The sequence below is a fragment of the Ahaetulla prasina genome, chromosome 2, assembly GCF_028640845.1.
Source record: "Ahaetulla prasina isolate Xishuangbanna chromosome 2, ASM2864084v1, whole genome shotgun sequence".
NCBI lineage: Eukaryota > Metazoa > Chordata > Lepidosauria > Squamata > Colubridae > Ahaetulla > Ahaetulla prasina.
Window position 1 is genome coordinate 91,119,999 of NC_080540.1, and position 71,097 is coordinate 91,191,095.

Consider the following 71,097-nt stretch of genomic DNA (forward strand, 5'->3'; position numbering starts at 1 on the left):
TGTATTCCAGCGCCCAAATACAAAGATTCTGGGATTTAAAAGGACAAGGGGGGGGGGAATGGTACCTTTGTAACCAGGCGATTGGTTGGCTGCAGAGGACGGGCGTGGGGAGAGGTTATTTAATCTGATGTCACAAGCCTACAAGGGGGAACGTGTTACTTATAGAGGCGGACAGCAGCTGCGCGGACGCTCGGTGAGAGCGGGGGCAGATTTCGGAGGTTGGGGTGGGTAACTCGGCAGTCAAAACAGCCTTTCCCGGTAGCTGCCCCTTGATTTAACATCTTCATAGCTTCCGGGTATTGTTTTAGCCTCCGTTCAAAAATCCCGCTTCTACTCGACTAATCCAAGACAGCGCAGCCAAACCCTTCACTCTTGTTTTGGCTACTGATCACATTTTGCTTTCTGTTCCCGCTTTATGATGTCTACCGGCCATCGGATCTTAGGTTCAAATTTAAGTAAGCTTCAAATTGCTGCCCATTTCTCGAAGTGTAGCTTTGTAGAGCTGCTATTTTTCCCCCGTCCTGTGTAATTTCGGAATACATTTTATCCGGAGGATAAAAGGTCTACTTAAATTAGTTTTCTACACATGGGATAAAAGTGCTCTTCTGCCTTTTGAGCGCACTGTGGACGGTACCTGAAAATCTAAAATGTTTTGTGTATGATTTGGTGGATTCGTTGGTGTCCTCAGATGTATGTGAACCTAGTTGCCTATTTTTACGATTGTAGTTGGCCTTAAAGAAAAAGAAAAGTCCAAATGCAGCTTTGATGAACGATCATATATGTGGGGGGGGGGGGGAGAGAGAAGAAACAATCTTCAGAACGCATCCGCACTACCGGAGTTTACCTGTGTCTGTTTTCTGTTTCATTTTCAGCCACAATGCAGTTTAGTATTTGTTGGTCCTACGAAGGACTTCTGAATTTGGGGTCCATCCTTTCAGATTACTAGGAGCAATAGAAACATGTTTTTTGAGGTGATTATAATACAATCACATTTTTCATAATCACATAATTAAGAGACTGGTCAGTCACTTGTCTAAAATGATAGGATCTCCTGCTTGAGCAGGGGGGTGGACTACTAGAAGGCCTCCAAGGTTCCTTCCAGCTCTATTCTGTCTGATTGAGTATCCATTCAAACTTTGTGATTCTATGAGCTAAATCTCCCCACATCTTTCAGGGTTGCAGTACGTCTTTGAGTTGTTGTGGTCAGTGTCAGCTTTGATGGTGTCTAGCCACTGTGTTCTTTGGTGGCCTGGTTTCCTTTTACTGCTAACTTTTCCAAACATCACTGATTTCTCCAGAGAATTTCTCCACGACATGGCCAAAATAGGTGAGATGCAGTTTTGTGATTTTTGCCTTCCGGTTATACTGGAGTGATGTTGTGCACTCCAGTACTTGCTTGTTAATCACCTTTGCTTTCCGAGAAATACATAGGAGCCTTTTCCAGCACCACAGCTTTTTTTAAACTTTGAAATTTTACAACCATAGATAACTACGGGAAACACAATAAAGAGGATTAATCTACTGTTTTGTTCCAAGGCTGATGTCCTTGCTTTTCAATATTTGGCTCATTGCTGTGGGACCCAGTGCAATCTAATGCTTTATTTTTGCTGCATTCACCGCTTTGAGGGATCTGCAGTGCTGGGAAGAAAGTGAATATGTCCACGCATTCTGTTTCTTCACCATCAATTTCTATTTTGATGTTTCTATTGGGTGTAGTGTTGATGAGCTTGGTCTTTTTGAAGTTCAGAAAAAGACCAAAATTCTCATTTTCTTCTTCGATTTTCTTGATCAGATGTTCCAGGCTTGCTTCTTTGATTGTTGCTATTTCTTCCTCCAGTCTTAACCCCAATGTTTGATTCTTCAAGGTCTAAGTTCCTCATGATCATTTTGGCATCAAGGTTGAACAAGAAAGGGGAGAGAATGAAACCTTGCCACACTGTTTTCTCTACCTTAAACCAATTGGTGTCTCCATATGGTGTTCACACAGTGGCCTCCTGATTTGTATACAGTGATTGTACTAACATGACCAAATATGCTGGTCCCCCCCAGATCTTGTAGGACTATCCATGGCCTTTCATGATCAACAGAATTGAAGGTTTTTGTTTAGTCGATGAAGCACATGTAAATGATATTTACAAGATTTTTCCATAATTCAGTGCAGATTTGCCATGATCCCTTTGGAAGCTGGCTTGGACATCTGGTAATTCTCTTGATAGTTAATGGTAGACATTTTTTGTATAATTTTAAGTAGAAACTTGCTCATATGAACTCTTCCTCAAGGATGGCTGGTTCTATTTCTACTTCTACTTTCCCATTGATTTTGCTTGCCAGAAGGCCACAAAAGGGGATCACATTAATTCTGGAACACTGCAAAACCGTCATAAATGCGAGTCAGTTTTCAAGCATCCAAATGTAAATCATGTGACCACGGGGAAACCGCAGTGAGTGGTCGTAAGTGTGAAAAATGCTCATAATTCACTTTTTTCAGTACCGTTGTAACATTAAATGAACTGTTGAAAGTCGAGGACTACCTATAGTTCGCTTCAAGCTGTTTACATTGCTCATCCCAATAAACTTCATTGTCCTTCCTTGCTGCCCTCTGGAAAGCTGCATTCAGTCTTGCTTCTTCCCATTTGCCAAGCTGCCTTGGCTGTTTTTCTTTGCCCATCTATTTTGCTGGTCTCATCTGGGAGCCACTTGCACTTTTTCTCTGGCTTCTTGTATGGTACGTGTGCTCCTGAAATTCCAATAATGGTCGATTGAATTTCCTGCCACAGTTCATCAGGTGTCCTCTCAGCAGTGGCCAATAGTTCAAACCTGTTTTTCACCTCAATTGTATATGTGGGGTGAAAGCAGAAATAAGGTCTGGCCGAGTTCGCTGCTATTTCCTAAGAACGCAGCAGGTACTTCTACAGCTGCCTGGCTTTCTGTATTTGGAGACGTGAAGTGGCACTTCAAACCATCTCCAATGTCCTGGACCAGGATTTGGGTCACCATATGCATTTGGAATAGACGTTGGAAAAGCAAGACCGGCTAGGGGCGGGATAGGGAGGAGTTCTGAAATTTCTGCTCCATTCAATGTGGCAATATTTCTGTTACCCCTAGCAGCAGAAAGCGAAACTGAAGCCTACTCATTTCTAGAAAGATGTCAAATACTGAAGGTGTTGAGGATTATGTCATAAAAGTGCAGGGATTGCCCTGGTCCTGCTCTGCAGATGAAGTGCAAAGATTTTTCTGTGGTAAGTTTTCTGTCTTCTCCTTCTGGCTAAACCGTACAATAAAACTTTCCTTTTGTGTGGAGTTTTCCTTTTCAGATGCTGTAAAACGTAAAGTAGTCCCTTTTTAAGGGACTTTTTATGTTGGGGGACAGTCTGTAGAGATTCTCAGTCATCTAGGTCATGGTTGTCCCAAAGGTGCTTTTTCAGGCACTACTGAAAGGGTTGCTAGAGCAGTACTCAGGTGACCCTGAGGACACAGATAAACCTCCAAGTGCTTCAGCAACCCTCTAAAAGGATGCAAATGACCAGCTGTCTGCAAGGAATATAAAGCATTCCATTCCCCACTATCATGTCAGAGCTGAAGAAGTTTCTTGGATGAGAAGCAAAACGTCTTCAAAAGAAAAAACAAAGTCCAGTTGCCTCCTGAAAAAGCACCTTTGGGATATGTTGGGTGACATTATTTTAGGGAAGTAATAAAGTGTGGTGGTTCCGAGTATTCCTCCCGTATTGAGAAGGGAATTCCTGTTTTGAGGATATTGTCTTATTGATAGCAATGTACTTTGTAATTAATGAGTTGTGCCCAGTGGTGAAATCTGAACTGGTTTGCTAGCAGTTCGCTGGGCGCACATACATGCCGCACACCAAGTGCACACTGCATGCATGCATGCACAGTTCACACCAAACATGTGTTGTGCACACATGCGCAGTACGTACCAAAAGGAGGCTTGGGAAGTTAAGTAGAACAGCAAGGGGTGAGGGGAGTGGAATCAGCTGTGGCGTGTGATCTTGGGAACCTTTTAAAAAACTTTTTAAAAGCATTTTTTACTACCGGTTCGGGTGAATAGGTAGTAAAAAATGCTTTAAAAAAGTAAAAAAAAGGTTCTGACGATCACAGCTATGCTACGCGATCATCTGAACTTTTTTTTTTACTTTTTTAAAGCATTTTTTTACTATCTATTCGCCCAAAAAATGCTTAAAAAGTAAAAAAAAAAGTTCCGATGATTGCACATCGCTCAGCCGATCGTTGGAACTTTATTTTTACATTTTTTTTACTACTGATTCAGTGAAACAGTAGCATTTTTTACTACCGGTTCAAGCGAACCAGCCTGAACTGGTAGCATTTCACCCCTAGTTTGCCTAATACCTTTTTAATTAGAATCTCCTCTTTTCCTCTGGCTTAGATTGTTAGTTAATTTCTGTTCTGTATCTGGTCTGTAATATATACTGTAAGTGGTATCTTTTCTTCTTCCAGAATTACTTGAAATTATTATTTTTTTGCTTGTTTATCTATCTTTATGGTTTGGATAATAGCCTTAAGCATTGTTATATACATTTGACTTTTGCTAGAAGTTTTCTTGGGTGTTCATCATCTCACTTTTTCTTAGAATGCAAAATATTAAATGGACATTTAGGGATCCATTTTATCTACACAAGACGAGGAAGACCAAGTGGAGAAGCATTTGTTGAATTGGAAACAGAAGAAGATGTGAAATTTGCATTGAAAAAAGACAGAAAAACAATGGGACCCAGATCTGTTGAAGGTTTGGATTAAATTGACCTAGGAACTGATCAGATATTTTGGGTGGATTTTAGATGCATGAGTATTTTTCCTGTTGTCCATATGATTGTGTTGCGTTAACCTTTTTGTGTCAGATTACAGAATTCATTAATTCTAAGTGTCTCTTGCAGTCTACAAGTCAAACAAGTTTGAAATGGATTGGAATCTGAAGCAAACCGGTCCTAACAGCCCTGATACTGCCAATGATGAGTTTGATCATTGTAGTGGACTTCCATTTGGTTGTAGCAAGGAAGAAATCGTTCAGTTTTTCTCAGGTATGTAGGGTATAAGTCCTATTATAGGTAAAAATTAGAATTCTGTTGGCTCTGAAATAATGCTGAGTAATATTTACTAATAAAATCAGCCATGGCCATGCTTAAAATTGTAATATTAACATAACATAACATAACATAACATCAGAGTTGGAAGGGACCTTGGAGGCCTTCTAGTCCATTCTAGTTCCTCCTATTAAATGTTCCAAAAAGACAAATCTTGTACTAGGACTGGTTTCATGTTTTGAAATGTCCATATAATTGTTCTATAAAACAGAATTTAGTTCATACATTCAATATGTTGCAAAAATTAGAATAAAATAAATATTAAATGGAGCTTTACAGTTTTGAGTGCATGCAATAGTCCAAGGAATCTTAAACGTATTTCTGAAATATAGATCAATTTGCATTAACTTCAGATTTTATTGAAAAATGTCTATCCCAAAGATCTTGCTACAAACCTTAAAAATGTTTACATTTTAGTTACTTGAAATAATGATACAAATCATTGTCATTTTAGAAATAGGAAATATTTCACTTATATATCTTTGAAATATGTATTCTGATTTGTAGAATTATTCTTGCTGCATTTTAATTTTCATTGAAAAATTGCATTTGTTTATATAAAAATGGACTATTGCTTTTCTTAGCATATCCTGCATTAATTTGAGAGAGTATTGTTATTAAAGCTGCAGAAATGTAGCTTTATACAAGCAGGATAAGTTAAGAAAGTTATATTTGCCGCATTTATATTGCCATGTTCGGTATACTGATTCTAAATATAAAGTATTGCTTCACAGGAAATAGCTGAAAAGGCTCTAAAGAAACACAAGGAAAGAATAGGGCACAGGTGGGGATGGATGGTTGGTTGGATATGTCGCTCTTCTTATGGTAAATTGTTGTTAAATCCATATTCTCTCTTTTTAAGTGCTCACTTTACAATATATACCCGTGATGGCTAACTTTTTTGCCATCGTGTGCCAAAAGCATGGGGAGCGTGGGGGGCCCCTGGTTGCACATGCACGTGCCCATACCCATAATTCAATGCCCCCCTGTACCCCTGCACATGTGTGCGGCACCCCCAGGTTTTGGCACACGATGGCAAAAAGGTTACCAGTGGGCCTGGTAGACCCGTTTTCCGCCTTCCCCACCCCCCCAAAGGCTGCAAATGGCCTGTTTCCCAACTTCCAGTGGACCCAGAAGGCCCGAAAATCAGCTGGCCGGCGCGCACATGCGCGCTGGAGCTGAGCTAGGGCAACACTCACATGCCCACCTGTGCCATAAGTTTGCCATCATGGATATATACTCAGCTGGAGCTGAGCTAGGGCAACACTCACGTGCCCACCTGTGCCATAAGTTTGCCATCATGGATATATACTTTCATATTTTAACATCTCCTTTGTTTTCATAAATATTACTTTCTTTAATTCATGTGCAGACTGGCTGATTAGCGCAGCTTATTTTGCTCTTCCCTATTTCACATTACCTTGTTAATTCAGATTTAGTTTAAAGTTATTTACAGATGCTGAGAGATCATGGTTTTACATTTCTTTAATAGCACCAATTATGCCTCTGGTTCAGGGGTGAAATCTAAAAATTTTCCCTACCAGTTTTGTGGGCATGGCTTAATTGGTGGGCACGGTTTGGTGGTCAGGTGACTGGCTAGGCGTGGCCAATAATAATAAATAATAAAAATAATAAGTACACAAAACAGTAAGAGGTACCAAAAACCAACTTTCACACTTTACACACACACACAACACAGCACAACACAACTGACTCACACACAATGTAAAAGCAGCTTCACTTCACCCAAAATGGCCCCTGCAACAAACAGGAACCTCACACAGCCACAAAAAGCTCAAAAACCAACTTTTACACTTTACACACACACAACAAAACACAACTGACTCACACACACATACACAAAATGCCACATACAGCTTTGTCAGATTTTGTGTGTTTGTGTAGTTAGAATGAAACACTACAGAAACACACCAAATTTCAGAAAACTGCACAAATATTTTAGTTTATTATTATATTTTTAGATAAAAGCAGCTAAATTTAAAACTTCGTTAACTTTAAAACTTCCTTAATTTTAAAACTTCCTTAATTTTAAATTGCTATGTATAAAAAAAAAATCCTAAAAAACCCCAATTAACTATATTTTTAAAGACCCCCCCCACTTACTTACCTAATTCAAGGGCAAAGGCAGGCAGATTGAGTTGCTCACTGATGAGATGGATTACAGGCAGGCAGATTGAGTTGCTAGCTGATGCAATTGATTGCAGCAGCCGAAGCAAAGTAAGTCTTAGAGAGCCTGAAAGAAGCAGCAAGTAGGCAAGTGGGGACTGGGCGATTGGTTGGGCATGGGCGGGGGGGTTGGGTGGCGGGGGCAGGGATTTTTGCTACCGGTTCTCCGAACTACCTGCCCTCATCGCTACCAGATCGCGCGGTCCGAACCGGGAGCATTTCACCCCTGCTCTGGTTCTAAATGCACATAGCCTTTTATTACCATAAAAATATGATTACTAAACTTGTTCTATACAAAATTCTTCTATAATTTTTCATGTAAAAGGATTAACTGTCACTATGGTCATCAATGTGCTAGGCTGAAGAAAGCAAAATTTGTCTTCCATAATGGTGAGTGGCAAAATGACAGTATCCCGCAACAGATGCCTTTATTTCATTTATTCCCCTCTAGAGAAGCAATCCCGCAACAAGGCCCTGAAGAAAGCAAACAAAGCCTTACTGGAAGAGAACAATTACTTGAAACTGCGGCTTGAGTTGCTTATGGACATGCTGATAGACACCAGAGCACAACTACACTCAGTAGAAAAAAAACTGGACATGACTGCTTTGCATTCAAATGTGAAAGAGTCAAATAATAAGGTGGTGATGCTTTGATAAACAGCTTAATACCTAATTGTGTTTCTGAAGTACTGACGTCTAGACACTTAATACAATCTAGCAAAAAATAATTTTGCAATGGCTTTGATTGTGTTTACTGTGTTTTGACTCACTGATGTGTTGGGGAAAGAAGGAAACCTGCCTTTATATATTCAGTTCTGATGATGGCTGGACTCACAATCAGCAGCAATTGCTTCTTGGATACTCTTTGCTTCTGATGTGACCACCTGTCCTAGAAGCAACTCTCCAGCATGACTTCCAAGATACCGATTCCACTGTTTCTGTTCTTATTTCCTAGCAGATATACATAAATGGGAATTTCCCATGGTCTACAATAGGCTAACAGCAGCGGCTGCAGTATCACCTAGCAAACTGTTTCATGGGCCATGCTAGAAGTCAGCTGTTCCGTTGTGTGACTGTCACCTTTCTCTTCCTAAGAATCCAGTATCTGCTATCAGACAGCAATGCAATTAGAGCAGCAGTCTTGAAGAAAATGTAACAATGTCCTGCTTATTCCCCTCTGCACTGCAGCTTGCTAGTTACCTACTTGTGCATAGATGACTTGACCAGACCAAATTAGAGTCTTAATTTGTCCATGGAAACTGGCATTGTCCATCCTTACAGCCAGTGGATTCCCAGGTTTTTTGGCACAAAAACAATCTTGTTTATTAACTGTGACCCGGTTTCTTTTAATTCAGGGTGCTGGAGATTAAACATGAGGCTTAACATCAATATAATGTACTGATAGTGTACTATCAGTGTACTGTAATCAAGCATACTGATATGTATACAAATGAAGATGTTTCTTCAGCTGAACTCCCAGTATGTGTATGTGTGTTTGTGTGTATGTGTATACACACCCGCACAATATACTGTATATCTTTTTTCTTTTCTGCCTTGTTAAGCTGGCTGTAACGTATGCAAGCATTTAATACTATAGCTAGTTTGCCTAAACCTGATTCTAGCAGTTATGTGGTATTATCTGCACAGGAAGATTCAAAGGAAGAAACCTGTAGGAAGCTTCCGCAATTAGTCTTCAACTTACAACCACTTGCTTAGTGACTGAAGTTACAGTGGCACTGAAAAAAGTGACTTTTGACTGTTGCAACATCCCCATGGTCATGTTATCAAAATTCGAATGCTTGGCAACTGGTTTATATTTATGATGGTTGGTTGCATTGCCATAGGCTCATGGGGTCAACTCTTGTGACATTCTGCCAAGCGAAGTCAATGGGGAAGCCAGAAGCACTTAACAACCGTGTTACTCATTTAAAAACTGCAGTGGTTCACATAACAACTGTGGCAAGAAAGGTCAAAAAATAAACTCTTAACAAATATCTTGCTTAATAACACATTTTGGGCTTAATTGTGGTCATAAATTGAGGACTACCTGCTTGGAGGGGGGCAGTGGTGGGTTTCAAATTTTTTTTACTACCCGTTCTGTGGGTGTGCCTTGGTGGGTGTGGCAGAGGAAGGATACTGTAAAATCTCTATTCCCTCCCCAATCCAGGGGAAGGTTACTGCAAAATCCCCATTTCCTCCCGATCAGCTGGGACTTGGGAGGCAGAGAATAGATGGGGGCTGGGCCAGTCAGAATTTTTACTACCAGTTCTCCGAAGTACTCAAAATTTCCGCTACCGGTTCTCCAGAACTGGTCAGAACCTGCTGAAACTCACTTCTGGAGGAAGGGGAAGGGTGAGTAATGTTTATACAGAATAGACAAAAATTAACTAAATTCCCAACCAGACCTTCCTGACTTTAATGGAAACAGCCGCAAAAGTGATTTAAATCACTTTTGCGGCTGTTGCTTGGCTTGAATCAATTTGCATGAAAATTCACGGCTACTTTATTTGTTGTTCTAGGATTTAAGTATGGCTAAGTTGACAAAATTGACTGATGTGTTGGCTCTGGAGAAGAAAAAGGAGAATCTTAACTTTCCGCTTATGTGCTAAATAATAAGGCAATAGCTTTTATAATAAAATATACTGTATATAAAGTAAATTGAAGTCCAAGTCAGTAAAATACATTTAGTTCTTTACTCCAATTCACCCAGTGAGCTTCCTCTTGCTTGCTTCTTTGTGATCGTTCTGCTTTTCTCTGGTTATTTCATCTTAGAGCTTATGTAATATTTTGTTGAAAGTGTTCTTGCTGATAAAAAAAGTATGTTGATATGCTAAGCTTATCTTTTGCTGACCATTTTACGTATTCTATTCCTTTCCCAATTAGATAAGCAGCAGTGCTCACCGAACCATCTGCATGTTTTCTCCAACCTTTCTCTAGCCCATGACTAAAACAAAGATATTACAGTGAGGGAAAGTCTGACTATAAAGCTCAAAAAGCACCATCTGAATTCTTCTACACTTTCACCTAATTTGAAAGAGGTGCCATAATGACACCTTGAGATATTTTTGGATCTGCAAAACCTGCCCCTAAAGTTTGTAATATTTAAATATTGAAGAAGCATACATTGTTCAGTAGAAGTATCAGGAATCTGGTAGAATCTTTTCAAATTGACACATTTATTAAAACACATGTGTTTGTGAACTGCTGCTTACTTCATTAAGTGGATAACGTGATAGAAGTGAGCTGCAGTACACAAACGCTTCTGCTTTTTGGCTAACGTATCCTAACATGGCTTTTCTGCTAGTATAGTCTTATAACTTGTTTTTATACTTTACGGTTTTGGTTTTTTAATTGGCTGGCTGACACAAGTGAATTAAGAATGACTGGAAAATAGTGGGAGTTTAAGTCCACATATCTTAAAATTGTCAACTGATATGCCTCTGGTAAGAAAAGCTAGTTCAAAGTCCATTAATAAGTCTGCTAATTCTGAAAACAGCTCACTTATAACTGGAACAAACCTTTTGAAAAATGTACAACATTTCCTTTTTCAATAGCTTATGTGTTTCTAAGAATTTGCAATTGATAATGTGAAACTTCAGCAGGGGAAGAAAATCCAATATCATTTTCATGGTGCAACATGGCTCAAGTAAACAGAAGTTAATGTATTGCACAAACGTACCAATCTTGAGTTACCTTCAAATTAATGTAGCAACAAAAAATATTGGAAAACCATTGAAACTGTATTTTGTCTTCTAGTTATATTAAAGTAATTCAAACAGATCTTTATTTTTAAAAATATTATGTTGTGAAAGGCTGAATATGAAAACTTTCTGTATCAGATACTCCCCAATACAATAACAGTTGGAAGGGACCTTAGAGATCTTCTAGTCTAACCCCCTGCTTAGGCAGAAAACCCTATACCATTTCAGACAAATGGTTGTTCAATCTCTTTTTAAAAACCTCCAATGTTGGAGTACCCACAACTGGAGGAAAATGTATCCACTGATTAATTGTTCTGCCATGAAATTTCTTAGTTATAGCTTGCTTCTCTCCTTGATTACTCTCCATCCATTGCTTCTTGTCCTGCTTTCAGGTACTTTGGAGAATAGGTTGACCCCCTCTTTGTGGCAGCATCTTAGATATTGGAACACGGCTTTCATGTCACCCTTAGTCCTTTTCACTAAACTAGACATACCCAATTCCAGCAACCATTCTTTATATATTTTAGCCTTCCGTCCCCTAACCATCTTTGCTGCTCATCTCTTCTCTGAACTCTTCCTAGTGTTTCAGCATTTTTTTTACACCGTGGCGATCAAAACTGGATGCAGTAAGGGTGGTCTTACCAAGGCATTATAAAGTAGTATTAACACTTCTTGTGATCTTGATTCTATCTCTGTTAATGCAGCTTAGAACTGCAAGGGCTTTTTTTAGCAGCTGCAGCACACTGCTGGCTCATATTTAAGTGATTGTCCACTAGGACTCCAAGATCCCTCTTGTAATTACTATTATTGAGCCAGGTATCACCTATCCTATACCCGTGTACTTTGTTTTTCTTGCCTAAATGTAGAACCTTTTTTCACCACTGAGTTTTATTTTGTTAAATGGGGCCCAATGTTCAAGTCTGTCAGGATCCTTCTGTATCTTAAGCCTATCTTATATTTACACATTATTAGTTTTGTTTTTGTAGTTTATGTGCTTAGCGTTGTCCTCTTGTGTAGTTTTTAAATTTTCCAAAATTTTGTTGATCATTATATTTTTAATTGAAAAAATAAAATAAAAAACCTGACAGTGATTTATATTATGTCAACATATATATTTAAAGTAACACATCACCCTGCAAAGGAAACCTCACTTTAGATGAGCATTTTTTAAAAATAACCTAGTGGTCCATTTATGATTGTTGATTTTGTGAACCATTAAATTTTGCTAATTAAGTACACCGTACTTATCAACTCACCAACTATAGATAAACAGATCACACACATCTTACTCCAGAAACTTTTATTAGTCTTTTCTTTTTTGGGTTGTAGATGATTGGGAAAATGGAAAAACTAGACACTCTTGATTATGTTCTAGATCTATGTTTCTGATCCAAGGCTAGGAGTATCCAAATAGCCGAGGTAGGATGGAGGGGATGAGAAACATTCATAACACATTTCAAAAAAGTTGTTAGATCAAGTGAACAATTCATTCAGTTTAGCATTTTATTTATACAATGGCAGCATAAGCACAAATATGGACAACAGAATTGGAGCTCTCTGCTGCAAGTGATTTCAGACAACAAAAACATACAAACTTTTCATTAATAGCTAAACCCATGAATCTGGCCAATCTCCATTTAGCTGCAGTTAAGGAATAAGATGGCCATATTTTCAATTCTTACTCCCACCACCTTATCTTAAATTATGGAAGCTAAATCCTAATGAAAATTTAAAAAAGCAGAATAAAATAAAGGCAAAATATTAACAAACTAAGCTATTCCTAGTGAATAGAGGAATTTGCAGAGGTTTTTCCCCCCCAACCTCTGCAAGATTACTCTGTTGGAACAAAACTACTACAAAGGCTTTAGCATCTTAAAAAAAAAATTACAGTCTTGTATGGCATACAAGCTAGAATTTTGCCAAAAACTAAATATGGAATATTGGCCTCCATCCATTTGCCTTTGGGCTGAATGGTGTCATACACTGGGGCTGGAGGTAAGAAAGCAGTTTTCCCTGTAAAATTTGAGTTTTCTAACTTGTATTTTTCCAAGCAAGAAACAATGCTTCATCTGCAAACTTCCCAGGTGGCAAACTATTTCTCCTAATAATTCATAGACCTCCATATCCACAGTATGAACTGTTTTATCCTAATGCCCCTTATTCTGATGAACCATCATCTCTCAATTCATTCACAACACACTTCATCTTTTATTTTTATGTACACTGAGAGCATATGCACCAAAGACAAATTCCTTGTGTGTCCAATCACACTTGGCCAATGAAGAATTTTAATTCTAATTCTAATTTTAATTCATGATGGTTTAACCATGGATATTTGAAAATAGAGGCTATGTGGGGAGTGGAGGCCCTCCATCTTGGAGCTATTTGGTTAGCTGAATTAGGCCTATAGCAGGTTCCCCCTTGATAGGCTCATCTTTAGGCTCTAGCAAAATAGTACTGTAGCCTTCATCCGGCCATGGTAATTACTTTTATAGACCATCACAAAACAAGGACCTTACAGTCTTATATATATTGCCTTGGTAGCAAATCAACTGCAAGTGTCTTATGTGCTTATGAGCGTGTTTGAAATAGTATATTGGAAAAATGCAAGAAAAATATAGCAATGGGGATCCAGATGTTAACTACTCTGGACCCCCTAAGCCTGAGTGAAGAAAGTTTATACAAGAAAGTTTATTCTTTGGCTCAGTCTTTGTTAACAGTAATGGCTCTTACCCGACTTTCCCCAATCGTACCAACAATGAGTACAACAAACTAACACATATAGACTTCACAGCAGATAATGTTGAAAAAGCTCTTCACAAACTGAAACCATCTCTATCTATTGGGCCTGATGGACTATGTGCATACTTCTTAAAAAAACTTTCCACTAATATAGCAGAACCCCTAAGCATAATTTTTGAAAAAGCTTTCATGACCAGTTCCCTTCCTAAACTTTGGTCACTAGCCACAGTCATCCCTGTCTTCAAAAAAGGAGACCCCAGCCTAGTTGAAAATTACAGACCAATCTCTCTATGCTGTGTCACCTGCAAAGTAATGGAATCAATCATCAACCAATCCATTACCATCCACCTAGAAATAAACAACCTACTCTCTAATAAACAATTTGGTTTCAGAAAAAAATTATCATGTAACTTACAACTTCTTCACTGCAAAAACATATGGACTACAAATTTTGATCAAGGCAAAGCAATTGATGCAATCTACATAGACTTCTGTAAAGCTTTTGACTCAGTAGTACATGATAAACTTCTCCTAAAACTAAAATCCTACGGTATTTCAGGACCCCTCCACAATTGGATATCTGCTTTCCTATCAAACAGACAACAAGTGGTCAAAATTGGCAATGCTCTATCAAATCCTGTTCCTGTCAAAAGTGGCGTTCCCCAAAGCAGCGTTCTTGGACCAACACTCTTCATATTATACATCAACGATCTCTGCAACCATATCACAAGTAATTGTGTTCTCTTTGCTGACGATGTCAAACTATTTAACACCACCACCAACACAACTACCCTTCAAAAAGACCTTGATTTTGTATCCGAATGGTCTAAAACTTGGCAACTCCAAATCTCAACCAGCAAATGCTCAGTCTTACATATTGGAAAAAAAAACCCAAAACACTAAGTACAAGCTTGATGGACATTACCTTGCAGATGACCCCTACCCTGTTAAAGACCTTGGAGTTTTAATATCAAATGACCTAAGTGCCGAAGTCCACTGCAACTACATCACAAAAAAGGCTCTAAGAGTTGTAAACCTAATCTTACATAGCTTCTTTTCCAAAAACACTACACTACTAACCAGAGCATATAAAATATTTGCTAGACCAATTCTTGAATACAGTTCGCCTGTTGGGAACCCATACCACATTTCTGATATCAACACAATTGAACCTCAATATTTTACAAGAATTCTCCACTCCTCCGAATACAACAAAATACCTTATGCCACCAGACTTGAAATCCTGGGTTTAGAAAATTTAGAACTCCACCGCCTTCGACAGGACCTGTGTTTAACTCATAGAATCATCTATTGCAATGTCCTTCCTGTTGAAGACTACTTCAGCTTCAATCACAACAATACAAGAGCAAACAATAGATTTAAACTTAATGTTAACCGCTTCAATCTTGATTGCAGAAAATATGACTTCTGTAACAGTTATGAATGCTTGGAACACACTACCTGACTCTGTGGTCTCTTCTCAAAATCCCAAAATCTTTAACCAAAAACTGTCTACTATTGACCTCACCCCATTCCTAAGAGGACTATAAGGGGCGTGCATAAGAGCACAAATGTGCCTACCGTTCCCTGTCCTATTGTTCCTCTTCATTATATCCAATTAATATAGTTATTACATACTTATGCTCATATATATGCTTATATATTATATAGTTATTTCATGTTAATGTTTATATATACTGTTATGACATTAAATAAATAAAGTGAATTTGAAGAAACAGACTAAAGGTATGCACCAGAGAAGACAATATTTTTTTGAATATAAATTTTCCAGGAAAATATGAAAGGAGACAAAGCTCGTAGTTTCATCCTCAAGACGTTTTATTTGCATGGCAGCCTTTTGGAATTTAGTCAGAATTCCTTCCCTCTCCGGAGAGATTCCTACAGGGGTTGTCTATCGTGGCCTTCTGAAACCAAACTATTGGCGCCCACCCCCTTTCCGGCTCCCCTTGTGGTTTTCCAGCGCCCAAATACAAAGACCCTGGGACTTTAAAGGGAAGAAAGAGTGGGTGAAAATGGTGCCTTTGTAACCAGGCGATTGGTTGGCTGCAGAGGACGGGCGTGGGGAGGGGTTATTTAATCTGATGTCACAAGCCTACAAGTGGGGGAACGAGTTATTTATAGAGGCGGAGAGCAGCTGCGCGGACGCTCGGTGAGTGGCGGGGCGAAGGGCGCTCGGGGGCGGCCTTCGGAGGTTGTGAGGTGGGGGGGCGGAGGTAACTTCGGCGGTCGAAACCGAGCCTTTCCCAGAAAGCCGCGGTAGCGGCGCCGTTGATTTAACCGCTTCATACCTTCCGGGTATTGTTTTAGCATCCCACTTGACTGATTTATTCGTCGCCCTTCGCATCCTCCTTGATCGTCCCCGGCCGCAAAGCAGAAGAGAAACAACGAGAGAAAGCGATGGATCCGTGTCACACCGAGGAGACTGGCCCAGAAATCCCCGGCCTTGGTGAGAGGGCGCCGCTGAGCTACGGAGGGAGGGAAGGAGGGAGGAATCTGCGGCCTAGCGACGGTTGAGGCCGTTGCTGCGGGTTTTCGTGCGTTGGCGCAGATCGGGGAGGGGGAGGGGCCTCGCTTCACACACTTCGGCCCGGTGTAAGTCTCATTCCCCAAACACGCGGCCGGCGAAAGGGATTCCCTCCTCGCGTCGGTGAATTGTCCCGCGTGGTTTTTTAAAGAAAGCAGGGGGTGGTGGTGCTTCCCTCCCAGTTATCCTGAGCGCCTATTCCTTCCCTTCCCCCGCCTTTCTTTTGACCACGTCCTGCCTCCGCCATTGTCGTGGGTGTTTCCTCGAGGCGCCCCTCACGTCTCGACTGGCCGGCTGCAGCGAGGAAGTGGCGGCTAGGGTTGATTCGGCCTTCTGTTCCCTACCGGAATGTAGTAAAAAGAGGGAGGAGGTAAAGGATCTCTGGACGGAGGGAAGGTCTGCAATGGTTAGGTTGGAAATCCCCGAAATGGAAGGCAACGGGACACGTGACCGACGGCAATAACAAAACCGAGCGAACGGATCTCGCTCTGATCTACCCTCGCCCCACTGCGCAATATAACGCCCCTTCGGTCGAGCTCTGTTTTGAGCGGCCTTCTCATGTATCGTGTCGCCCAAAGAAACGAAAGCTTTGCTCTTCCCACGAACTGCCCTGTTCGTAATTAGGCCCTGTAATGATAGTAATGATGGAATGATAAAAAGACGGAATCGTGGGACTCCCTCGTAAGCAATGCTGGACTCTTGCAGCGTCTAGCCCAGGGGGCTGCTCTCACCTGACCAGCCAGCTGTATAAGGAAGCTCACTAGTCTCCCAGCAGATGGTTTTGAGAGCAACCACATTGTCATTAAAGCTAATTGTTTGTTGTGGAAAACGAGGTTCTTGTGTAAGAAAACGTACAAATTAATGTCAAGAAGGAGTCCTTTATTTTAAAGCTCTTAATAGAGCAGGGGTGGGGAATTATGGCCCTTTTATGACTTGTGCACTTCAACTCCCAGAATTCCTGAGCCAACCATGGAGTTGAAGTCCACAAGTCATAAAAGGGCCATAGTTTCCCACCTCTGAAATAGAGCTTGATTCTATTTCTACTACATTAATCAACATTTATCAAATTCCAAATGAGAATTACAATACTTCAATTGCTAACTTTACTATTTTAAGTATATTAAAAGTACTACAAAGTGCAGTTTTGGGGTAATTTAAGAAGTTTTCTTAATGCATATTGCAAAAGTTTCCATTGTCTTAAGGATTAAGAATGCTATAGTAGAGGCTAAATGTGAAGAAGAGCTGTGCTGTTACAATTTAATTAGTGCAGTGAGCTGCATTAATCAATTGTAAGAATCTCTGCCGAGTTAGAATTTTAACTTTGGTTCTTTATATAAACCACAGCAGCCTGGTTTGAGCATAACATTAAGCCTCTATGGACAAGTACATATGTTGTAAATCAATAATAAACCACAACTGTTACTGATGAACAAATCTGTGAATTTAAATTAAATATGCTTTAATGGTATACTGGATTAGTTCATTTTTTCCTTCTGAGAAATTGTCTTCCTCAACTTCTTAAAGTTGACAAACTATAGAATTAATATGGCTGATTGTATACTTGTGACATTAATTACAAAACAAATTTGTCAGATTGGCCCTAATGAAAAAGGTAAAGATGTTGTACTTAACAAATCTTTATTGAAATTAAAGTACATATAAAATGGTAATAATTGGATTTATTCGCTGAAAATATTGTGCATGTTGAAATCTATTATTAGTGTAGTAGTTTGTGCTCATTAGACAAATAATAGTTTTCTTAGTGTGTTCTCTGAACAATATCTTCATTTGCTAAGGAGTCAAAAAAGCCTTGATCTTGTGAAAACAAAGGTACTCAAGCCAAAATATTTGAAACTTATTAATGAATATTGAGGGTATTTAATAGCCAGTTGACTGTTTAGTAGCCAATAGCCTGTTTGACTGATTGGTCAGATAAGGAAATCTATTCAAAAGTGTGTTCTGGGCCTTCTTTAGTTGGCTAACTGGTCTCATATTATAATAAGTATGCTTTTGTTTTGTTTTTGAACTACATCTACAAGAGAAGTAGAAACACTTATCCTTACATTTTCAGTAATATACTTTAATATTGCATTGTGTGTTTGCAATAAAAAATTAAGTTTGTTAATATATCTCTATGTAAAAGACAACTGTTATAGAAGACATAAGATGGTTTCCTCCACTTTGGACCTAGAAGTATTAGCCAACATTGCAAATTGCATGGAATTCCTAAGAACTGCCCTCTAAAGCATCTGCTTACTATTGGTCATATAGATACATTTATAAACAAGTCTCTATTTAAATGGAGATAGTGGGCAAGGTACTCATGAAAATTTGGAATATAATTAAAACATAGTGCAGATTATAAACAGAAGAATTTGGTAATAATATAAAAATGAAAAAGATGAAGTGCCTTGAGATATTTGAAGTTTTCTTAATGCATATTGCAAAAGTTTCCATTGTCTTAAGGATTAAGAATGCTATAGTAGAGGCTAAATGTGAAGAAGAGCTGTGCTGTTACAATTTAATTAGTGCAGTGAGCTGCATTAATCAATTGTAAGAATCTCTGCCGAGTTAGAATTTTAACTTTGGTTCTTTATATAAACCACAGCAGCCTGGTTTGAGCATAACATTAAGCCTCTATGGACAAGTACATATGTTGTAAATCAATAATAAACCACAACTGTTACTGATGAACAAATCTGTGAATTTAAATTAAATATGCTTTAATGGTATACTGGATTAGTTCATTTTTTTCCTTCTGAGAAATTGTCTTCCTCAACTTCTTAAAGTTGACAAACAATATAGAATTAATATGGCTGATTGTATACTTGTGACATTAATTACAAAACAAATTTGTCAGATTGGCCCTAATGAAAAAGGTAAAGATGTTGTACTTAACAAATCTTTATTGAAATTAAAGTACATATAAAATGGTAATAATTGGATTTATTCGCTGAAAATATTGTGCATGTTGAAATCTATTATTAGTGTAGTAGTTTGTGCTCATTAGACAAATAATAGTTTTCTTAGTGTGTTCTCTGAACAATATCTTCATTTGCTAAGGAGTCAAAAAAGCCTTGATCTTGTGAAAACAAAGGTACTCAAGCCAAAATATTGGAAACTTATTAATGAATATTGAGGGTATTTAATAGCCAGTTGACTGTTTAGTAGCCAGTAGCCGGTTTGACTGATTGGTCAGATAAGGAAATCTATTCAAAAGTGTGTTCTGGGCCTTCTTTAGTTGGCTAACTGGTCTCATATTATAATAAGTATGCTTTTGTTTTGTTTTTGAACTACATCTACAAGAGAAGTAGAAACACTTATCCTTACATTTTCAGTAATATACTTTAATATTGCATTGTGTGTTTGCAATAAAAAATTAAGTTTGTTAATATATCTCTATGTAAAAGACAACTGTTATAGAAGACATAAGATGGTTTCCTCCACTTTGGACCTAGAAGTATTAGCCAACATTGCAAATTGCATGGAATTCCTAAGAACTGCCCTCTAAAGCATCTGCTTACTATTGGTCATATAGATACATTTATAAACAAGTCTCTATTTAAATGGAGATAGTGGGCAAGGTACTCATGAAAATTTGGAATATAATTAAAACATAGTGCAGATTATAAACAGAAGAATTTGGTAATAATATAAAAATGAAAAAGATGAAGTGCCTTGAGATATTTGAAGTTTCTTTGGCTACAAAATATAACTGATTTATTATGGTTATTCCTGTATCGTTATGCTTCAAAATGAGATGTATTTTAACATGGCCTGATAAACAAATCTATTTCAAGAATAGGTACACACTACAGAGTTATGAACTGAACCCCTAGTAATGAGTTTAAAAATGACAGGAGAAATAATGTTTACTTATTCTAATTGGTATTCTTTTATTGCATCATTTCTGAAATTTTCATTCACATCTAAGACCAAAATGAGTATGTCTTTCAGATTATCAGAATCCATTCTGCAAAAGAAAATTAGATTGTATTTCACTTGGAGTTCAATTAATTGTTTCAATTAATAACTAGGATTGCATTGTCTCAGATGAATATTTTAATATATTTTTCATGTCTTTTAAGTGTGTGTAGTAGTACTTGCCTCATTTTCATGATATTGGAACTTTTTCCAGAACCCTTTAAGTAAAATGTATTTCTACATGTTTCATTCTTTATAAATATTCATAGAATTCGTAGTTTTCGGAAACTTAAATTAGAATTAGAAAATATTTCTTGTGTCCATATTTTACTTTTTGTCTTAAAATTGCCATAGCCTTGAAGAGTTTTGCATACACTGAATTCTTAAGCTTGATTAAAATTCAACCAGACATTGCTAAGATCTCCTGTTATAACCACGAATGCATCTGTTCTTGAATCTTTAAAGATTCATGTAAGCATTTATGGCACTGTATTATATCATTTATATTCTTTACAAAGTGGCATTGAGAGCTAACCTTGAATATGAAATATTCAAATACATGATTACATTCTTCTCTGAAGGATTGTTAAATTTATTTTCTTCTCTAGCATTAAAAAAATGCCTTACATAGCAAGAAATACATACCTCATTGTCCTCTCATATATCCAGATTTCATGTGAAGGTTTTCCAGATATTCCTTTTCTTCTCTCCCTTTATGCTATAGTGACTTCATGCATTTCTGTATTTTAAAAACAGAGAATAGAAAATATACTAAATAAATGCTTTGCAAATGCTTCAAGTACATCTAATTCTAATTCTTCCCTACATTTTACATCTTTCTACTTATGTAGAGCCTAATATAAGCATTTATATCTTGAGATTTTCAGTTATGGTTGTCCCAAAGATGCTTTTTCAAGAGGCAACTGGACTTTCTGATTTTTCTTTGAAGACGTTTCGCTTCTCATCCAAGAAGCTTCTTCAGTTTTGACTGGATGGTGAGGAATGGAAGGATTTATATTCCTTGCAGGCAGTTGGTTATTTGCATTCTTTTAGAGGGTCCACTTGGAGGTTTATCTGTATCTTCAGGGTTACCCGAGTAATGCAAATGGGTATGGAGCCTTCTTGGAATTGTTGAAACGACAGGTTGTGGAGCTGTGCTTTCTGCAGGAAGTTTTCTGCCCTGTGTCCCTTCACTTTTGAACACAGGCGCAGGTTATTGCGATGAGTCTGTGTTGTCTGCATCTCAAACTGAAACAAAAATGATTCCTGCAGACCACAGGAACATAGTCATTTCAGCAGTTCCAATAAGGTTCCACACCCATTTGCACTACTACTCAGGTGATCCTGAGGAAATGGACAAAACTCCAAGTGGCTTCAACAACTCTTTAAAATGGGTCCCCAACCTTTCGGATCATGGTAAAGGTAAAGGTTCCCCTCGCACATACGTGCTAGTCGTTGCCGACTCTAGGGGGTGGTGCTCATCTCAGTTTCAAAGCCGATGAGCCAGTGCTGTCCGAAGACGTCTCTGTGGTCATGTGGCCGGCATGACTCAACACCAAAGGCGCACGGAACGCTGTTACCTTCCCACCAAAGGTGGTCCCTATTTTTTTCTACTTGCATTTTTACGTGCTTTCAAAACTGCTAGGTTGGCAGAAGCTGGGACAAGTAAAGGGAGCTCACCCCGTTACACAGCAGCACTAGGGATTCAAACTGCTGAGCTGCCGACCTTTCGATCGACAAGCTCAACGTCCTAGCCCCTGAGCCACCGCGTCCTGCGTGGACCTCAGGGATCACTAAATTCATAATTTTAAATCCCGCGGACCACTAATATGATCTTCCTAATCACCGGCTGGGTGGGCGTGGCTAGGTGGTCATGTGACTGGGTGGGTGTGGCCAACTCAATGTCACTCATGTCAAGGGACAACTCACCAGCCTTTACTTGCCTGTCCCACACACTCCGCTCCTGCCCGCCCGGGCTCCTCAGGGCCCTAACAGGAAGCAGTTGTTGGAGCTAAGCAGCCACTATGAGAAAGAATTAGCAAAACAGCTCAGTTCAAATTGGATCTAGCTGAGAAGGAGGCTCAGCAGAAGCACCTGAGGACTAGGAGCATAGGCTTTCCAAACAGAGGGAAGAACTGTGGAAGTGTGAGGTCAGGTACAGGCGCCTGGAGGCTCAGTGGGCTGAGATGGTCAGCCAATTCCAGGCCATGATGCGGTCCCACTGGAATGAGGCCCTCTGGCTCTTTGCCACCACCCCTGATTTAATGCAATATAAAAAATGCAAATAATTTTTCTGTGGACCACCAACATTTTCTCACGGACCACCAATGGTCCATGGACCACCACTTGGTGACCGCTGCTCTAAAAAATGCAAATGTCCAGCTGTCTGCAAGGAATATAAATCCTTCCATTCCCCAATATCCAGTTAAAATTGAAGAAACTTCTTGGATGAGAAGTGAAATGTCTTCAAAGAAAAACCAGAAAATCCAGTTGCCTCTTTATCCTTTGGGATAAAGTATGTACATTTGAAAATAGGATCTAATTGAATTGTGGATGAATTTGCTTAAGTATAATTTAGAATTGCAATCTTAATACTTAATTAATTAGATCAGTGAATAGATTGTAAGTATCTTGGCATTTAACATCTACTACAGATAATAGTGTCAAACTAGGCTAAGTATTGAAATTTCCATTTTAATAGCAATATTTTACTTTCAATGTTTAAATCAACATCAGAATCTCTTAACTGAGTCTCCATTGTTGTTTCTTGGCAACAGTGAGTATGTACAGTATATGGAATCTTGACATCAGAACCACCAAAAGACTTGAGTCTAGGGTTTAGACTTGTCAGGACTCCCAATTGCTGTAAGCAATACTCGATTTTTTGCCTATATAACTAAAATTAAGATATTCTCTAAATGTGTATCAGTTGAATTAAGAAAATCTGTTGCTGTAGCAAGATGGTGATTTGGAATTCGGTATGAAGGTCAGGATACAATCTCCATAAAGGTTAACACCAAATTATAATTTAATGAGATAGAAAGGGGAAACAAAATACTTGGCTAGGGAGCACATATTTTAAATTACATTTGTATCCTGCCCCCACTCTCCAAACAACTTTAAATCGAAAGATGGTTATGATCTATATATAAACACAGGTAGATATAGTAGGTGGCGAAATCAAAACGTGCTATGCATACCGGTATATTCAATGATTTTGTTTTCTGGTTTTGGGAAGTGGCTGCATATAGATTGAGAGAATATATGATCCTAACTTTGTGCCTCAATGGGATCTCTGCCAGTGTTACATATTCTGGTTTGTATATACTTTTGAAAGATCTAACTTCAAGAGCTTGTAAGAGGAAATCTGAAAGTTTGCTTAAATCTTTCAGTTGTCATCAGATTGTGTAATCTATATTATCTACATATGGCTGTAATCTCAATTTGATATCAATAACATATTTAGAATCATAACCAGTTTTGGCAGAAAGAAACATATCTCAGGAGTATATTATGAGATAGATTATTCCCTCAAAACCGTTTCAATAGCCAGGAAAGCCAGTCCTGATAAATTGCCACTGTTTCAGTGGTGTCTTTTGATTAAAATGAGTTGAGAGCAAACACATAACCTAAAGTCAATAGATGTAATAGATCTAGATGTAAGTTTATATTGTAATATTAAAGTATACTTTTTAGATTTCTCCCTGTGTCAATTCAAGTAAATGTTTGGTCTGGTGGTTAAGGCACCAAGCTAGAGAGCAGGAAACCATGAGTTCAAATCAAGCCTTAGCTATGACAGCCAGCTGGGTGACTTTGGATCAGTCAGTTTCTTTCTCAGCCCAACCACTTCACAGGATGGTTATTGTGGGGAAAACAGAAGGAATATGTGTTTGCTATGTTTTCTGCTTTTAAGTTATTTATAAAAATAATAACTGAGAAATAAGTGAGAAATCAATCTGCTGAAGATCATGCTTGTTGAACCAATCCTTCCAGATGGATTGGACTTCATGCTGGTATTTAGCAAAACTATTTCTGAAGTAGAGAGTCAGTTGGGTATAGTGGTTAAGGCACCAGACTAGAAACAGGGAGACCATGATTCTAATTTGGCCTTGGGCACAGAGCTAACAGTGTCCAGTCATTCCCCCTCAACTCTAGAAAGAACCAATGGGAAAATCACTTTTGAAAAACCTTACCAAGGAGACTTGCAAACATACATATAGCAAAATTAAAACCTGTTTCTGCTAAGTTATATGAAACAAAATATGTGCAATGTTAAGGTGCTAGATAAAATTACTTAAATTATTAAATCTATAGACTTGGGCAATTCATATGTGTCAATGCCTAATCCTGAAATAATTCAGGTTGGTTTGAATTTTAGGAACTGATCTTTAGTCCCATTCTCTCATTTCAGTCAAAAGTTTCTTGATATTCAATTTCAGGTATTTGAATGTTCACCACTTAGCAGCTGGTTCAGAAATTATTTCCAATTCATCATAATGTTTTAATAAGTAGACAACTGTAGTCCCAAATGTGGTTTTTCTTCTTGGATGAAAAGCAAAATGCCTTCAAGGAAAAACAAAGTCCAATTGCCTTTTGAAAAAGTACCTTTGGGATAACCATGACCTATGAATCTCCATAGATCGTTAACTATGGACAACTGCAACTGTGTAAAAGGATGTCATTTATATTTAGCTATACAGCAAATATAATGTACAAGGTAATAGGATTTTCTGGTACATGACTGTTTTCTAAAAATCTGAGTCTTGAAAATTGCTAAGATTGAATTTAAAATTGGCAATGAGAATTAGCAGTTTCCAAGAGGTTAATATTGTAATTGCAATGCAGCTTGTGTGGAAGTTGGGGTGGAAGACAATATGGGCAATTTACAGTATAAAAAGCTTTAAATTTTTCCTTGATTTTTTTGAATTAATTTGTGACCTGTTATTAAGAAATAATAACATAATAAATAAATAAATAATAAATAACGGAGATGTGTTCGGACAGCGCTGGCTCTTCGGCTTTGAAACGGAGATGAGCACCGCCCCCTAGAGTCGGCAACGACTAGCACGTATGTGCGAGGGGAACCTTTACCTTTACCTTAAGGTGGGGAAGAATTGTGATGCTCAAGTTCTTAACAGAACAATTAGTCTGGCTCTCAAGAAGAAATATTTCTTGGTTCTATGTTGCGGGACTTCATTTGCAGGATTAGCTAATAAATAAATAGATATATTGTTGTTTGGCCTAGAAGATCGTAACCGCTATTATAAGGCGCGAAGCTACTTACCTATACTTCACGCAATTGAGGCTTTTTTTCAAGCGTTTTTGAAAGCTGTAATTCAGTGAGTTAAGGCTCGGGCAGGGTCGTTTGGCGGGAGGATACATGATTAAGGCCTTTGTCCGCTGATCGGAACCGCAAATGGGTTTCTCTCGCGCCTCCTTCACCTTCAAGAATACCGCTTCTACTGGGCCAATCTCTAACGGCGCAGCCAACCCCTCCTTGTTTTGGCTACAGAGAACTTTTTGCCTTCGGTTCCCGCTTTCTTAGCGTCTCACCCGTCACCGGATCTTAGATGCGGATTTGAGTAAACTTCAAGTCGCCGCCCATCTCTCAAGAGTGTCGTTTTATAGAGCCGCCATTTTTCCCCCCGTTTCTATGTACTTTCGCAATTTTTCTCTAAGGATCAAAAGTCTAGTCTTCTATATACGCCGTATATGGGCGTATAGGCTACGTTTTGAGCGCAGTGTTAGAGGTACTTGAAAGTCTAAAATTTGTTGCACGTGCTTAGTGGCCTTTTTTGTGTGTGAACGTAGTTGCGAAGTCTCGCGATTGACACTTTCCTATTCTGAGAAGTTAGCGATGGGCTCAAATGTGTTAAAACTTGCTTTAAGCTAAGGTTAAAAGAAAAGACTAAACGCAGCTTTGATGAAAGGCCGTGGATGCGTTTGTTGATTGAGCAGCGGAGAGTACAAAATTTGAGTTTCGGTGACAGGATAAAAACCTGGCGGGCTTTGTCCTCAGAGCTGCGCGAGTAGTTTTTTCCCCTGTCCGGCAGCCTCCTCGCAGTGGGAACGAGGATGGTTGCAAGGACGAGTATATGCTTCAAATAAGGTGAAGGCGACTCTAGTTTAATTCCGGGGAAGTTTGATTTCGAATTCTATTCAGTAGGGCCTTCTTTCTCAGGCAAAATCGACTTCGGATTTGTGCTGTAGAGGGTGGGGCGGTGCTTAAAGATGGAGGGGGGAGGGGAAGAAACAACCTTCACGACGCATGCGCACTATGGGTGGTAATGTACGCGCGTGCGTTTTGGGCTCCATTTTCAGCCACGCCGCGGCCGACTTAGAAGAAGGTGAGCTTACTTTTAGTTTAGTAATTTGTTGGTTGCAGACTAGTTCGAAGGACTTCCGAATTTGGGATCCATCTCTTCAGCCGGTTGTTCTCTTCAGGTTACTAGCAGCAGTCGAAGCGCGTTTTTTGAGGTGAAAGCGGCACTAGGGCCTGGCCGAGCGGAAACGCATTACTCGTTCGCCGCCATTTCCTAAGAACGCAGCGCGTACCGCTACAGCCGCCCGGCTTTCTGTGTTTGGAGAGGTGAAGTGACTCTTCAAACCGTCTCCAGTGTCCTGGACGAGGATATCGGTCGCCATGTGTACGTGGGGTAGGCATTGGAAAAGCGGAGATGGGCAAACGCGAAGTCTGGGGGGCGTTATATGGGCCGGGTTGCGAAATTTCTACCCCACTCAGTGTGGCGACGTTTTTTGTCTGCCCCTAGCAACAGAAGGTGAAACTGAGACCACCCTCACATCTGGCATGATGTTGAACACGGAAGGAGGTGATGGTTATGTCGTAAAAGTGCGGGGATTGCCCTGGTCCTGCTCTGCAGATGAAGTGCAAAGATTTTTCTCTGGTAAGTTTTCTGTCTTCTCCTGGCTAAACCGTACAATAAAGCTTTCTTTTTCCCGGAACAGCTTGGTATTTCCGGGACCGAGTTTTATGGGGAGTTTTTTCTTTTCAGATTAGGTAAAATGTGAAATACTCCTTTTTCGTTGTATAATATTGCATTATGTTGAATGGTGACATTATTTTAGGGAAGCAAGAGAATTGTGGTTCTGAGTATACCTCCCTTGGTGAGAAGGAAATTCCTGTTTCGAGAATATAATCTTATTGATAGCAATGCACTTGGTGATTAATGGGTTGTGCCTATTACCTTGTTAATTAGAATCATTTCCTCATCGGCTTAAATTGTTAATTATTTGTTCTTTATATAGCCTGTAATATATACTGTAGGTGGTATCTTTTCCTCTTCCTATTTCAGAATTGTTTGACAATAATTTTCTTTGCTTAATTTTGTTTCCAGTTTTATGGTTTGGATAATAGCCTTAAGCACTGTTGTATACATTTGACTTTTACTAGAAGTCTCCTTGTGTATTTAACTCACTCCACTTTTTCTTAGAATGCAAAATATTAAATGGATCTTCAGGGGTCCGTTTTATCTACACAAGAGAAGGAAGACCAAGTGGAGAAGCATTTGTTGAATTAGAAACAGAAGAAGATGTGAAATTGGCATTGAAAAAAGACAGAGAAACAATGGGACACAGATATGTTGAAGGTTTGGATTAAATTGACCTAGTAACTGATCAGTTATTTTGGGTGGAATTTAGATGCATGAGTATTTTTTGTGTATATAAATGTGATCCTGTTCTCCAAATGATTGTCGTGCATTAGCCTTTTTATGCCAGATTCCAGAATTCATTAATTCTAAGTGCCTCTTGCAGTCTTCAAGTCAAACAACGTTGAAATGGATTGGGTTCTGAAGCATACTGGTCCTAACAGCCCTGATACTGCTAATGATGGTTTTGTACGTCTTAGAGGACTTCCATTTGGTTGTAGCAAGGAAGAAATTGTTCAGTTTTTCTCAGGTATGTGGGGTATAAGTCCTAGCTGTAAGTATGGGTAAAGATTAGAATTTAGTGGTTCTGAAATAATGCCAAGTATTAATTTAGTAATAAAGTAAACCATAACCATGCTTATTAAACTTTTAATATTGAATGGTTCTTCCTTTTATGTGTTCAAAAACAAAAACTTGAACTATTTGAAATATTTACTAAAACGTCAGTTCTTGTTTGATGTTGATAGATTGGAGAGAAAATTATTTTAATTGTTCCACTCCACAAAGACAAGTATTCTAAATGCTTGTTAAAATTGACCTGAGTCTCTACTTAATTAAACAGTTGATTTTTAAATTGGCTGAAAGAGTGGAAAACGTTATAGTGCCCAACTTTGGATATTGTTAATATATCAATCAAAATATCAAGGAATATCAAAAGATTTTTCAGAAGTTATAATCAGGTGAAGATGTGAAATTGGCATTGAAAAAAGACAGAGAAACAATGGGACACAGATATGTTGAAGGTTTGGATTAAATTGACCTAGTAACTGATCAGTTATTTTGGGTGGAATTTAGATGCATGAGTATTTTTTGTGTATATAAATGTGATCCTGTTCTCCAAATGATTGTCGTGCATTAGCCTTTTTATGCCAGATTCCAGAATTCATTAATTCTAAGTGCCTCTTGCAGTCTTCAAGTCAAACAACGTTGAAATGGATTGGGTTCTGAAGCATACTGGTCCTAACAGCCCTGATACTGCTAATGATGGTTTTGTACGTCTTAGAGGACTTCCATTTGGTTGTAGCAAGGAAGAAATTGTTCAGTTTTTCTCAGGTATGTGGGGTATAAGTCCTAGCTGTAAGTATGGGTAAAGATTAGAATTTAGTGGTTCTGAAATAATGCCAAGTATTAATTTAGTAATAAAGTAAACCATAACCATGCTTATTAAACTTTTAATATTGAATGGTTCTTCCTTTTATGTGTTCAAAAACAAAAACTTGAACTATTTGAAATATTTACTAAAACGTCAGTTCTTGTTTGATGTTGATAGATTGGAGAGAAAATTATTTTAATTGTTCCACTCCACAAAGATAAGTATTCTAAATGCTTGTTAAAATTGACCTGAGTCTCTAAACAGTTGATTTTTAAATTGGCTGAAAGAGTGGAAAACGTTATAGTGCCCAACTTTGGATATTGTTAATATATCAATCAAAATATCAAGGAATATCAAAAGATTTTTCAGAAGTTATAATCAGGTGAAGTGTTTACAATGTGGGAGGAGGGGAGATGGATGGGGAAGTAAGAAGATAATATGTAGTGTAAACATTTGTATTAAATTTTTGATTTGATATAATCTCTGCTATGTGCTAGAGATACATTACTTTGCAGAGCTGAATATTTTGAAATCTTTTCTTTTTCACATAGACTTTGTCTACATTTATCTACTCTAAAATAAGAAATAGAACATTTTCTGACATTAAATATCAATACATAAAATTATTTTTCTATGTTTATAAAAAGGACTGGTTTCATGTTTTGCAATGTCTTTATAGTTGTATAAAATTGACTTAAAAGTTCATGCATTTATATAGCAAAAAGAGTAAAACAAATATAAAAATTAGCTTTACATTTAAATGTTCTGAATGCACGCAGTAGTCCAAAAAATCTTAAATGTATTTCTGAAATATGAGATCAACTTGCATTAACTTCAGATTTTATTGAAAAATGTCTATTCTAAAGGTCTTGCTACAAACCTTAAAAATGTTTACATTTTTAGTTACTTGAAATAATATACCAATCATTGTCATTTTAGAACTGTGAAATATTTTACATAGCTATCTTTGAATTATGTATTCTGATTTGTAAAATTATTCTTGCTGTGCTTTAATTTTAATTGAAAAATTTAATTTGTTTTATATAAAAATGGACTATTGCTTTTCTTAGCATATCCTGCATTAATTTGAGAGAATATTGTTATTAAAGCTGCAGAAATGTGGCTTTATACAAGCAGGATAAGTTAAGAAAGATATATTTGCTGCATTTATATTGCCATGTTTCTGTTATAGAGTTAATACTACGGTATACTGATTCTAAATATAAAGTATAACTTCTGGTATATTTTTAAAGCTATAAGAAAATCTTGATTGGGCTCGTGATGTTAATATTACCCCCTACTGGGGTTATTTGTCCTTGGGTTGAAGGGTTGGAAATCGTGCCAAATGGGATAACATTGCCGGTGGACTTCCAGGGGAGGAGTACGGGGGAGGCCTTCGTGCAGTTTGCTTCACAGGAAATAGCTGAAAAGGCTCTAAAGAAACACAAGGAAAGAATAGGGCACAGGTGGGGATGGATGGTTGGTTGGATATGTCGCTCTTCTTATGGTAAACTGTTGTTAAATCCATATTCTCTCTTCTTAAGTGCTCACTTTACAATATATACTTTCATATTCTAACACCTCCTTTTGTTTTCATAAATATTACTTTCTTTTAATTCACATGCAGACTGGCTGATGTGCTTGTTTTGCTCTTCCCTATTTCACATTATCTTGTTAATTCTGATTTAGTTTAAAGTTATATACAGAAGTTGAGAGATTATGGCTTTACATTTCTTTAATAGCACCAATTATGCCTCTAGTTCTAAATACACATAGCCTTTTATTACCATAAGAAAATGTGATTACTAAACTTGTTCTATACAATGATGTAACATTTTCTTGTGTAATTTTCACATAAAAGAATTAACTTTCAAAAATGTCACAAAGGGTTATTCTAAATTTTGTGACTAATTAATCAAAGCATGCATCTGTTGCCTATGCTAATTTGCTATGCAAACGCATAGGACTTATGAGCACATAAAGCTTATTGTAATGTATTGATGGGTTAAAGTTCTGGCGGAGGCTAGCTTTTTAACCCTCCTCTCAATTGCCATATGAGCAAAACATGGGTCCTGTTGAGTGGACATGTTTCCCTCCAGAGCATATTTTGACTATTGGCTATCATTAACCCTTAAGGTTGGGATAGCTTAATTAGCACATACTTCAAACTATTTTTTTAAAATTAGCCTTGGATAATTCTTACTAAAAACTGGCCTAAAAATTGTCAGTTCCAAGGCTGCAGGGTTATCTCTTGTAATTTAGTGTGTGTATTTATAAAAAAAACTGAACTATTTTTATGTATGTAAACCTTCTAGGTACATTGAAATCTTCAAGAGTAGCAGAGCAGAAGTGCGCACTCATTATGACCCTCCTCGCAAATTAATGGCCATGCAGCGGCCTGGTCCTTATGACCGGCCAGGTGTGGGAAGAGGCTATAACAGCCTTGGCAGAGGCAGTGGTTTTGAAAGAATGAGACGTGGTGCTTACGGTGGAGGTAAGAAAGCACAGCTTTTTTTACTGTACAAATTTCCTACAATGAGTGTAGTGTTTGGTTCATTTCAATAAATGTTGAATTATGGTTTGTAGGCTATGGTGGCTATGATGACTACAATGGATATAATGATGGCTATGGCTTTGGATCTGATAGATTTGGAAGAGGTAAGTATTCTTTATACGGGTAGTGAAGAAACGTAGTATACATACAAAAGATTTAGAGTGGACTCTCCTCTCTGCAGGAATGTCAGATCATAGATATGGTGATGGATCCTCTACTTTCCAAAGTACAACTGGTCATTGTGTACATATGAGAGGATTACCTTACAGAGCTACTGAGAATGATATTTATAATGTAAGTAGATTTTTTGATTGATTTGTCCCATTAACTGAATCACAATAATCAATTTTTAATGTATAAGAATTTTTCATGGACTGACAGCTTCTGTATGATGTTCATTATTTAGTTCTTTTCGCCTCTTAATCCGGTAAGAGTACACATTGAAATTGGACCTGATGGCAGAGTCACTGGAGAGGCAGATGTTGAGTTTGCTACTCATGAAGATGCTGTTGCTGCAATGTCGAAAGACAAAGCGAATATGCGTAAGTTGCATGCTTGATCTACAGCAGGCCTGTAAAATTGGTGGCCAGCGGGCTGAATACAGCCTGTGTAGGCCACTACTGGGCTGGTACAGGCTACACTCACTCTGGCTCAGGAAAGGCAAAAAACATCCTGATACATTGCAGTACGTCACATGATATGACCCACGATGCGATTGGGTTCGACACCCTTTATCTACAGCATTACACTGTTTCTATCAATATTAGATAGCTGAACAAATTATTGTATTTCTTAATATTGAACAATATATTTGCAATGAAATATCTAAAGTTACTTAGGTGTTCATTGAAAATTTGATGATCTTGTGTGAGCTCAGTGCATTGTCGTCTTTGTATTTCTACAGAACACCGATATGTAGAACTCTTTTTGAATTCTACAGCTGGAGGAAGTGGTGGTGCATATGGAAGTCAAATGATGGGAGCAATGGGTAGGTGTAAACAATTCAGTTTTTTTAAATTTGAATTTATATCCCGCCCTTCTCCGAAGACTCAGGGCGGCTTGTGTTAAGCAATTAAGCAGTTTCATATTAATGCTGCTGATATTTAACAAAACTGGCTGATTTTATGTAGTTCTTATTTGTTCTAAATTATCTGAAACTGAAATTCAGCTTTGTTTAAATCACAGTCAAGGAAACTGAAGGAGTGGTTCAAGATTGGAACACTAACACATTGGCAGGTATGCAACTTTTAGATATACGTTTGAACAATTAAGTTAAATATTGTATGTGTATGAATGGAGCAAAGAATGGTTCTAGATTGGGGAGTGGTAATAATAGTGGGGAATGTTGGTATTTATCAAATTTATATTGCCACTCATCACAAGAGAAGTAATGTTGCTATTCAAAATTCCTTTTTTGAATTAAGAAATTATGATAAAACACAAATTGTACTATATTTGGCATATGAAACAAGGAAAATAAAAATCGACATCTGCTTATATAACCACTAATTCCTGATAGCAGATAAGCAGCTATTACTTACAGCAGATATTAATTTTAGTAATGTCCTATTAAATTCCTAGATCTATTTGATTTTCAGCATATACTTTTCAGTACTGCATAGAAGCAATTTCAAATGCTGAGTTTGCTTATGGAAATTCTTAGTCATTTCATCTGATGTAAAAGGGTATGTGTGCTGTTTTTATGGCACTTTACAGAATGATTTTTTTTTTTGCCAAATAATGTTAAGAAAACTAAAGTTCATAAAGAACAATAAAATCACTTTCCTTACAAATTAACCAGCTGGCAGTACTGAATTTAGAAACTACATTTTCAACTGCAAAAATGTTTTGCAGAGAAATTAAACAAGTGAGCTTTCAATTAGAACTATGATCAGCTACATTTTGTATATTTGCTATTTTGATGTAGATTACAGCATTAGAAGCAATAGAAGTAGTGGAATCGGTGATATAAGCAGATGTTGATTTTTATTTTCCTTCTTTCATCTGTCAAATATAGTACAATTTGTGTTTTAGCAAGGGAAGCCCTAGCACATGTCAATATCTTATTTCCAGACACCATTTAATATTAAGCCAATTCACTTGAGATGAAGGTAATGTTTCTAAAAACAATGTCCTATTTAATCAAAGAACAATAAAATCACTTTTCTTACAAATTGACTAGCTGGCAATATTGAATTTAGAAGCCACAAAAGCAAGTTATTTGAATGCTGGTCCAGAGAGGCCTTCCCTGACAGTTAAGGAAGAGAATAAAAATAATTAACAAAGCTTATATGGCTGCGCAACTTCGTTCTCAGTGATTCTGGGCAGCTTACAAAGAATTGCTACGAGAAGACAGTTTAGTATTTCATGTAGACATCTGGGCAAATGAATTACATCTTGTTTAGGTGGACTATAATTCATACTTTCTATAAAATTTAGTAATAGTAATTAGTATACATATTCTTAACTTTAAAGGAAGCCAATCCAGTTATGGTGGTCCAGCTAACCAGCAGTTAAGTGGGGGTTATGGAGGAGGCTACGGTGGTCAAAGCAGCATGAGTGGATATGGTAAGATGTTTTTATTAATCTTTAGAAGACTATTTAGAATTGTATTTGAATTGTTTAGCCACTTATATGAGGGTCATGCTTCAGCAAACAAGTGCAGATATTTTGAGTTTGTCCAAGTATTTGGTTTTAGCTTTAGAACATCAAAATCTAGAGGAGCAAGATCAATGGAGAGCCACTGATTGAGCATAGATTTTTTTTTAAATCTGAAAATAGTTTGGCAAATGCCGAGTGATCAAGATTTGGATCCAATCCACATGAAACTAGTTCTGGCATCTCATGGTATGTAATGTGGTCATGTGTATTATTTTGTGCAGTAGAGGGAGGGCATGAAGCTATTCCAGGATTCTATTCTATTCTATGTTTTGCAAAAATCTGGGAAACTGGTTTGCAGTTGGCTTTATAGACATCTTAAAACATACAATGACATAGAAGGAAGTTTGTCTTTAATAGTACAGGATTATGCAAGGCGATATAAGAGGGGAAACTTGGGAGGAGCATGTTGTCTTGGAAATAGCACTGCACTTTTGTACTAAATTGTATAATATGTTATCTGCTCTAGGTAACCAGAGTGCAATGAACAGCAGCTACTACAGCAGTGGTAATCGTGCATCCATGGGGGTGAATGGCATGGCTGGAATGTCTAACATGTCCAACATGAGTGGTGGCTGGGGAATGTAACTTGTCACCTGATTTTTTTTGTCAACTTTTTTAAGAAAACAAAAAACTAAGTTTAACAGTTTTGCAATACAAGCTTGTGATTTATGCTTTACTTGTAAGTGAAATCAGGATCATTTTAAAACATTCAGGTTCAGTATTTTTGAATATGCTGAAACATTCATCTAGGGTGTAAGTCCAGTAAAGAAGTTCCTGTTAAACAACTCTCAGCTTTTTCCAGTTTTTGTTGTAGGAATGTATTTGAGCAGTAAGTGTATTTAGGTTAAAGCTGTTTCAATTATGTTAAATGTTGCTCTTATACTACATAACACCAAACACTGTTTTCAGTGCATGTTCAGGAACATGCTTTTTGTACAAACAAGTTATAGGAGCTGTGTTGGAAATTCAAGTGAACCTTTGGCATGTTAGTTCTAGTTTTTTCTTTTAATATCTTGTAAGGCACATTTAAGCTTTTTAAGTTAATAGGGAAATGTGAGGTGCAATACAGCTTACCTTTAGGATTTTGGTCTTAGTGTTCAGATGACATCTGAGACCTTGGTTTAATCTTTCATTGTGTTGTGATTTATTTTTAGGTGTATTGCGCTAAGTAAAACTTGTTCAAATAAAACTTCCTTTTAAAAACTGGGAACATCTCTTGATTTAAGTGAGCATTACATTTCTTGGCAACAATTTTCACATGCATTTTGCTGCAAGAGTTTTTAATCTGCTAAACCAGCATAACAACACTGAGATCAGATCATGAAGAAAGTATCTTAGCCAAGTTAGTCATAAATGGCAGTTAAAATGAAACTGCATAGAAAAATAAATGTTACTAAAACAATAATTGTATACTAATTATCAATAGGAAATATACTTTGTGTATGAAATTGTTTTGCATAGCTTAAGGAAAGCAGATGATTATAATTTGTAAAACATTTTTACCCACAGTATTTTTTTAAATCAACATTTAAGAGTACCAAAATACATGATTACTGTGCTGTTTTAAAGTAAGAGATGTTGTATAAAATGTTGGTGCATAGCTCCTTCCACTTGATGCAAACTTATATATTTTCTGTTAAAAAATATAAGTGCACAAAGGACATGGAACTTTTAACAATATTTTGAAATATAAATATTTCATGGGGCGTCCCCACAGGTTGTGAAATACATGTATGGGTACTCATTTAACCTTTGCTCATTCACCAACTGTTCAGAGTTATGGTGATGCTGAATGATGAGTACTTAAAACAGGTCCTTGTACTTACGGCCATTGTATAGGGTACAGTCGGGATCACTGTTGTGATCTTCACTGCTGGCTTCTGACAAGCAAAGTTAATGGAGATCAAATGACCATGGGAAGCTGGGACTTTGGTATTAGCCTAACAGTGGCAACTGGGACTCATAGAATAAACATAAATTGGCATGGTTATATGATAACGTACCTTACAATTGCATCATTTGGTATCAAGAATTCCTGGCCCCAATTACTGTCAGTAAGCAAGGATTATCAATACAGTGTGTTAAATGTTGAATGATGGAGAAAGGAATGGCTATCTGTTAAAAACAATGTCTGGTAAATCTGGGATTTTTCTAGTTTTATCAATTTCTCTTCAGCAATATACAAACGGTAGTTGTAATACTCAATTGTTTACAAGAGTTGTGGGTGGGTGCATTGAGAACCTTTGCCAAATAACGAGTGCAGGATTGAACTAAGGAATACCATTATTTGGGCATTGGATTTTAGCACACGGTAGAGTTTAGATTTACTCATTGCATCCGAAGCGTATTCAACAGAGGTCTTCTAAATCAAAGATTCGTTTGACTGCTACACGAAATACTAAACCTGAACTGGTTGTACCTGAAAAAGCCTTATAATTGTTTAAAGGCCATTAGTCTCCAATATATTACATGTATACTGTAACTGAGGAAGGAATTCCCGTTTGCCTCTTAGTAATGAAATTTATTTTATCTTTCCTGTTCATGTTGTGGTTCTTTCTATATCATCACTTAACTTTTTAATTCTGTGTCTTCCTCGTCCAACCTTTCCTCTGAACCATGTTATTGCTTCAACCATTTAAATTTATCTTTTTGCCGTACTGAATTTCAAACATGCCTATATTTTTTTATCCTCAAATTGTTTTATTTCAAGCTGTAGCAAAATGGCATTTCCCATTAGTTTAAATTTTTCCAACTTGATTCAGGAGTCAATACATAGCCACCTAGCTGATGGCTTCATTGTGATTATTAATCTTTAATTATTCCAACTTAAATGTATATTTCTTTACGCTGATCCCTCTCCATATTCTATTAGACTAGTACAGAGGTGTCAAACTCACGTCCTGTGGACCAGATGTGCCAAACGCTGGCCACACCTACACCTGGTTTAGCAAAGGGGGAAAAAGTCATGATATGTCACGTGGTGACACTGAGGACACAAGTTTGACACCCCTGGACTAATACAACTTAACAGGCAACCATGTTTTTAATGATGCTTCTTAACTACCCCTTTTAAAGAGTGATTTCCATCTAGCAGATCCAAATTAGTAATTGACTCAACTTTTTCAGGATGTTCATTTCGTAGTCATTCTTTTCTAAGTCTCCAAGCTACAAAGACATGACAACATTTACCATGTGTGGTTTGTGCAGCTTTTAATGCTTTGCAGTTACTCTGTAAAGCTATGTAATTCCTACGTAATCATATATAAAAAAAGCATTCAAAGTTATAATACTACTGAAAAACTGACTTATGATTGTTGCAGCTGCTCTGCAATCATGTGATCCAAATTTGGGTGCTTGGCAGCAGACATGCATTTACAATGGTTGCAGCATCGTGGGGTGTGTCACAGGATCACCTTTCCACACAAGCAACGTCAATGGAAGAAGCTGAAATTGCTTAACCAAATGATGCAGTTGGCGACAGTGATTAACTTACTGACTGGCAGTCAAGCGCAACTCACAACCGCTTCATTTACTAAGATAATTCCATCCCATTTTTGGTCATTAAAAGCCTGTATTTCTATAAACCCTGGAAGGGACAGATCCATTAGTTTCTGCAGCATCCCCTTTGAAGTTCTTCACAGACAATACACCTTAAAAGTGTGCAGTACTTTGTTAATTTAACAACAAAAAAGGAAATTTAGTGATGAATACATTAAGGAACATGTAACAAGTGTGGATCAACTTTATTGCGTAATCACATAACTTACAGTATGTTATTCTGTTCACTTTTGAAAGATTTAGAAGGCACATCCAAGCATACATTCTTTAAAAATGCTTCCATAGAGCTAACTTTTAAGATAACATTTTCATTTTTTATTATATACAGATCAACAGAAATTTTAGTGAACTGTTATAGAAGATAGATCCATGAAGTGTTCAGAAAATTAATTTGTTTTAGAGCAAATCTATAAACCTGAAGTATAAAGTTAACATTCAAACAATAGATTTTTGAGCTTAAAAATAACAAGTGTGTGCATCTGAAATAGTGTATTTTTGAATATGACATTTTGCTGGCACTTAAGTTATAAAAAATAGTTTCCATGATTTTGGTATCCCCCTTTTATAAATTAAATCTTTTCCTGTTTGAATATAATATACAGTGCCATATATGTTAATGGAATTTAGAATATTAAAAAACTATTACAGGTTAGGTTCATTCCCTGGTCTTAACATTCTAGAAATAGATTTTAGGAAGAATTAGATGAACACCTCTGAAGCAGTAACGTATGGCAGGTATCACAAACTCGTACAGGCTTTGGATATGATGGAAGTGCAAGTTCATTGCTTGAACAGGTATTACAAAAGATGTGGCCACAGTTTCGACAATGGTGCTGCAAATACAGAAAAGATTAGTATTACTAATATCTTAAAATATTAACTTGGTATTAACATAAACCAAAATGATTTCAAAAATAGCTCCAGCTCTGAAAAACTTGCATGGTAATCTCATAAAAACTGCGGAACTAGAAAATTTTCAAATGCTGCTTCTATCATCCTCTGTTCAATGTAGTCCTCCAAATAAAACATTTTGGGAACATAAATTGGAAATGGACCACATACATGTTAAATTAGAGTATTCCAGGAATGCTTATCACTTTCAATCTAAATAAACATTTTAGTTCTCTCAATGTCATTTGAGACACCATCCTGTCTCCTGCTGCTCACTCTGGATATGTTCAAAAGATCTAAGAATCTGGCTTTTTCCAAAGCCTTTGATTAGAGTGGGTGGCAGGTCCTGCACGTTTGTCTTTGTTTTATGTCATTTGAATGTGTATTTTTAATTGCCACCAATTAAATTAATTGCCCGGAGGCTCCAACTGGTGCAGAATGCGGCCGCGCGGGGGATTGAGGGAGCTCCTCATAGCTCCCATGTAACACCTCTCCTGCGCTGGCTGCATTGGTTGCCGGTGGTCTTCCGGGTGCGCTTCAAGGTGTTGGTTATCACCTTTAAAGCGCTCCATGGCATTGGACCGGGATATTTACGGGACCGCCTGCTGCCGACAGTTACCTCCCATTGTCCGGTACGTCCAGTGCGCGCTCACAGGGAGGGCCTTCTTAGGGTGCCGTCGGCTAGTCAATGTCGGGTGGCGGCCCCCAGGGGAAGGGCGTTCTCTGGGGGCCCCAGCTTTATGGAATGAGCTGCTGGTGGGACTCCGTCTCCTCCCTGATCTCCGGACCTTTAAGCGCGAGCTCAAGACTTTCTTTTTTCACCAAGCGGGGCTGGCCTGACTGATATGGGGGTTTTAGTGGGTTTTAATAGGGTTTTTACCAAGGTTTTAGTTTTGATAAATTTTAGCTAATATTTTAAGTTACAGCGATTGAATCAGTTTTTTAAATTTGATAGTGTATTTTAAATTTGTTGGGATTTTTGTAGTTTTATTGGCTGTACACCGCCCTGAGTCTTCGGAGAAGGGCGGTATAAAATACGAATAAATAAAATAAAATAAATAAATAAATAAAATAAATAGATGTAGAATTGGTCATCCTTGTAAATTTCATCAAATACACGTATTTGTCTTCATAGGACTTTGTTTTTAGTCCTCTGATAATCCTCCCTGCCCTTTTTGAACCTGTTCTAGTTTCTCTGAAGCTTTAAGTGGGGATTCAGGGGGATATAGTACTTGGCTCTGACCAGTTCACAAGAAATGTGCTGCTGATTTCTCTGGACTGAAATAGAAGAAATTTGGATTGAACTGAAGTCAAAGGGACATCTTTCAGGATCAAAGAAGGAATGTGAGGTGTCCTTGCTAAAGGCCTAGATAAAGAGCCATATGTTTTAAGTCCCTTCAAAATTTCAAGGTGGAGAATGTTATTCCAGAAGGCAGATACTGATACAGAGAAAGTGAGTTTCTAGGGTCCTGGAATCCAGAATGAAACAACCTTGCTGGATTGAATTGTATCAGAACACCCACCACTACTTGGTCTTGGTAGGAATGAGTTGGAGATGGCTTCTCTCCATCCAATCCCACAGACTCCAGGCGTTAGGACAGAACCATTTGGCTGACCCAGACTCAAAAGATATAACTGGGTTTCATGAAGAGGATTAAGACAGCTCCTGGAAAGTAGCAACAAACCATCTGTTTGCACTTCTTACCCATTCTATTGAGTCAATCATCCAGGTCATGGTTGTCCCAAAGGTGCTTTCCAAAAGGCAACTTTGACTTGTCTTTTTTCCTTGAAAATGTTTCCTTTCTCATCCAATAAAATGCTTAGATGAGAAGCAAAACGTTTTTCAAAAAACAACGAAGAAAGTCTAGTTGCCTTTTGGGAAGCATCTTTAGGACTCACTCATTCTATTTTATCAGTGGGAAAAAGCACTGATAAAAAATAACTCCTGTCAGGGTAAATATAGTAATAATGGAGCCTGGTATTACCTTTCTTCTTGAAATGGAGAACTCTTTCTCACACTGTTTACAGTTGGTTGCTTCATCATCTTTTAGCCATGCATGGCCCTAATATTTAAAAATAATAATATTAGCTTAATTGAATTTATATAGCCTTATAACAAAATAAAAAGATCTAGGCAAACTTTTGAAAGTTTATGTAAATTAATTACACATCTAACTCCCCAAGTAAACTTGTATCAACCCTTAGCTATACATTAGACCAAGCCCAATTGAATGTTGGGCAATTTGCTTCAAAATAAACATGCACAGGATTGTGTTGCACATTGGGAAAGAATATACAGACAACTACATGCCAGAAATTGGTTGACTGACCCATAAATAAATATTTAAAGAACAGAAGATACTAAGATGTTATGTCAATACTTTTATAGTTTTACTATTTTGAGTTACCATTTCTTAAATGAACCTAAATATATTACTGAATCAACAGTACCTTTAATGCTTTATTTACTTCTTTAATATCTTCCATCTTAAGTTTTGATCTGAAAAAATAAATAAATCTAGTGATATTTTTAGTTGGCCTGATATTAACCACTACAACTTTTCTTCCCATTAAAATATTGACTCGCCTAAAGAAACATCACTGCTCCTGAAAGAGCATAGGTAAAATTCAAATAGGGAGTTCACAAGTCAGATCCTTCCTTTATTATATTACACTTAACTTTTTTTGACACAATACAGTATCTACCAGAAACAATTCCAAGTCCAACAGACAAAAGCCCCATAACTATCACCAATCTCCAATCGCAGCTGCATTTTCTTTATTAATAATACATTAACTTCAAAACAACATTTAGGCCATTTCATACTTCAATTACAGCCAGAGCTTCACTCACAAAATTTACTGATTCGCTACAAAAGGTCAACAACTTAGTGTCAATTCCATCTTCTTTCCTGGTGGTTCTAGGTTTGTCAGATTACTGGTGACCTTAGTCTCAAGCTGCTGCTTGAAATGGTACCCCTTGCAGCAAGGCAAGATTCACCCTGGCTGAGGTGGGTCTCTGGTAACAATCCTTTACTCAGAAGGGAGGAGGCTGAGTGCCATGGCTCTTTTTCTCTCTGGCCTTTCCCAGAGAGACAATTTGGTTCCATTGGGAAAAAACTTCCAGAAATTATCATGAAAGGCTTTGGAATATTAATGCAATGCTGTCAGAACTGTTTATGTGCTTTTAATTACTTAATTTACTTTTTATTTTGTGAATAATTGTTGTACCTAATAACTGTTGACCAAAAAGTTGTAAGATATGGTGGTAATAATTAATTAATTAATTAATGACACAAATTATTGAAATATACTTACTGGCTTAGATGAAGCCCCATTTCTTGAAGGGCTTGTTCCTGTTCTTCACAGATCTTTTCTAGCTGCTGCTTCTCTTCCTGCAGTTTTCGCAATTCCTATGCACGCACACATACACACACAAGACAAATGAAATGGACTACACTACAATTCTCTTAAATGGTTTCCCCACCTTTCCTATTTTAAATGAAGTCTTTTATAAAACCTACTGAAGTTAAAAAGAAAGATAATATATTCTCTCTCACCTATGAATGGATATATTTACTGGAAAGCCTATTCTATGCTCCTATAGCATTAATGAAAGACTACAGTGGTTTTTATCAAGAAAACTCAAATAGGCCAAAGAACCTGTAAGTAGAAAGGCCTATTGTACTAGGCACGAAAGGTCACAAATGCAATATACCTTTTTAAAACATAAAGCTATTTATCATCTAGGGCAGTATTTTTTAAACCTGGCAACTTTTTTTATACTTCAGCTTTCAGAATTTCCCAATAAATGTGTTGAGTGGGGAATTCTGGGAGCAGATGTCCACCCATCTTAAAAGTTGAGATTCAGAAACACTGGTTCATTGGTACGTCCCCAAATTACACTGTAATTAGCAAATGTCCTATAAAACATTAAAAGTGGGAGGATGGAATGATTGGAATAAAATGATGTAATCTATTGACCTTCAACGTAATCCTGCTATACCTTTAAATAAAAATCCCCCCTGCTTTTTTCACTCTAGGGCAGAACTCTTCATGAAATATCTTGCTGGCTTAAGCATGCCCACTATCTCCAAAACATTGTGATTTTCCATTCCAGTTCTCTTTTAATCTCTCTTATTCTCTTTTTTTATTGCAAATCCCTTTACTCTGCTTGGGGCTAGAAGGGGGGAGGCAGTGATTCCCTTAGGAGTAAGCAAACAAAGACCATCATTTCTAGGTAGAACGTAATCCAGCTACTATGAAATCATAAGCCTAACCTACCCTCTCTCTCTTGAAAGAAACTAAATCATGACGTGTCTTACTTTTTTCAAACCTTCTACTTGCTGCAGTTCAGCTTTCAGCAAAGCTGTAGTGTCTTTCTCATGGTGTAACTCTCGCTGCAGATTCTGTCGCTGTTCTTTCTCAGATTTTAACTCTCTTTCAATAACTGAACTGTGCAAATTAAAAGAAAGAAGCACAACAAAGTCGGAAACAAAACCTGTTTTCCAAAAGAATTTACCTTATTAGCATTATGGAATAATTTTGAAAAATGGCAGGAGTTTGTACTTTTCCTGAGGTAAAAAAAAAGACTTTTTTTTCTGGTTCTGTGAAAATAGCCAGTAGGATCCAGATAGCTACTTCAAGCATGTTTCTGGCTTTCATTCTGGTTCAAAAGCATACCCTCAAAACCCTTTTTAAAATTGCTTCTAGAATTTTCATTTATTATGCAACTTTGAATCGAAATCCAAAATCTCTTCTTACTTCTTGAATACATGGTGTGGAATCAGAAACCAGGATTGATTTACAAGTTTTACCTAGTCTGAAAAATCCTATGAAAATTACTTTTGAGACTGACTATCCCAAAAATTTTTAATATTTTTAAAACTAACCATTACCATAATCTCCAGATAGATGTAAGAAACACTAAAGTTCTTAGGTTTAAATATAGCGATAAGATTGCTAGAAATGATATTTCCCAAAAAATCATTGCTCATACCTCAGAACAGAGATGTGGCGATGTAACAAGAACCACACTATCAAACAAAAGGATTGCTAAGTGAAGGAAAGAGGAAAAATTTTGGGGTGATGATCTGTAAACCTGTTGCCCTATTACAGGTAGTCTTTAACTTATGATAATTTGTTTAATGAGAGTTTGGAATTACAACAGCCAGGGAACAGGTGTCTGCAAATTACTTCTGTCAAAAAATATTGTACACCATCCTCAGGTCATATGATTATGATCTGAATGTCAGTTGTCAAGGTCTCCACAATCGTGTGATTGCCATTTCTTCTCTGCTGACTTCCCCTGAAAGTCAATGGGGAATACAGCAGGGAAGACTGTAAGCTGCTGCCTGCCTGCTGCAGAGCTGAGATTCTCTCCTAGCAAGTAGCTTTTTAAGAGTGAAAGGACTGTCTGCCATCAGCCTGGAAGAAATCTTAGCTCTGCATGGAAGGGCTGTTTGGTGAGAGGAGGGAACTCCTCTGGTGGGCTGCACAAGCGGAGAGCAGATCCCTAAGATCTGAGCTCCATTTCTGCAGCTCTTTGGAGGAGTTCCACTCTACACAAGGAGGGGAGGAGAACTTCTGTGAAAGGCTACAGGAACTGAGCTCAGACCTTTAAGATCTGAGCTATGGTCCTGCCATCCTTCAGAGGATTTCACTTTTGCGTTTGGAGGGGACCTGAACTTGACAGGCAGTTCTTCTGCTCTGTCTGCTTAACCTGAGAGACTGCTTAATGACGGCAATCTGGACTGCCGGGACTACAGTCACTGAGTGAAGCAAATGTGGGTGTCTCATTTAATGACTGCTTCACTTATTGACTCAGTTTCTGGTCCCAATTGTGTAAATTGAAGACTACTTGTAGTTTCAGTGACAAAAGTATTAACTGTACTGGGTCCAGTTTAAGAAGGTAAGTATCCAATCTTTGGGGAATACAACTTCAGGAAGTGAAGTCTCCCCCAACTCTTGAACACCTCCTTTTGGAGCTGCCCTATGGTAGGCACATGCATAAGCCTCTATTAGGTGGGCACTGCTAGAGCAGAGATTCCTTCTTATCAGGGTTACTTATCCCTGTGGGTGGAAGAACACTTCTGCTGTCTCGGCAGCTAATTGATTTTGTGAACCATTAATTGTAAACAGAATGTGTTTCTTCTATTCAAAAGAATATGAACGTAAAGTTAAGCTAAGGTTATATAAAATAATAGTACCAGTTGCTATCCAGTTGGAGTAGTTGCTCCTTCAGAATCTCAATTTTGCTCCCCAATTCTTGTTTTAATTTGACATTTTTCTCTTCTGCAAGCTTCTTGGCCTTGTCTGCATGCTGCAGTCTAAAGCACGAAAAAGAGATATACCGACTTGATTGTGAATGTTATTTTTTGTACCACATCAAAATGACAAATTTAAAGGAAAGCCCATTTCATGCCTCATGGAAAAGTGTTATTCTTGATAGGAAGAAGTTTCCCGGAAAAAGAAACAAATTAACATATGACTCTGATAATCTTTATTTAAGATGAACCTTTGGGTTCTACCATACTAAAAACCTGAGGAGCTCTACCAGCAGCTTCTAAATAGGCCAGCAGTAGCTTCAAGAAACTGCTAGGGAGTGCAGAAGAAATGGACTCGCCACAACAGCTCCTATCATAAAATGTTATGATTAATTATAGTAACCCACCCCAGTTCTATATAAACGCCTTGGTTGAAAACAGATATAAAATTGAATAAATGTTTATAAGATATGGATCTGATTCAGCCTTTCAGTCTCAGTTTCTTGTCCCCATGCTGATCATTGATTCATCCTCCTATGACCCCTTTTCCCTTCTCTTCCATGTATCGATCTTCATCATATCAAACTTAAGATTTTCGGCCTCTCCAGCTTCGTTTGTGCATTTTGATCTATGAAATTCTGTATCATTACAATATAGGGATTAGTCTGGCCAAAAGACTTCTCCATTACCATTCTATTTGACAGGGAAGCAAGTAGGACAATAGGCCTGATAATCCCTATCCAGGTTTTCCTCTTGTCAGAATATGCCTTACAAGGCTCTCCAAGACTTTGTGGAAAAAATGGGCAGTGTCAAGGGGCGCTGTAAAAAACTGACATTCATGCTTCAATAGAAACAATCTGTCTGAATTCTGATATGCAGAAGACTGCGAAACTGCTAAGGTCACACCTTGACCAGATATGTGGAAGAAATCACCTGTCCTCCAATTGTTTCACAGAAGACATCATTTGATCTGTTTTGCCTTCAATGGATGTTACTGCTTCTTTTTTCTGTTGTAAAGAACTCTCTGCAGTCTGGAGCAAAAACAAATTCAATCAGGTCACTTTAAATTAATCATTTCTCATGGCTTGGAGTTCAGAAAGATCCTTTTTCACATCTCTTTTCATATTCCTGTCTCTTCAAAGGTTCTCTTAATTCTAATATAGCAGAGTTTATAAACCTGATGGCAAAAACCAAGAAACTGCCTTAGCTGCAGTACTTCAAAAGAAAAAAAAGGGAAATAATCCAATACACCTACATTTCTACCCAGATTGTAGCAATAATAACAACTTTATCTTTGTAGTGCAGAAATGAGTGCTTAATTGATGGCTGAAGGACATACTTGTCTTTGTTTGCTTGGCAAAAGGTCTGAAGTGGGTGGAACACAGCAGCCTGCAATTACTGCAGGTTCAAGCCCGGCCCGAGGTTGACTCAGCCTTCCATCCTTTATAAGGTAGGTAAAATGAGGACCCAGATTGTTGGGGGGGCAATAAGTTGACTTTGTAAAATATACAAATAGAATGAGACTATTGCCTTATACATTGTAAGCCGCCCTGAGTCTTCGGAGAAGGGCGGGATATAAATGTAAATAAAAAAACCCAAAACTTTAATTTATATCACAGGGCTACCTGACAAAAATGAGTGGAGTCAATATCTTTTTCTCAGTTCCCTTGAGGAGAAGTTTAAAAAACTTTTTAAAAAAACACCCTCCATTTAGCTTTTTAAGACCTACAGTAGGAATTGGTGCTTCCTGCTGGTAAATGGCAGAAAGCCGCAACATCACGTGTTTGCGATTGCTAAGAGCTTTGGGACTGCATGCTTGTCTGGCTACCTTATTCCAGAGCCTTTGGCCATCTGCTGCCTTTTCAAGTATTCTATTTAAAACAGTAACTGAAAAGAAAATACTGCATAAAAGCTTCTAGTAATGACTTAGCTAGATGAGTGATGGATGTTGAATAACAGGGCATCCTCACATTAAGCTTATAAATCATTCCCCAAGTCAAGAATAAGGATCTAATTCTTGCAATTTTCATCTTTTCCAGTCAGAAAACTAACCAAGTTAGGAAAACACACATTTGCTCCCTTGTGCTTCTGTCGTAACGATATCACAATTAAAAAAACTGGGGAGGTGAACAATTTTTTGCTTTTCAGCTATGTGTGAAGAACCCCCTTGTTTGCCAACAGAAAACATCATATTGGTGAGACTGAAGACCAGGTTAGAATACAATGTTCCTGGTTTCATAATCTTTAATTTATGAAACTAGAAATGAATTCTTGGCCTGAATGCTTTCTCTTACCTTTCACATGACCACATATTATCAAGTCAGAATTCCTTGGTATTTCCTTGAAAAGGAATTCTGGCACAAAATCCAGAGTTATCCTAACTTAACATATTAGTAAATTGATCTTAAGCCAGAGTTACCTATTTGGAATATAACAATTAGGATCTCTAAGTTAAAATCAGCAATGGAAGTGAAGATGGGATGACACAGAAAAGAATATGCACATTTTCAGCTTCATAAATAAAAGTGAATATTATTATCAAATTTGATCAAACAGACCAGACACTTTAGTTCCTGAATTTTAGGACTATTTGTGGCCATAGCAAAGAGACTCTTGAATACCTGAGATTTATTGAACATCTGCAAATTGATAGCTTTAACTTCCTCCAACTGCTGACGAAGTGCAACCAAGGTATCTTGTTTTTCATGTGTATCTTTCTCTAGAAGTTTCATGGCAATTTCCATTTCTGTTTTCATTGCAATCTGAAGCTCCAATTCTTTTTCCAACTCCTTAAAATTACAATAGAAACTGCATACGTAAAACACTTAATGTGCATCTTGAAAGCTCAATATATTATTTAGGGCAGCCTTCTCAATTTTATGCCCTCCTGGACTGCTGAATTGGCCTACCTTTTATAGCTCAAGGCAATCAGGGAAGGAGGTTTTACACTAAATAAATAAAAGGATCTTTTATATTTACTAGTTACATAGTACATTTCCCCCCAAATTGTTTTGGCTAGGCTCCAAAGAGATTTATATGCATATTTGGACTTTTCATACTCTTCAATCCAGGCATAATTGGTTATGGGTTCTTTGTATTGTGTTCAAACAACAACAAATATTCTAGAGAAAAGCAAAAATAATGACCTCTGCCTAGTTTTGGGCATAGAATTTTTGAACCTTTATTAATATATTCCTCCAGCCAACTTGAAAATCTAATCTTACATTCAGTCCTAATAAAGCCATTTTTTGCATCATTACATCAATCAATATTTGTAAATGATCATTATTTTATATGAAGATGTATTTATTATATAAGAATAAATTTAAAGGGGAAATCTAAGGACTATTTAACATTTCCACTGCCACTTGTTAAATTATGAGCTCTCACCATTCGAATTCTTTTCTCCTCTTTTAATTGCTTCCAGACATCACTGTACATTTCATCTAGGCCTTGTCGTGATTGTTTATAGGTTTCCAGTTCCACTTTGGTGTCCAGTTTAGTTACCTAGATTAAAAAGTGGGTGAATAATCTGCTAATAGATTGAAGACTCAATGTTTCAATTAGAGAAATCAGAGGTGAGATTTTCTATGGATACTGCAATCAACAAGTTATCTTATACCTGTGAACAATATGAGCAACAAAATGCTAAAGACTCAAAGACACTGCTTTATGTTAATTTATGAAACTGTTGCAGTTAGCTGGGGAAACAAAGCAAAATACTCATTTTCATCCCTTCAATTTCCTGGAAAAATGTCAAAGAAAGTTGATTTCTGCAAGAGTGAACTGGGAAGCCCATTCTTATAGGAACTGTTATGCATCTCAGTATGTACAGAAGAACTATGGATGAGGAAAGTAGCTGAAAACTAAACCATGGATAGTCTTCCAGTGTATACTTAATGGTATTAGTTTAATGAGATTCATTTATTTGTTAGATTTATATCTTGCCTTTTTTTCACAAACTTCAGGTAATTTACATGCCCTTTACTTTGTCCTCATAATAATCTATTAATTATTACTAGTGTGACTAGTGTGCTCCAAAGAGATACCATGGATAGAGGTGATCTTGGGTCTCTCTAGTCCTAGTCCAACATTTTAAGCATGCCACTATTGGATACAGGCTTGTCCTTCACTGAACAAAGGTCTTCTTCAATTTACAGAAGGAAACAAGGAGCTATCCATCTGGAGATAGCTCAATAATTATCTTCACTTCCTCCATCCTCTATGGCACTTGGCTCTCTAATTGCTCAAAAAACACGGGACATTCCAATGGGGCTTTTAATGGAAGGGAAGATCAGTGAAGAGTCCATTCCTTTCAGCAGATGTGCAGAGCATATGAATCGAAAGCATTATTGTCATTGTTTTTCTCTTCTTATCAAAGGAATAATTGAGCACAAACTTGTGTCTAATTTACTACTACTTTGCTACTACTTTATCAAAATGATGGTTATCTTGTTGCAGGTCACGTATATAGGTGTACCTTTTTGTGCCCAAGAGATTTTATATATGTATGTTCTGTGCATTTTTTGTGTTAGATGGAAAAAAACAGATAACAATAAAAACAAATAAGCAAACAAACAAGGCTCCCGTGTAGTTTTAGGAGATTATGTAGTCTTTTCATTATCTGACCTCAGCATACTTTTCACTGCGTTCACGAATTAATTCGTTTTCCTGTTTCAGATCCTGTTGTTCTCCCTGAAGAGCTTTGATTCGATCTGTTGCTGCTGATAACTGGCCAAAAGATGGTGGAGGGAGATTGATTAAAAAATGAGAAAAGTTCCTTTCCCCAAACAAAACATTCATATATTATCCTGCTGTTCATAAAAACTTGCTACTCAGTAGTGCCTCAAATGAAGATCTTTTTACACACAAAATATTTGTTTTCTAAAAATCTTGATGGATCTATATAGCTTGTTATAAAAGTAGCTTCCCACTGTTCCTGTACCTAAAAGTTACAATCAGTCTACAAGTTGCAATATGTTACTTTATTTGTATCCTGTCTTTATTCTCTAGGTTTTTTCCAGATACATGTCTGAGCTATTTAATTTAAAAAGTAATTGAAAATATGTCACAGTGACCACAAACCTCTTCCTGGAGCTTGGAATTCGTTTTCTCTAAGCACTCTATCTTGCTCTGAAGATCTCCAACAGTGCAACTATAACGAAAGAGACTCAGTAGCTGTATAATAATTCTAACCATTTCATCCCAAATAGAAAAATACGTTTCTCAAAACAATTAGGATCCCCAAACTAATAAAATGGTCTAATCCAAGGCATTGGGGTTCTAACTAGAGGTAAGGTAAAGGACATAAGATCTAGCGATACTAAAACTCAGAATAGTAAGGGAAAGAGCAAGCTTTTCTAAGTAGGTACAATATCCTTTATGTAAGAATTGTAGTCTTCATATGAGGGTAGGGGGAATAAAGTATTAACTAACAAACTATACCTTAAATGTCGATTAAGTTCTTCTACATAATGTTTCTGGTCAAGCACAGCAGTAATTTCTTCATCTCTAACAATAAAAGAAAGATCATTGTCTTTTCAAAACAGCCAACTCTTTCAAGTGCTATATTTATATTGAGAATGGTTGTTGTATAAGAAGATATATATTCACTGTACATGCTACAAGTACAAATCATGAACACCATAATCAGTAGGTATATTAATTTATTTTTATCCCTCCTTTATTATTTTTATAAACAGCTCAAGGCACTGAACATATCTAACAGTCATTCCTCCACTTATTTTCATCACAACAACAATACTGTGAGGTGAATTGGGCTGTGAGTGAGTGACTGGTTCAAAGTTGCCCAACTGACTTTCATGACTAAGGCATTAATTAATGCCTAATTTACAGCCTTTTATAGTTTTCTCCTTTTTAATTTCTATTCTGGTTTCAATTTTTCTCTTTCTAAGGTAATTAGGAAAATTTAGAGTTAGCTCATCTCTGATATAGTTTTCTGCTACACAATTTTGAAAAGCAGAAACTTAACTATACATACCCTTTGTCATTATCAATGCACTGTGTATCCTTAAGGTAGAGAGAAAAATCAATCACTGCTACCTGACAAGAAAGATAAAATTCATTAAATTATATTGTGTCTCTAATATAATTCACTGTAATGTACTTTTCATACCCTTTTCACATTCAAGGAAATTAAATGCAAGGGGATTCAGGCCTTTAACATAGTCCATTGATTGTCATTGTTTCAAGATGAACTCAAATGCTTGTTTTCCTGATGTAGTACTTTGGGCAGCACTAGTGTCCAGTGCAAAAAGCCATGCAAACAGAGAAGCTGGTAATAACCATAGAGCACACCAGCTAGCTAAGCAAAACTGCTCCGAAGAAGGAAAACATGACATGACCAATGACACTCACTACAACTAATCAAGAAAAAGGGTCAATAAATTGCATAAATGAACTCTGCAGAAAAAAGAGGATGAGCACAAGATCCAAAATGTGGCCACCTAATTTGCACAGATTTAAACTATTGCTATTTATTATTCATGATTTTATGCTGGGACAGAACTTCTGTAAATAAGCCAGTTGTAAATGCAATTATTAAATTTTCACAATCATGTAAAACAATATGAATTTAGCCTGATTACCCTTGGTTCAGGCCTACAGTTGTCACTTGGGACTTAGTTTAAAGGAGACCATTTTCACCTGGGAATCCAAGTCTTCTCCTTTTAAACAGAGATTTGCATCAATGACATTTAATCCCACTAAAAGGCCCACAATCACAGCTCCTTCTTCTTCCATCATCAAGGCATCAGGCTCGTAATATTCACTAGGAAAGGAAAATATAATATAAAATATAATGATTTAGAGAGGAATATTTTACTGGTCATCACAGTGGAAGATTCACTTGAGGATAATTCAAAAGGTTTTTTTTTTCTAAACTAAATGTCTCTTATCCAATTAATATTCTGAATATAAATATTGGGCTGGATTTAGCCCAAATGGAAGAATTTCTTCTTTTGCCAGGAGTTTTAGTTGCAGCAACACTTTTCTGTCTGCATAAGAGTGACAGGGAGAGGGAATAGCTCATTCCTATTTTTTACTTGGCGGGACTAATCCAAACTGACTTCTAGATCTAATTTAACACCATTTTTCTGCGCAGTAATAAATGTTCTTCTTGAAGAAAAATCCAAAGTACCTCAAGAGACACTTGTGATCCAAGAGTACTTTCAAATAGTCTGCCAGTTTCTTTTGCATCACGGCAAGATAAAGCCAAGCTCTACCTCTTCCGATTGGAGTCCTACAACCCCACAGGAAAATCACTGATTAAATATCAAATTGCTCAGCATAGAAAAGGAATGAGAAACAAAATATTGCCAGTTTAAACAATGAATAATTGCTAAAATATAGAATAGAATAGAATAGAATAGAATAGAATAGAATAGAATAGAATAGAATTGAATTTTTATTGGCCAAGTGTGATTGGACACACAAGGAATTTGTCTTGGTGCATATGCTCTCAGTGTACATAAAAGAAAAGATACGTTCATCAAGGTATAAATATATAAATATAAACCATTTCCCACAGAAGATAATTTATCAGAAGAACTTAAAATATTTAAAGTCTGTCCATTTTAACAGTGCTTTTTCTTTAGGTTGAATAATTATGCCACTCTTATCATTAGTATTAATACTTTAAACAGATGATTTTGAAACACAATAAAAATACAGGTTAGTAATTTTACTCTAAATAATAATATTCTGAATTCTTGTAAAAAAAATCTGCTTTTAACTGATGATCAGCAAAGATCATCTGATTATTACTACTAACTGTATTAAAAAGATAAAAAGCATGCATTCTTTTAAACAATCCCGATTAAAGAACTATAATACCTGTGTCTACTCACTTTAATTCGGGCAGATTTCTGACACTTGTTGCTAAATCTGATGCCTCTGGACAAAGTTTCTCCACTAATTCTAAAGGCCCAAAAAACGATTTGTTCTGCCCAATAAAACTCTTCTTAGCTAGATAAAGGTAGAATGGAAGGAAAAACGTATTATTCTACTTCACTTCATATAATGCAGATATCTACTGATGCAACCTAATTGGACTGTACTTTTAGACAAACACTAAAAAAAGTTGTGATATATTCTGTGTGAATATATCAGACTTTCCTATAAATTAAAGGAACTTAATATACAAGTAACATACTTGGAAAGTCTTTTTTCATAAATGCCTTAATATAACTTGTTTCCCTAATACACAGAAGTAGGCAAATATGTCAAGCTATGCAGTCAGGTTTAAAGGTCTTTTTTTTTCTTTTTTCCATTGCTTCTATGCATTTTCTCATGGTTCAATTACAGGACTTTAACTACACCGTTCTAGGTAAATTCTGCAAATATTTGGTGGCTATTTCGGTTGAATGGGGACAGCTAAATAATAAAAAAAAGCCTGGTGTCCTTCAAATATTCTTAACCAATAAAAATGAAATAAACATGTAAGAAAAATATTATGCTTTCAACCATGCAAACATAAAATCAGATTTGAAGCAAACTCACCTTTAAGTCCATGCTTGAGACAATGTTCCAAAACAATAAAGAACTGCTGGAGAGGAGGGAAGTCAGAATCAAGAGTCCTCCCCAAACTCAGAGCTGACTGGATTAAGATTTTAATGCTCAATTTCATCATATTCACAAGATTGGAACGCTCTTCCATTGTGTGGGATCTGGCTGCTAAACACATATAGACAAGCAGACATGTGTATAAGAAAGCAAAGTCTTGCAATAGATCTGTAGGCTTATTCTGAAAATATGAATCCACACAAATAAGCATTTTCCTGTCATCCTAAAAAACAGCAACAACACCCCAGCCCCTGGAATAACATACATAAGGTACTATTCATAAAAAAGCCCAGTCTGCAAGAATTTTTAGTTCCTGTTAATGCAGCAAAAATGCATAACAATAATGGACTCTAAATCAATATGGTAAAACGCACCCAGGCACATGTGTGCATACCCAAGTGTGAACAATAAGAACTATATCATTGTCATATAGTTCTAGTTTCGGTATCTAGTGCAACGATCCTTAAAAGCGCACAGGTACTTTAGTTCCACTCTCCCCAGAAGGATGATTGCAGTGCAACATTTTAATCCCATTTCATGTTCCCTACAGGAATGGCCATCATGGTTGCTTATAAACACAGAGGGAAGAAATCTCTGTAAGCATGTTAGTAGAAAAAACAGTCGTGGCTATAGAACATAGTCACGGTTACAGAAGAAACCCCCATGATTCATTCTTGGCCTTATTCAGACGTTACAGCGAGAAAGCAAACATTGCAATTTCCTCCGAAAATCGGGAGCAGAAGCAGTTTTCCATAGCAAAGAAGGCAAAGTCATGGGCCTCCTCGTGCATGGGTTTTCTCCAGGGTCCCACACTTACAGACGTACAACGGGCTACTCAGTCCTGGAAAGCTTCCCCGAAGGTGAATCTCTGTCTCCACCTCCCGGAGTGGATCACGTGTATACTCCAGCTTTCCCATAGGCAAAACTGTCATTTCCCCCCGCCCCCGTTTCTCACCTGCACCTGCTTTACGCGAGCAACACTTCCACCCCCTCCACGTTCTAAGAGAGGCCTCTCATTGGACAAAACACACCGACTCTCTTACACCCTTTCAGCGAGCCAATTATAACTCTGCATCAACCATTCTAAGGGCCCGGATTGGCCATGCTCTCTCATTTGCCTTCTTATGTTTTGACAGGGGAGAAAAATGTTCACACACTCACCCCCCCTCGCTTCTTATTGGACACAGAAGGCAAATTGGCTCAGCAAAGTCACGAGCCATTATGAACAAGAAAGCGGAGGCGCCATTTTAATTGCTCCCGAGGTTGTCGGTTTTTAGGCTTTCTCCCCACGCGACCTCTGGGGGCGGGTGGTGCAATGAGCGGCGGGCTTTAGCTTCTATAGAGTCGCTTCCCTTTTCCTGGGAAAACGTAACGTTTTAAAATCCGTTTTCTAAGTGGAGTTCAGTTCTGTTTCCCCACACTCTTAATTTTAAGGATCTCAGAATCATAGAGTTGGAAGGGGCCATTCTATGCCACCTCCTGTTCAATACAAAGTAAAGCATCTCTGACGGACCTCTCGACGGCCTCTATCTAAGACAGGCTGGGAGGAGAGTCCCCCCTCTTCCCCTAGACCAGATTCATTCTCGTGGGACTCTGCTCCATTATTTGCGCTGTGTCTTGCAGGATTGCTTTTACTCCCCACACTTCTTTTTCCGAAAATGGACCATCTCTCTAGCTAGGTTAGCATGCTGGCTGGGGAATTCTGGGAGTTGAAGTCCATATGTTTTAAAGTTGCCTATTTTTTTTTTAAACCGATTGTAAGTACCCTGAGCAGCCTAAATTAAAGCACTTCACAAGCACGATTCCTTTCACAAGCACGACTCATGGGTGAATGTGATCACCTGGACTACAAAAATAGCTGTAAGACATCGTAGACAGAACCTACGGTGGCAATTACGTTTTGATTTTTGCCTGTATTCTGTGGCTGAGATACAGCTATCGATTTGTTTTTCCTGGCAGATTGTATAGCCAGATTGATGGCATATGAGTGAGAAGTAGCATTTCTGTCAGTCATATGATGTACCAAGTGTATTGGTACCCATGTGGATTGTGCAGTGGACAAAATGAAAGGTGAGCAGAAATCAGAAATTTGATTTTAGAAGCTTGCAAGCTTTTTGAAATTGTTAAAAGTCTATCTTTAAAAGCCTATCTATAAAAGGTCATATTTTATTTTTAAAACCTTAAATAAGTACATAAAACCACTAAAACAGATGTGATGGATGTGCAGGGAGATGATTCGTTTTTCCAGGAGGAATTTGAATACACTTCAGATTTAATCCTAAAAATATTTGTAGCATGATATTACGCTAAATCCCCACTTTAATATAGTTTATTCTAGAGTATGGGTATGGTTGCTGCTTGCTTTATTGAAAATTTGAAAATTGAAGCAATTTTCATTGGTGTTGGAGTTTATGCATCATTGTGCACAGCATTTTCTTAAAATATGGCTGATTATAAAGTAATGATTCAGCCTTTTAAATCATATTCTCCACCAAGAATTTATTTCAGAGTGGTTACTCAATTTTAAAAAAGATGAATTTGAGATGTAGTATATATTTTTGCATATCTTGTTTTCTCTTACTTGAAAACATTTTTCTATTTCTGATAAATGTGAAGTTCTTGAATACAATACTATTTGGTGAAAATAAACTCTTCCTGATAATTTTTTTTTCTTTTGCCTTTTAGTCAATCTTGACTCTAGCCACTATCTGCAGTTTACTTGGCAAGATTTTTTGGGAAGTGGATTTTCATTGTATGCTTCCTAGGTCTGAGAAAGAGTGACTGGCCCAAGGACGCTCAGCTGACTTTGTGCATAAGGCAGGACTTGGTCTCCTTTTTAGCTTGGTATCTTAAACCACTATACCAAACTGGTTCTTCAAGACAAAACGTACTAATTAATTAGTCTAATACTGTATGTTGTATGAACCCAGCTTGGGTGGGAAGGGAATCAGCTTATAACTTAATGTCTCATGCAAACCCAGAACATTGGCTTAATTGAATAAACTATGATTTAGCTACCATTGTTAATACCAATTTCAAATCCATATCCATAAATCAGTTAATGCAAGATATTCTGCAAGTTTAGACATAAGAACAATACCAAAATAAGGTATTAGTGTAATCCTATATATTCAACTGCATATTTGCTAAAGTATAAATACAATAATCTGTTGTTCAGTATCTCCTATTATTGGAAAGCATAATTATAAAATAGGATGAAGTGATAAAGGATTAAATTATAAATAGGAAAATAGCAATGTTTAGGAGAAGATTATTGAAATTTTTTTCTGACTGAAGTATGAAGAATAAAACATTTTAGTTGTATTATATTTTTATAAGTCAATTCTCTTGAATTGAAATTAAAGAATTATGATTCCCTTGGCAAAGTGGAATTTATTAATATATTTACATTTCTTCTCAAACCTTTGGTGTGCTTTTTTTCTTGCTATAAAAATAAGCACATTGCTTTTCATTGGGATGACAACTTTATAGTTTAATTTTCCAGGAATTAGGATATGCTTCATACATATGCACTTAAAATCATTAAACCCATTAAATCTTGATAAGTACTAGTACTTCTGAAATACTCTATTGTACACTAATTCTCAGATTCTGATGAATATATGAATGTGAATTTACATTCCATTCAACTGATTTCTCTGCATCATTAACACCTTTTATTTCTGCCACATAATTTATACATGGAATTAATTCATTCTACTCATGCCTTTAGGACTAGAAATACATTTATATAATCATTTCACTATCATTGATAGGACAGTATTAAAATTCTTGTAGGTAATCAGTATTATCACATTTATTTTTGAAGTTGATTATTGTTAACACATTATTTATTGCGAAGCAAATAAACCTTTCCCCCCCCCCCCCAAACACATCAGATTCTTAGGACTGCCACAAGTCCCTGCAATATTCTTGGCAAAGGTTTTCAGAAGTGCTTTGCCATAATCTCCTTCCTAGGGCTGAGCGAAAGTGACTGGCTTCAACCAGATGGCTTCATGCCTTGGGCAGGACTAGAACTCATGGTCTCTTGGTTTCTATCCGGATGCCTTAACCACTGCACCCAATTGTCTCTAAATAATGCTTACATGGGAGTCTTAATAAACACAATGTATCTTCCTCCATGAATGTAGAAATCTAAGACTGAGCACTTTTGACCAGACTGGTTTTTTTCCAGGTGGAGAGATTAGGGCAGTGCAGCAATATACATTTGAAGGAGAATTTGATTTGAAAATGTGTGGGGGTGTTCATGTTGCACCCAACTCCTTTTAAAGAAGCTGTACCTTTTCCTGGGATCCCTGGGATTTATCCCATGAAAGTTGTAATTTGACTTAAGGAGGCTGACATACTCTAAGTCAGGGGTGCCGTGATGCGTCGCCTGCTGGCTCTGCCCCCGCCTCGTTTAGCAAAGTGGGAAAAAGTCCAGATACATCACGTGATGACGCAAGTGACAACGTGACAACGCAAGTTTGACACTCCTGCTTTAAATAATCTCTTCGAATCTGAATCACTGCCCAATCTAATGGTTATATCCTAAAGTGCAGGGCCTAAGCTAAACCATATCTTATTCGGCACCATGTTTTGTCTCTCCCATTAGTAACTCATATTTTATTCCTTTTCAGTTTACTTAAGTTTGTATATTAAAAATTTCTTATTGGAAATGTACTGTGATATGTAAGCCTAGACACAATGTAATTTACAACATACATTTCCCAGTGTTATTTATAATCTGATAGGCTTCAACATTTAGCAAATAAATATAAATTGCCAATTTATACACAGCAGTGTTTTCTTTTGGCATTTTAATTCAAGTACAACTGTACTGTAGAATTGTACTGTCATATAAAGAAAACAAACCCAAGAAATGTTATCCAGGGAAAAAAAAAGATGAGTATAAAACAGAATCCCTACCTTTTTGTCAAGCATTCAAGGATCAATTTACAATAACCTGTATTAGAAATATCTAGAAATGTTTTCTAGAATTTGCCATTGAATCTATTTTTAACTGTCGACCTTCAACATGTGAAGATCATTTCCAGGCATATGCAGAAAACTTAACAAAATGAAGATGGGATACAAGGGATACAAAAGCTCCAGATCCAAGGAAAAACGATTCTCAGAGCCAAGAACCTGGGCATTTCTTCTAGAAACTGCATTTCTCTACAATACATTCTCAGTCGGACCCTGAAAATCAACTCGCCCTGAAAGTTTTCTTTACCCAGCCCCACCTCTACCGTGAGAAAAGCCACTTACTCGCTTTACACCCCACACCACCATTACCAAAGACAAGCAATAAACATAGCCATACTTTGTTTTGCTGGGCTGTCATTGCTGAGTGGTTTGGGAATGAGTCCTACCGAGGCTGCAGACTTCAGAGCGTTTCCGTAGCTCACTGCTAAGTTTTCCGAGGCTTTCTTGGCCAGGGAGAAGATGGGAGCGGACCAGCTCCCATCTGGTGCCCCCTTCTCTTTGCCATCGCTTTTCAGCTCAGAGGCGCTGGGGATCTGGGCGCGATCAACCACTTCAAAATCTTCTCTCGATCCAGCCGCAAATTCCTCGCCGTTCTGCCCGTCTTCGGCCATCTTTCCTTGGGTCATATGACACCCGTCACCGTCAGGAGCCCCAGGACTTCTTCCGGCAGTGGCGCTGCGAGTTGGCGGCCGAAGCTTGGTAAAGAGAAGCAAAACCCCAAGAAGCGCCTTCAATTGCCTTGCATTGCTATCTCCCCGCCGTTGATCTACTCTGGGTGGTCTCTCCCCGGTCGCCCGACTCTTTTTCTCCGTTTTTTTTAAACTCGGAAGAAACCTTACTTGTGTTTAATTAGGTTTATTTCCCAATATGTTTCCCGGGAGACCGTCTCGGTTTCCATCGAAACTGGTGGGAGTTTGGTGTCCTCCCTACCCGCACCGCTTTTCTTATTACCGCCCCCGCCGCCTTTGACTAAAACCCAGCAGATTGATGCCGAACGATCAGTTGCATCAACGTAACATCGGTGTCAAAACAAACCATAACTCCATTTGAAAGCCCAAATGAAAGAGATGGGCCCGAATACCTTTCCTTAGTGATGACATGTTATGGAGGGAAGTGGGGGAGAAGCGTCCGAAATAAAACATTTTGATTTCACGTGCAAATATTTTTCTGTTTTATATTTTGTATGGTGATCCGTGTAATCTTTCTTCTAAAAGCGCCTACATTAGGAGTCTTCTGAATGAAAGATTAAGCGCGTGCCTTGTTCTAACTGCAGTAAGGTTCTCTTTCTCCTCCTAAGACAGTGATTCCCAAAGTGTGAGCCGCGGCTCCCCAGGGAGCCGCGCTATCGTCATAATATTCAATTAATATCTGCGCCCGCTGGGTCTAACGCTGATGCGCCATTTCTGAAACGTCTAGTGCGCATGCGCAGTTACAAGTCAGATTTCTATTCGTTTGTTATCACCTTCTCAGTGCTCGCATAAGTTTTTGTTTGTTGGGCTAACTTAATAGTGTGGTGGTTAAGTTACTTTTCAAAAGCTATTTTTCTGATCACCCTAAAATGGACAAATTCTTATTAAACTTGAATAATCAAGATAGTGCTAAATCTATAGACAAAGTTCCACAAACTAGTGGCAAGGGTTCCGAGAAGCGAAAACGTCGTAAATATGATGACAGTTACTTGGATTTTGGCTTTACATCAATAAACGAAAATGATAAAGAGAGACCACAGTGTGTATTGTGCATGAAAGTTTTGGCACCGGAATGTATGCTTCCAAGTAAGTTAAAACGACATTTAGAAACCAACCATTCTAACTTTGTTGGTAAACCTCACAACTTTTTTAAAAGAAAGTTAATGGAATTAAAACAACAAAAAGGCAGCATTTATAAACATATGTCAATACCAAATAATGCTTTGCTAGCATCATACAAAGTTGCATATAGAGTTGCTAAGTGTAAAAAGCCCCATACTATTGCTGAGCAACTCATTCTACCGGCTGCTGTAGATTTAGTGAACATTATGATTGGTGAGTCAGCGGGGAAACTACTTTCAAATGTCCCTTTGTCTAACAATACAATCAGTCGCAGAATTCAGCACATGGGGGAGGATCTCAATGCACAATTAATTGAAAAATTAAAAGGAAGTGAATATGGACTGCAACTCGATGAGGCCACAGACAATAATAAGGACGCACACTTGATTTGTTACGTACAGTTCTTAGATGGTAATTCAATCGTTGAGGACCTTCTCTTTTGTAAAAGTATTACTGGAAGTACAAAGGCTCAGGATTTGTTCCAGATCCTGAATATATTTATGGCTGAAAATAATTTAGACTGGACAAAGTGTGTTGGCGTCTGTACTGACGGTGGTCGTTCGATGTCCGGCTCTTATGGAGGATTGCAGGCGCTTATTCGAAACAAAGCTCCAGATTCAGTTTGGACCCATTGCATCATTCACAAAGAAGCACTTGCATCAAAGTATATAAGTCCTCCACTAAATATAGTTTTAGAACGTGTGGTAAATATAGTAAACTATATAAAAACACGGCCACTAAAAGCAAGATTTTTTAAAAGAATGTGTGAAGATATGGGAGGTGAATACACATCTTTGTTGTACTACTGCCACTCACGATGGCTTTCTCGCGGGGGTGTATTGTCTCGTACGTTCCAATTACGGCAAGAAATATACACTTTCCTTGAAGAAGAAAAACATGAGTATGCCAAACACTTTGTAGAAACAGACTTTTTGATTAAACTCGCATACCTATGTGATATCTTTGAAAAGTTGAATGTGTTGAATCTCTCTTTACAAGGAGGCAATATGCACATTTTAAAGTTAACAGAAAAGATTTCAGCTTTCAGAAAAAAATTACAGCTATGGAAACTAAAATTAATGAAGATGATCTTAATGATTGCTTTCCCTTGTTGCACCAGTTTTTAACCTCCAATGAAATCAGTTTGTCTTGCAATTTAAAATCTCTTTTTGAAGATCATTTATCTCAGCTTATCAAATGGTTCGAAAAATACTTTGAAGCAGATAACATTGAAAAATTTACTTGGATTCAAGACCCATTTAGAGCCAAAGCTCCATCAGAATTTACCTCTACAGAAGAAGAATCTCTTATTGAGTTGTCTTGCCACACAACATTGAAGTTAAAATTTGTTAGCATGGAACTTTCTGATTTTGGATATCAGTAAAGAGGAATACCCACTGCTTAGTTGCAAAGCCCTAAGAATATTAATTCCTTTTGCAACGTCCTATTTGTCTTGACTGGGTTTTCGGCAGTTGCGGTAATAAAAAGTAAATATCACTCAAAAATTAACGTCGAGCAAGAAATGAGAGTCGCTATTTCCAATTTTATTCCAAGATTTGAGAAGTTGTGCAGCGAACAACAAGCCCATCCATCCCATTAATAATTTTAAATCATTAAACGATGTTCAATAAATTGTGAATTTAAAGCTCGTATTTAATTTATTTTTCAATTAACCTAACCTTAACGATCTAAAAAGTAGATTTCCAAATCCTTAAAAAGACAAAAATTTAAAAAAAAATCGGATGTACCTATTAAGGGAGCCGCGGAAAAAATCCGAAGTGTTATGGGAGCCGCAAACCGAAAAAGATTGGGAACCTCTGTCCTAAGATGTTTTCCAAACAAGAAACCTGGGCGTGGGGAACTTCCTTTAAATCTTCTGTGCTGGTTTGTCTAACAGGTAATGCCATCAATTGCAGAATGAAGTTTCGCTGCCATCTAATGGAACGATCTGGTAAATGTTGAATCGGTTGATTCAAACGTTTTAGAGAGCAAGTAGTTTGTTATAATCCCAGGGTTGGAGAAGTTTAGAAGGGAGGTGAAGTGCACATGAAGCACCTCTTTCGAAGATCTTTCATAGGAAAGAAGGACATTTCATCATACCCTTTTATTTTTGTGAGTAGAAAGTCAGGCTGTATTTGGGCAATTAGAACATATGATTCAGATCTCATTTATACCTGTACAATTAGCACAGGGGCCCGCATATATGACGAATCCGCATATAGACGAGAGGTTGAACAATTAGCCTTGTGGTGCAACCAAAACAATCTGGAACTGAACACACTCAAAACCGTAGAAATGGTGGTAGACTTTAGGAGAAACCCTTCCATACTTCCACCTCTCACAATACTAGACAACACAGTATCAACAGTAGAAACCTTCAAATTTCTAGGTTCTATCATATCGCAAGATCTAAAATGGACAGCTAACATCAAAAACATCATTAAAAAAGGACAACAAAGAATGTTCTTTCTGCGCCAACTCAGTAAGCTCAAACTGCCCAAGGAGCTGCTGATTCAGTTCTACAGAGGAATTATTGAGTCTGTCATTTGCACCTCTATAACTGTCTGGTTCGGTTCTGCAACCCAACAAGAAAAACACAGACTTCAGAGGATAATTAGAACTGCAGAAAAAATAATTGCTACCAACCTGCCTTCCATTGAGGACCTGTATACTGCACGAATCAAGAAGAGGGCCGTGAAAATATTTACAGACCCCTCGCATCCTGGACATAAACTGTTTCAACTCCTACCCTCAAAACGACGCTATAGAGCACTGCACACCAGAACAACTAGACACAAGAACAGTTTTTCCCCGAAGGCCATCACTCTGCTAAACAAATAATTCCATCAACACTGTCAAACTATTTACTGAATCTGCACTACTATTAATCTTCTCATAGTTCCCATCACCAATCTCTTTCCACTTATGACTGTATGACTATAACTTGTTGCTGGCAATCCTTATGATTTATATTGATATATTGACCATCAATTGTGTTGTAAATGTTGTACCTTGATGAACGTATCTTTTCTTTTATGTACACTGAGAGCATATGCACCAAGACAAATTCCTTGTGTGTCCAATCACACTTGGCCAATAAAATTCAATTCAATTCAATTCAATTCAATTCAATTCTATTCTATTCTATTCTATTCTATTCTATTCTATTCTATTCTATTAAGCATAAACCCAGAACCACTCTGCCATTTCTTAAAGTAGCCCATCTCACTATTAATTATTCAACATTCAGTCAGCTGTTTAGATTGGATTTGGAATTTTTGCCCACCTATCAGGTGTTTCCCAAGGACCTGGATGAGGCAGATTTGTTAAATGTTGTTAAAGGTACTGAATAGAATAGAATAGAATAGAATAGAATAGAATAGAATAGAATAGAATAGAATTTATTGTCTCGAATGAGACCAATCACTGTTGTGTCATCTGCGAACTTCAGTAGCTTAACAAATGGATCATTGGAGATGCAGTCATTGGTATACAGAGAGAAGAGAAGTGGGGAGAGCACACAGCCTTGGGGGGCCCCTGTGCTAATTGTACAGGTATTTGATGTGATCTTGCTTAGCTTCACCTGCTGCTTCCTGTTTGTTAGGAAGCTTGTGATCCACTTACAAGTCTGTTCCGGTACCTGTAGCTGGTTTAGCTTAGTTAGAAGAATGTCTGGAATGATGGTATTGAATGCTGAACTAAAGTCTACAAAAAGGACCCTTGCATAGGTCTTTGGAGACTCAAGATGTTGTAGGATGTAGTGCAGAGCCATATTAACAGCATCATCTGTTGATCTATTTGCTCGGTATGCAAATTGCAAGGGGTCTAAGAGCGGATTCGTGATGGTTTTCAGGTAGGAAAGCACTAGCCTTTCAAAGGTTTTCATGACTACAGATGTTAGAGCAACTGGTCTGTAGTCATTCAGTTCCTTGATGGTGGGCTTCTTCGGCACTGGGATGATGGTAGAGCGTTTGAAGCAAGAAGGAACATAGCACATCTCTAGTGATTTATTGAAAATATGGGTGAAGATGGGGGCCAATTGGTCAGCACAGGGTGTGCCAATTGGTCAGCACTGTTGCAGGATGTAGACTATTCCAACTAAAAATGCCTTTTGCAGTTGATTGATGGTGATTTTGTCAATGCTGATAGTGTTCGAGAGGTGTGTATTTGTGATTGGTAAATAGCTTTTCTTCTAGTAATCCTCACCTGCTGGCCCTGATTGCTTAGCCAACAGTCCTGAATCCTGTAGCTCATCAATAGATTTCCAGTGACACCTAGTGTGGTCCTTGTTGATCTGGGTAATGACTGATTTAATACTGGTTTCTGTAAATCCTTATGATTTATATTGATATATTGACCATCAATTGTGTTGTAAATGTACCTTGATGAACGTATCTTTTCTTTTATGTACACTGAGAGCATATGCACCAAGACAAATTCCTTGTGTGTCCAATCACACTTGGCCAATAAAAATTCAATTCAATTCAATTCAATTCAATTCAATTCTATTCTATTCTATTCTATTCTATTCTATTCTATTCTATTCTATTAAGCATAAAGCCAGAACCACTCTGCCATTTCTTAAAGTAGCCCATCTCACTATTAATTATTCAACATTCAGTCAGTTGTTTAGATTGGATTTGGAATTTTTGCCCACCTATCAGGTGTTTCCCAAGGACCTGGACGAGGCAGATTTGTTAAATGTTGTTAAAGGTACTGAATAGAATAGAATAGAATAGAATAGAATAGAATAGAATAGAATAGAATAGAATTTATTGTCTCGAATGAGACCAATCACTGTTGTGTCATCTGCGAACTTCAGTAGCTTAACAAATGGATCATTGGAGATGCAGTCATTGGTATACAGAGAGAAGAGAAGTGGGGAGAGCACACAGCCTTGGGGGGCCCCTGTGCTAATTGTACAGGTATTTGATGTGATCTTGTTTAGCTTCACCTGCTGCTTCCTGTTTGTTAGGAAGCTTGTGATCCACTTACAAGTCTGTTCCGGTACCTGTAGCTGGTTTAGCTTAGTTAGAAGAATGTCTGGAATGATGGTATTGAATGTTGAACTAAAGTCTACAAAAAGGACCCTTGCATAGGTCTTTGGAGACTCAAGATGTTGTAGGATGTAGTGCAGAGCCATATTAACAGCATCATCTGTTGATCTATTTGCTCGGTATGCAAATTGCAAGGGGTCTAAGAGCGGATTCGTGATGGTTTTCAGGTAGGAAAGCACTAGCCTTTCAAAGGTTTTCATGACTACAGATGTTAGAGCAACTGGTCTGTAGTCATTCAGTTCCTTGATGGTGGGCTTCTTCGGCACTGGGATGATGGTAGAGCGTTTGAAGCAAGAAGGAACATAGCACATCTCTAGTGATTTATTGAAAATATGGGTGAAGATGGGGGCCAATTGGTCAGCACAGGGTGTGCCAATTGGTCAGCACTGTTGCAGGATGTAGACTATTCCAACTAAAAATGCCTTTTGCAGTTGATTGATGGTGATTTTGTCAATGCTGATAGTGTTCGAGAGGTGTGTATTTGTGATTGGTAAATAACTTTTCTTCTAGTAATCCTCACCTGCTGGCCCTGATTGCTTAGCCAACAGTCCTGAATCCTGTAGCTCATCAATAGATTTCCAGTGACACCTAGTGTGGTTCTTGTTGACCTGGGTAATGACTGATTTAATACTGGTTTCTGTAAATTATAGCTATTTTTTATTTATTTATTTATTTATTTATTTATTTATTTATTTATTTATTTATTTATTTATTTATTTATTTATTTATTTATTTATTTATTTATTTATTTATTTATTTATTTATTTATTTATTTATTTATTTATTTATTTATTTATTTATTTATTTATTTATTTATTTATTTATTTATTTATTTATTTATTTATTTATTTATTTATTTATTTATTTATTTATTTATTTATTTATTTATTTATTTATTTATTTATTTATTTATTTATTTATTTATTTATTTATTTATTTATTGTGATCCACTTACAAGTCTGTTCCGGTACCTGTAGCTGGTTTAGCTTAGTTAGAAGAATGTCTGGAATGATGGTATTGAATGCTGAACTAAAGTCTACAAAAGGACCCTTGCATAGGTCTTTGGAGACTCAAGATGTTGTAGGATGTAGTGCAGAGCCATATTAACAGCATCATCTGTTGATCTATTTGCTCGGTATGCAAATTGCAAGGGGTCTAAGAGCGGATTCGTGATGGTTTTCAGGTAGGAAAGCACTAGCCTTTCAAAGGTTTTCATGACTACAGATGTTAGAGCAACTGGTCTGTAGTCATTCAGTTCCTTGATGGTGGGCTTCTTGGCACTGGGATGATGGTAGAGCGTTTGAAGCAAGAAGGAACATAGCACATCTCTAGTGATTTATTGAAAATATGGGTGAAGATGGGGGCCAATTGGTCAGCACAGGGTGTGCCAATTGGTCAGCACAGGGTGTGCCAATTGGTCAGCACAGGGTGTGCCAATTGGTCAGCACAGGGTGTGCCAATTGGTCAGCACAGGGTGTGCCAATTGGTCAGCACAGGGTGTGCCAATTGGTCAGCACAGGGTGTGCCAATTGGTCAGCACAGGGTGTGCCAATTGGTCAGCACAGGGTGTGCCAATTGGTCAGCACAGGGTGTGCCAATTGGTCAGCACAGGGTGTGCCAATTGGTCAGCACAGGGTGTGCCAATTGGTCAGCACAGGGTGTGCCAATTGGTCAGCACAGGGTGTGCCAATTGGTCAGCACAGGGTGTGCCAATTGGTCAGCACAGGGTGTGCCAATTGGTCAGCACAGGGTGTGCCAATTGGTCAGCACAGGGTGTGCCAATTGGTCAGCACAGGGTGTGCCAATTGGTCAGCACAGGGTGTGCCAATTGGTCAGCACAGGGTGTGCCAATTGGTCAGCACAGGGTGTGCCAATTGGTCAGCACTGTTGCAGGATGTAGACTATTCCAACTAAAAATGCCTTTTGCAGTTGATTGATGGTGATTTTGTCAATGTGCAAACTTTCTAGGTGTCATCCAAGATTTTGAACATTTCAGAAGTCCAATTTTTATTTTCTTCACTCAATTTTTAACCATTACTCTTATGATTAGTTCTTCCATGATTTTACTAAATTCATCTTCAAATTCTTTTACCCTTTCAATTTAAAATCTAAGCCAGTCCTGCACAGATGAATAAATGTGTCTTGAGCTCATGACGGAAGGTTCAAGATCCGGAAGTTGGCGGAGTCCTGGGGAGTTCGTTCCAGAGGCTTCCTCAAACATTGGGCTAGGCTGGTGGGGGGTGGGGTGTTGAGCTGTGAATCCTGGTTCCATGGCTCTGGAACCAGTTTTTTCTTCCCCTTGTCTCTGAAAGTTTGATGGCCTTTAAAAGGGGCTTAAAGACATTTTTATTTGCTTAGAGGATTAGTGTAGGGCTTGACTATTCCATCTTATTTCTCATTAATCTTGACATGACCTAAATACATATCTGTTTTAATTTAATGATGGCTGTATACTTTCTCAGTTGTATTGTAGGGCATTGTTGCAAACATATGATTGTAGCATTTGGCTTGCCATCAGGTTAGTATTTGTTTATTGGTTTGGCTGATAAGTTATGATCTAATTTTATTGAATGAATTTTCTAATTATTGTGTTTTTCTGATTTGTGCCATGTCTTGGTAAAAGAATAATAACAAATAATAATAATTGTAATAAGCACCTTGGCTGCAATCTGAAAACAGTTAGAGCACCACTTGAACACCACTGGCGTTGTCAAAAATTGCCATTGGTCAATAGCAAAAGCTATTTGAAACAGCTGTACTTGGAACAGCCTGCAAGGATACTTTAACACCATCGAAGAACAACATTTACCTATCTCAGGTCCTTGAAAAGGAGTCAATAGGTCAATAAAAATGCCAAATCCAATCTAAACATCTGGCTGATCGTGCAACGAAACTTAATAATAAAATGGGGCATATTAATCTATAATAGTTGGATAGAACATAGCATCCTCAGGAATTGGTTGCATAATCATCAGGGTTCTTCTTAGTATCAGCCTGTGCAAAAATAAATAGTATTCAAAATGAACAGGGTTATATTATAAAATGGAAGAAACACACCCACCCACCCGGACGTCATCATGTCCCATTTTGATGCTCTGCACATGTGCAGAGGTGTGTATTTGTGATTGGTAAATAACTTTTCTTCTAGTAATCCTCACCTGCTGGCCCTGATTGCTTAGCCAACAGTCCTGAATCCTGTAGCTCATCAATAGATTTCCAGTGACACCTAGTGTGGTTCTTGTTGACCTGGGTAATGACTGATTTAATACTGGTTTCTGTAAATTATAGCTATTTTTTTAAATAGGAAAGACGCTTTTTCTCTGAATCCTTTGATGAGGCCTGCCCAGTATGATGGAAATTGTGGCATAGTTCTGATCTGCCTCAGAGCAGTGGTAGTATTCAACTGGTTCTATCCCGTTTGGGTGAACCAGTAGCAGCGGCTGCGGGAGGCTCCACCCACCCACCCGGACGTCATCATGTCCCATTTTTGATGCTCTGCACATGTGCAGAGGTGTTGCGCGCGCTCACATTTGCGAACCGGTAGCGAAGGTAAATGAATACCACCCCTGCCCCAGAGCACACAAACTCCACAACTATGTCAAGGTAGTGTCTCATGGGTATTGCTATATACACAAAAATGTGAAATCATAGCTGCCAGTTCTTTAACTGGTATTGGCCTTCATATGTATAATTTTTCCCCTAGGATGTCAATACAGTATATGTACAAATCCATGTAGCGTAGGTTTTTTAAATTGACAAATGGAAATTTTGTCAATGTGCAAACTTTCTAGGTGTCATCCAAGATTTTGAACATTTCCAGAAGTCCAATTTTTATTTTTCTTCACTCAATTTTTAACCATTACTCTTATGATTAGTTCTTCCATGATTTTACTAAATTCATCTTCAAATTCTTTTACCCTTTCAGCATTTGTATAATGGTATTTTTGAGTTTCCCATAGATCTCTTCAAAACTGGATTATTTCCTTTTGTTTAGTTTTCCATTTTCAGAATTTTGCCATTTCTTTTGGTTTGGTTTAAGGAATTGCAGAGAGATGCTGGGCTCATATGAGCTCAGATATATATTCTGAATTATTTTTGAAGTGTATGTTTTGGTTGTGATTTCTGGCAGTCAGGTTTCTTGCTTGTCAACATTTATTGTCAGATCTTCAAAAGTTAACTTCAAGGAAGTTTTGTCTCAGTATCAGGAATTCAATATTATTCTGATGAGTTAAAATTAGCCCAGAAACAGGTGCAATGAAATAGGAAATTATCTTTCAATTATATCAAATAATCAGAAGATACTAGTGGACATAGCTAACAATCAGTTGTTTTCTTATAACAGAAGAGTAATACTTACTGGATTTGACCAAAGGGTTATCCAATCAAGCCCCACAGGACCCAACTGGATGCTAATAAAAAGACTACAGTAAGAAGTTTGATTCTGACTTGTATTTATATATGCATGCTCTTTTTGATGTACAGTAATAACTTCATCTCCTTTCAATTTTATTAATTTTCTTTTGAAATATATCAAGTTGCCTACCATATCACCTATGGAAAAAACTCATTCCATAACATAAGATACACTATATGGAGAAATGTCTCCTACTGTTATTCTTTCCCTAGTTTTTATTCTTCAACTTTCTCCAGCCAGTCCTTTTTAGATGGATTAAGTTATAATCCCCAGAATTCCTTGTCTATATGCTTAACTATGCATTTTGACTGGGAATTCTGGGAGGAAGAGTTGGATATATTTGAGAAACAGGAGATTAGGCTAGGCAGTTCCAGTTCTTTCCCATGTTCTCTAATTGTATGAGGGATTGGGCAGAACATAAGACTTTCCATTAGATGTCACTGTAGTAGTTTCCTGTTCAATTTACAGTCTCTTCTCATAGTATTTTATATAATACTGATTTCTTCTTAAGTCCTCAAACAATATATCTGAATAATATCATTTTGAAAAATTAATGCCTTCACTCAAATAAAAATGTATTTAAGGATACATTTTATTATAGTATTAAAAGTATTACTACTATACTTTTAATAAATGTAATATACGTTTATATTTTCACAGCAGAAAACAACACTGTAAAAATAGAGACTCCATCAATTTCCCTCCTCTTTGCTGTTTACAAATGACACTTTATTATTCTGCTTCCAAATCATACTATCAGAAGAAAAAAAGAAAATATTAATTTACAGAAAAATAACTTAAGACATTAATGGAAGCATAACTTTATGATTAGGTATTCCAACTTGCTGCAAATACTTGCTGCAAATACTTGCTGCAAAATGAGCATGTTAAATAAATTGGTGCTTTGCTGTGTTATGTAGTGATTATCCCAGAACATGCTACCATACAAAATCTCTCTTCTTTCAGCATTTAATCTTCCTGAGTTTATGACACTTCTTTCAAGCAAGTTATTTACAGGACTTCTTCTCCATGAGGATATCAGCCCATCCTTCTAGATTAGAAGGATGGATACACCCCAGGTCCCCCTCCCTTAAATGTTGCCATCTGATGGGACCTCAGTGTCATGTCTTTTTGGTGGCCATCCGAATCATTTGGATTAGCCTCTCATCAAAGATCAGAGGGACTCCTACGCTTTTAGACTTCCAGAGAAGAGGTGGGTTTCAGCAGGTTCTGACCAGTTCTGGAGAACCGGTAGCGGAAATTTTGAGTAGTTTGGAGAACTGGTAGTAAAAATTCTGACTGGTCCCGCTCCCATCTATTTTCTGCCTCCCAAGTCCCAG

At 37.5% G+C, this 71,097-nt stretch overlaps 3 protein-coding genes and 1 long non-coding RNA gene across 17 annotated transcripts; 2 read left to right on the top strand and 2 right to left on the bottom strand.

Moving 5' to 3' along the window:
- Positions 1-103: 103 nt before the first annotated feature.
- On the top strand, positions 104-8,085 carry LOC131190184 (heterogeneous nuclear ribonucleoprotein H-like). 4 transcript variants are annotated; one of them, XM_058167278.1, is made up of 6 exons: positions 157-193; positions 1,175-1,327; positions 3,106-3,239; positions 4,604-4,759; positions 4,908-5,051; positions 7,753-8,085. In XM_058167278.1, exons 3-6 carry the CDS (start codon positions 3,146-3,148, stop codon positions 7,953-7,955), a joined length of 597 nt encoding a protein of 198 aa, XP_058023261.1. In that variant the 5' UTR covers positions 157-193; positions 1,175-1,327; positions 3,106-3,145; the 3' UTR covers positions 7,956-8,085. The 4 variants fall into 4 exon arrangements, with proteins under 4 accessions (XP_058023260.1, XP_058023261.1, XP_058023262.1 ...); XM_058167277.1 differs by lacking the exon at positions 1,175-1,327 and having other exon boundaries at positions 104-455; XM_058167279.1 differs by lacking the exon at positions 1,175-1,327 and having other exon boundaries at positions 159-193.
- Positions 8,086-15,809: 7,724 nt separating this feature from the next.
- LOC131190182 (heterogeneous nuclear ribonucleoprotein H-like) lies at positions 15,810-35,394 on the top strand. 6 transcript variants are annotated; one of them, XM_058167276.1, is made up of 14 exons: positions 15,810-15,914; positions 16,073-16,211; positions 26,984-27,118; positions 27,665-27,820; positions 27,987-28,130; positions 30,301-30,439; positions 31,289-31,467; positions 31,560-31,631; positions 31,709-31,821; positions 31,934-32,069; positions 32,432-32,515; positions 32,713-32,763; positions 34,003-34,095; positions 34,655-35,394. In XM_058167276.1, exons 2-14 carry the CDS (start codon positions 16,163-16,165, stop codon positions 34,771-34,773), a joined length of 1,470 nt encoding a protein of 489 aa, XP_058023259.1. In that variant the 5' UTR covers positions 15,810-15,914; positions 16,073-16,162; the 3' UTR covers positions 34,774-35,394. The 6 variants fall into 6 exon arrangements, with proteins under 6 accessions (XP_058023259.1, XP_058023258.1, XP_058023254.1 ...); XM_058167275.1 differs by lacking the exons at positions 15,810-15,914; positions 16,073-16,211 and having other exon boundaries at positions 26,982-27,118; positions 31,688-31,821; XM_058167271.1 differs by lacking the exons at positions 15,810-15,914; positions 16,073-16,211; positions 26,984-27,118; positions 27,665-27,820; positions 27,987-28,130 and adding exons at positions 28,557-28,623; positions 28,790-28,933; positions 34,309-34,374 and having other exon boundaries at positions 31,688-31,821.
- Positions 20,161-25,655, bottom strand: LOC131190185 (uncharacterized). The gene is made up of 3 exons (XR_009153254.1): positions 25,498-25,655; positions 20,859-20,952; positions 20,161-20,262 (listed from the first exon to the last, which is right to left on the bottom strand). It is a non-coding gene; the product is annotated as an uncharacterized LOC131190185 (long non-coding RNA).
- A 2,518-nt stretch (positions 35,395-37,912) lies between the features above and the next one.
- Positions 37,913-59,416, bottom strand: RUFY1 (RUN and FYVE domain containing 1). 6 transcript variants are annotated; one of them, XM_058167263.1, is made up of 18 exons: positions 58,813-59,416; positions 53,424-53,594; positions 52,772-52,889; positions 52,063-52,164; positions 51,570-51,693; positions 50,905-50,966; positions 50,349-50,414; positions 49,989-50,058; positions 49,533-49,634; positions 48,294-48,410; positions 47,525-47,692; positions 45,837-45,934; positions 44,847-44,966; positions 42,963-43,092; positions 41,956-42,050; positions 41,089-41,155; positions 40,623-40,700; positions 37,913-38,579 (listed from the first exon to the last, which is right to left on the bottom strand). In XM_058167263.1, exons 1-18 carry the CDS (start codon positions 59,099-59,101, stop codon positions 38,436-38,438), a joined length of 2,121 nt encoding a protein of 706 aa, XP_058023246.1. In that variant the 5' UTR covers positions 59,102-59,416; the 3' UTR covers positions 37,913-38,435. The 6 variants fall into 6 exon arrangements, with proteins under 6 accessions (XP_058023246.1, XP_058023245.1, XP_058023248.1 ...); XM_058167262.1 differs by having other exon boundaries at positions 53,424-53,597; positions 58,813-59,410; XM_058167265.1 differs by having other exon boundaries at positions 41,089-41,137; positions 53,424-53,597; positions 58,813-59,404.
- Positions 59,417-71,097: the final 11,681 nt, after the last annotated feature.

Bases quoted from the DNA above. Each gene is read 5' to 3' on its own strand.
- RUFY1 (XM_058167262.1), bottom strand. From the start codon at position 59,101: ATGACCCAAGGAAAGATGGCCGAAGACGGGCAGAACGGCGAGGAATTT. The intron at 51,694-52,062 runs GTACTTTGGATT...TTCCTTTCCTAG, and splicing joins GATCACAAGTGTCTCTTGAG to TGAATATTACGAGCCTGATG. The intron at 50,967-51,569 runs GTGAAAATGGTC...CTTTCTTGTCAG, and splicing joins GAGAAGACTTGGATTCCCAG to GTAGCAGTGATTGATTTTTC.
- LOC131190182 (XM_058167276.1), top strand. From the start codon at position 16,163: ATGGATCCGTGTCACACCGAGGAGACTGGCCCAGAAATCCCCGGCCTT. The intron at 31,632-31,708 runs GTAAGTATTCTT...TCCTCTCTGCAG, and splicing joins ATCTGATAGATTTGGAAGAG to GAATGTCAGATCATAGATAT. The intron at 31,822-31,933 runs GTAAGTAGATTT...TTCATTATTTAG, and splicing joins CTGAGAATGATATTTATAAT to TTCTTTTCGCCTCTTAATCC.
- LOC131190184 (XM_058167277.1), top strand. From the start codon at position 3,146: ATGTCAAATACTGAAGGTGTTGAGGATTATGTCATAAAAGTGCAGGGA. The intron at 3,240-4,603 runs GTAAGTTTTCTG...ACTTTTTCTTAG, and splicing joins AGTGCAAAGATTTTTCTGTG to AATGCAAAATATTAAATGGA. The intron at 5,052-7,752 runs GTATGTAGGGTA...ATTCCCCTCTAG, and splicing joins AATCGTTCAGTTTTTCTCAG to AGAAGCAATCCCGCAACAAG.